This window comes from Jaculus jaculus, chromosome 13, assembly GCF_020740685.1.
Source record: "Jaculus jaculus isolate mJacJac1 chromosome 13, mJacJac1.mat.Y.cur, whole genome shotgun sequence".
In the NCBI taxonomy this organism is placed as follows: domain Eukaryota; kingdom Metazoa; phylum Chordata; class Mammalia; order Rodentia; family Dipodidae; genus Jaculus; species Jaculus jaculus.
In genome coordinates, this window is record NC_059114.1 from 58,801,678 (window position 1) to 58,873,766 (window position 72,089).

Sequence of the window (72,089 nt, forward strand, 5' to 3'; positions counted from 1 at the left end):
GAGATTATAGGTATGTGCTACATACACTTCTCTGTATTTTTGTATAAAAGCTCAAGACAAAGACCACCTCATTACCTCAACATTAACTACATTTTTAAAGATATTAGCTGATTAATATAGTTACATTCTGAGGTACTGGGGTTCAGCTTTTCAGTATATATCTGGGATAATTGGGCCTATAACTAAGCCCTTAACTCTTTCTGACTAAAAGACATGAGTTAAAGAAAAATAATAAAATGATGCTATAATCGCTATGGTCTGTGATAGCCAGGAGGTCATCATGTTATTACATGTCCATAATGGTTATGACAGTCTCTTCAACAGAAATAAAACTATGGCAACCTTAGAAGTGTCTCTCAGTTGAATCTGGAGCAGAGGATTTATGGCAGCAGAGAGTAAATGTACTAGTTGCATTGCCAGTCGCTGTGACAAAATACCTGACAAAGAAACACAGGATGGAGGGGTTTGTCCTGGCTCATGGTTTGAGGAACAGTCCATCGTGGTGGAGGACTCATGGCAGCAGAAGCTTGAGGCTTCTGGTCACGTTCATTCAGTGCCCAGTCAGGAAGAGAACGAATGATGGTGCTCAGCTAACTGTCCCCTTTCCATGCAGCCCACAATGCTCAGCTCACAGAATAATGTCACCCACGTTTCCATGGGTCATTTTACTTCAACTAACCTATTCTAGAAAAATCCTTCACAGGTATGCCCAGAGGTTTGTTTCTGTGGTGATTCTAAATCCTATCAAACTGACAATCGAGTTTTAACCATCACAGCAAGGAAGCAATAAAGCAACAATAAAAGAATGGGGGAGAGTCAAAGGGGCAAGACCTCACTGTCAAAGGTAGACTATTTTGAACAGCAAAGTAAATTAATAACAGATTGAAACCCAAAATAAAAACCAAGCATATAAATCTATGCTGGCAATAATAAATTATTACACAAACAAATAAGCTAGATAGAAGACTGCATAAATCTTCCTCATAACAGTGAAGTTCAAAGCCCACTTTATCCCCTTGAGTGTTAGTTAACTGTAAAGGAGTCTTCCAAAGGAAAGTAGACAAAAAGAAATGGCCACATTACAGTGTAGAAATCTGGTAGATGCCATTTTAACCAAGCAGTCACTGATGAAATATCATATGCTTATACAAAGTACTAGGAGAAAGAAAAATTAGAATATATTTGAATATTACATATATGTGTATAATATTAAAACACAGGCACACACACACTGCCATAGACTAGAAACAACTTGGGGTACAGATATCCTCTATATTGGACTCTAGAACAGAAATACTTCAATGGAAAAATGGAAAAACTGGTAAAATTTCAAATCAACCCTGTAGTTTAACTTTTACTGTGAAGGTAGGGAGAGAAAAAAAAGAACTATCAAATATAGACACCTTAACAGCAGGCCTGCCATAAATGAGGTCATGTCCGTAATATCAGCACTCGGGAGATGAAGGCAAGACAAGCAGAAGTTTAAATTCATTCTCAGCTATATAAAAAGTTAGAGGCCATACTGGCCTATAGGAAACTCACTCTCAAAAACAAACAAAAAGCAAACTAGAAACTTCTGGGCTTAATAGTAGGATGCTTGGCTAGCATATGTGAAGCCCTGGGTCCCTAGCACAAAACAGGGAGGGGAGGGAAAGGAAAAAGAAAGGAATATTTTTTTGAGACTATAACATAGAAATAGAGAAAGAAAAAAGATCCCTCATGATTCATCTTTTCAACATACAAATAGTAAAAGGGGTTATTTACCAACTGCACAAAGAAAATCTCAATTATGATCTAAAGTAACTTCTTGAAAAAGAATTATGCTTTCGTGCTCTGGGCATTAGAATCTTCCTCATCACTCTTGCATAAGAGAGAGGAAATAATTCATTCCTTCTCATTCACAATTGCCATAGCCAGAAAGTCAGTTTACCTTGAAAGTACATTGGATTTAAACATAGATGTTAGTTGCTTAAATTTTTTTAAAGAGTCAAATTTAATCAACTAAGATTTGAAATCCTTCTCGTGATATATTCCCTGTTACACTGCTTTAATCACTTTGGGGTACACTGTAGAGAGGTACAAAACTTCTGAGAAAAATAAATGAAATGTTTTTCAGAAAACCATATGTAATCTTGCATAACTACACCAGGAGAGATCTGGTAAATTCACACTGACAAGCAAACTAATATTCCTTCATTTCAGAGGCACAACAAAGCCTCTCAAATTCGAAAAACTTTTTGAAAACCTGTTCAGGGACAAATATTTTTAACATGTCTTTGTTCAGATAACTGTTTATGCTTTTCCCAGCGCAGTCCTCTTTTTTTTTTTTTTTTGTCCCTGACCTCTCCTAATTCCTTAAGTCTACCTTTCTCCTCATCCTACAATCAGACAATTCAATGACATGTGGCTCCACCTTTTATGGAAATAGATATGCTCCTTATTTGCATGTGTTTGGAGCCATGGCCAGCTGTCCCCAGGAGCAGGAGAGTCTCTATCTCCTTGTCATCAAGATTTTGTTCAAAGCCAAAGATTAGAACAGTACAAAAATGGAAGAAAATGGCTTCTTTTTTTTCCCCACCTTCTGAAAAGTACAAGAGCAGTTTTAAGTGAATAGAAATTAGTGGTTGAGTGAGCTGGGAGAAAACATTATTGCCTCTGAAATAGCCTTGCTACCCAGTGCAGCTTTGCATAACAATATTCAGTATGCTACAAGTCTTCCAGCCTGCTTCCAGGTTCAGATCACCGAAGTTCCCCTCTACAGACTTGTGGGAATGAAATGCACAGCACAGCCAGTATAGTTAAACATTTAGAGGGGATTTTTTTTTTAATCTAAGCAAATATTTCTGCCATTAACAGATGCAAGATGTCGTCTAACAAAAAAGTGCAAGACAGCAAATGTGTTTGGGAAATATACAGCAGAAGTTGCATATAAATCAGACACACTAGGACTCTATCGGATTCCATTTTGTAAAGCAGGTGTCTGCTGTCCTAAATGAACAGTTCAAGTGGTTTCCAAAATATGGAGGCAAAAAGCACTAGATGTACAATTTACACACTCAGTAGTTAGAAAAAAAATGCACCTGCTCTGGAAAATTGCAGCTCACTGAAAAGCAAGTTTCCCTAGCAACAGCTACATCATACAACCACAGGCCACTTAAGTTATAAAAAAATGGCAATATATAAAAAGATTTTTAATCAACTTTTAAAAAATCTTTGTCATGAGAGCTGGAGAGAGGACTTGGCAGTTAAAGCGTATGCCTGCAAAGCTGAAAGACCAGGGTTTGATTCCCCAGTACTCATGTAAGCCAGATGCCCAGGGTGGCACATGTCTGGAGTTTGTTTGCAGTGGCTGGAGGCCCTGGAGTGTCGATTCTCTCTCTTTTTGTCTCTTTCATTCTCTCTCTTTCTCTCCATTTCTCTTACTTTCTCTCTCTCTCTCAGATAAATAAAATCTTTGTCACGAGAGCATTCCCCTAAAACTTTGATATCCTTAGGAAAATTGAGTTTATCTCATACACCCTCTATCTCTACTCACCACAATGGCAAAATTGGATATATCTAAAACTATTTTTAATGTTTTGATATCTTCATACATGTATATAACACATGTATATAATTTTGATCCTATTTCCCCCAATTAGTGATCGCCCTTCCCTTCCCATGAAAGCCCTTTCCCAATTAATGCCCAACCCACCTTCAGGCTAGTTTTTTTGTTTATTTGTTTGTTTGTTTGTCTGTTTGTTTTGACCCATTGAGTTAAAATGGGGTTGATAGCATAAGCATGGGTCTGAGTTTACTTACTAGAGCATGGGAAAATTGCCCGTGGCTACCCTGCTGAAGATCACAAATCCCCCTCATTCAGCAACTATTAGCTCCCACTAGCTACTCTGGAAGCTTTGAGGTCTTAGAATTCGTACCATCCATGATGAAATACTGACTGGCTCAATTTTGTGTGAAACCACACAGCTGCTGGAAGTTTGAGTCAGAAGGAGCATGATACATGCGGAAGACAGCATTCAACAGCCACCCTTCTGCTCTTATCTCCTTTCTGATCTCTCTTCCATGAGGGTCTTTGAGGGAGTGATTTAGATACCTGGCATAGGGCTGAACACACAATTGTCCCTTGTTCTTAGCCATTTGGCCACCCGTGCAGCTCTTAATGACCCTCTGCCCATACCAGAAGGACATTTCTGTGATCAAGACTGCAAGTAGCACAGATCTATGGGGGAACAAACATAAATATTTAAATGACATGGCAATGGTAGTAAATCTCCCTTAGTGCCTATGTCCCTAACCACTGGTATTTGGTAAAGTTAGAGTAACAGTATCAATTCCGCCTGTGAAGCAGGCCTCATATCCAACTGGAAACTGGCTGGTTACTCCTGTAACAGCCATGACACTACTGTAGCAGTGGGCACATCTTGCCTGGCAGGTTGCTTGTAGAGCACACAAGGTCAGCTTGTAGGACTGTGATGACCTTACTTCCCCAGAAGCTCACATAGTACCATCCACCATAAAAACAAACAAACAACAAACAAAGGAAAGCTACCCAGCAGGGAAGAAGCTTCCAGCTCAGTTCCAGCCTGACGTCTCTACTTCCTGCTATAAAAGCATACGGTATCTTCAGCAGTGGGGCTTACCATCAGGTTTTGTGGGTAACCAAAAACAATGGCCGATATTATTTTAGGGGCCTTGCTAGTCTCACTGACCAACAACGCACTGGGAGGCATTTCATTCTTGGCACTAAAATTTTTGAGTAATAGCATATGGCTTCTGGGAATAGCTTTATTTACCCATGTAGGTGACCTTCATTCAAATTAAAGGCTTTTATTAAGTTTATATTTTAAATTGACTTACCAACTAGTGGGTTTCCATATGACTGGCTTATACATCCTTAGTTCACATTCACCATCCTCTTCTCTGTTCTATCCCTCACCCCTCCACTGCTGCTTAAACTCTTCCCTCCCACTGTTACCCCTCTTTGCTTTCATGTATTCTACTGTCCCTTGCAAAACCCATTTTCCTCTCTCCCTTCATGACTCCTCTCTGCCATCAGGCTCCTACAGGCACTAATTCTAACTTATGTACACACATCTAGAAATTCAAAGCCAAATACATAAATATGGATTCTAAGTGTCATAATTTACTTAATCTTCCTTCGTGGGTCTCAGCTGCCAGAGGTGATGTCAAGAGAGGAGAAGGGCATCTCTTCTGCTATTCTGTCTAAAAGCTTCCAATGTTCGAAAGCGCACTGAGAAGTCTTTCAAAGTTTATCCAAATTTGGTGGGACAGGGTACCTTAATGTGTTCAGAAATAAACTACAGAATATGCTTGCTTTGACCAGGAGTACTGAAATATGTCTAAAAATAAAATGGAATATCTGAACTTGCCAGTATTTCTGATTTGTTCTAGTATCTATGTGAGTTTAAACCAAATTAATGCCTGCAAATACAGCATCTCCCCCCCCCCAGGGACTTTCTACCTGGTAATGCAGTGTATGAAAGCTGAATTGCTGACTCATGTCTTGGGGCCAAAAATATTAGCTTGTTTGATATGTCTCTTAATTGTACCAGGTACCAATCAATACCATTTAACTTTGTCTAAAGACCATTTTCAGTTCTGGACCCACGAGAGCAAGCGTGAGGGTACTAACAAAAGAGGGGCAGTCTTCAGACTACCATTTTCATGGAGATGGAGAAAAACAAGTAAACAATGAGAATAAAATTTAAACTCAAAGGTGTCATCCTGTAAAGTTCACCAGATGACAGCAGCCAAGGAAGAAGGTTCTGAGGCCTGTTTAGTCCCTGCTGCGTGCCATTCTTTCTCTGGTCCCTACATCCGCCCTGTGGGCATGGTCAAACCCCTTTCTCAAAGGACAGTTCTGGAACTCAAAAGTGAATCCTACAGGGATAGTGTATGTTAATTTTATATATTACTTATTACAATATTAACTACTAATTCAAAAACTTACAAATCCCACCGTGGATCTGGGCTGCTTTGGTATTCTGAGGTAGTAGCTTCATGGACTAGACTCAACTTAGCATTTGGATCCTATGATTTCAAGTACTGGGTGAATAACCATCTTTGAAAAGGAGAGGGGTGTAGGTGGGTATGTGTTCAGTGGAAAACTTCAAAAAGACGGGATGTGTGAAATTCACTAAGTGGCCCGTCTTGCCTCCTGGCGCTTGCATTTCAACAGCAAGAAGCAAGAGATGTGGGCAGATGCATGGCTCATGCCTCACTCACAGCGTCTAGGCAAGAAAATGCTGCAGGAGAGGAGAAAAGGAAGGAAGGTGGAAATTACTCTCCACAGAAGTATGAGAATTACACCAATTTTCCAGAAAGAAACACTGGAAATGGTAAGAAAAATTTAAAAACAAGTGTTCAGTGCTGGGCTTGATGTCTCTCATTCAATTCCTGAAGCTCTGAAGGTGTTCTCCACTAGCAGGACAATGTGCCAGGTTTTCTTTCTTTCTTTCTTTCTTTCTTTCTTTCTTTCTTTCTTTCTTTCTTTCTTTCTTTCTTTCTTTCTTTCTTTCTTTTTTTTTTTTTAATGTACCAGGAAAAAAGTGACTCAACCCATACCTTATTAGCACTGAGATGCCTTTTTACAGCCAATGACCAGAAGAGCAAATTAAGAGGTAGAGAGAGAGCCAGGTCTTTTGTTCTCAATCCACAGCTGGCTAATTTGTAGTGGGATTCCATAGGAAGCCTCCACCACATCTCTTCCTCACTCTTCCTAAGAAGCCCACAGACTCATCTGAGACCACACGGGCTGGAGGCAGAGTGCCCGTTCTGTCACAGCAGCACGCTCTTCCCGTGTGAGCTCGCCCAGCAGCACCATGCCAGTCATAAGTCACCAGGGTACAGTGTACTTGAGAACTCCCCAAATCTTGAATTTTCCCTTTTAAGAACACAGTACACAGTGTATGCAATCCCTGGCTCCCCTAGAGTAAGAGCAACATTGGGCTAGTAGAATTAGACAGCATTTTTAGGCTAGAGAGATGGCTGGCTTAGTGGCTGATGCATTTGCCTACAGAGCCCAAGGAGCCAGGTGCAATGCCCCAGTACCCATGTGAGCTAGACGCACAAGGTGGAGCACAGGTCTGGAGTTTGATTGCAGTAGCTACAGGGCCTCGTACCATTCTCAAACTTTCTATCTCTCTCTCTCTCATCTGCCTCTCTCTCTCTCTCTCTCTCTCTCTTTCTCTAATAAATAAATAAATAGAAAATAAAAAGAAAATACTTAAAAAAAGAATTTGACACTTAATCATCATACATCCTACTCCAACAACACAAAGCCTATTAGAGTGTGAATGATATAGTAATTATTTTTTAGAAACTAATGAGCATAACTATAGAGCACTTGAGAAAGAGTCCCACTTAATTCGCGATGCTTTCTTTTAAATTTTCCATTTGTTTCCCTGAGAGAAAAAATATTATAGACACCACTTCCACATACAGAGGAAATCTGAAAACCAGGGAAGTACAGACTGTGTTGAGCTAGCAGAGCAGAGCCTATATTGATGCTGACATCAGTAAGTCCATGCAATGTGCCTGGCACTTTACCTGTAACATGTCATTCTCATGACAACCGACCTCTACAGATGTGGACACTGAGCTATACCTCAGCTGCTCCATGGAGCACAGCTCGTAGCTTGCACAGCCAGCATGTGAGCCCAGGCACATGCTTTCAACCCCAGCACTGTAAGAACCTCTTGACATTAGCAAGGGCAAACAGCATGGCTAGATTTCATAAAGCTCATAGTGATTCTTAGGATTTGAAATTTTCTGTTTTCTCTAACTTTCTACCATTATCTAAGTTATTTGAAATATGTGTAGCATTTAAATGACAACTTTAGCAATCTCTTTAATGAATACCAGTTCTAACATATCAGTAGCACCTTATTGGCTATGGTGAGTTATTCAATAGCATACCCATCAAACCTGAAAATCACGGACTCTGGATACAAAGGTGTTTTGCATTACATATTAGTAGTGTTAACTAAATAGGCAGCTTACAAATCAAGATAGGTGTTCCTATTAGGTATGTATTTGCTGAATAATTATCTGCTGAATAAGGAGGTAGCTAATGAGAATCTTAAAATTCACTTATTTGTTCAAAATACAGAACATACACATATGAAAATGATCAAAAAATGGGCTATGTGTGGTGGTTCACACCTTGAATCCCAACACCAAGAAGGCTGAGATAGGAGGAGCTCTGTGTGTTTGAGGCTAGCTTGGGCTATACACTGAATTTGATGCTGGCTTGGGGCTATAAAGTGAGTTCCTGATCAGTCTGGGCTAGAGTGAGAACCTACCTTGAAAAAAAATAAATAAATAAAGGAAAAATAATAAAAACATACTTTTTTTTTTTGGTGTTTCAAGGTAGGGTCTCACACTAGTCCAGGATGACCTGGAATTCACTCTGGCATCTCAGGGTAGCCTTGAACTCACAGCATTCCTCCTAACTCTGCCTCCCAAGGGCTGGGACTAAAGGCGTGCACCACCACGCCCGGCAAAACATACATATTTATTCAATAGTATTTATCATATCAGGTACTGTTCTTGGTAATGGTGACATAAGAGTAAATCACAAAAAAACCCTAGTTGTGTGAGGTTTCCAGTAGAAATGGAAAAAAAAAATGCACATGATAAGGAGCTGGACAGATGGCTTAGTCATTAAGGTGCTTGCCTGCAAAGCCAGAGGACCTAGGTTCGACTCCCCAGGACACATGTAAGCCAGATGCACAAGGGGATGCATGTATCTAGAGTTCATTTGCAGGAGCTGAAGGCCCTGGCATGCCCATTCTCTCCCTCTCTCTCTCTCTCTCTCTCTCTCTTTCTCTCTACCTGCCTATTTCTGTGTGTGTCTGTCTCTCAAATAAATAAATAAAACTAAAATATTTTTTTTAATGTGCATGATTTCCAGGCATGGTGGTGCACACCTTAAATCCTAGCACTCAGGAGGCAGAGGAGAATCGCCATGAGTTCGAGGCCACCTTGAGACTACACAGTGAATTGCAGGTCAGCCTGGGATAGAGCAAGACCCTACCTCAAAAAAAAAAAAAAAATGCATGATAAGTAATATATTGAATATGTTAGTCATAAGAATTAAAAAAAAAAGAAATATAAAGTCAAAATAACATGGGAAAGTTGTAGGTAGTTTGCAACATTGGTAGTATGGCAAAGGAAGACATCCTTCCCATTGCAAATTAATGTTTTTAAGATACTGATCTTGAAAACAATAATACCACCATTAAACATCAACATTCTAGCACTCTTATATGTGTAAGAAGTCAAGCCAAATATAAATTAGTATTGTAGGGTAATTGTTTTTTTTATATGTGGCATAAGATGTGATTTTTGTAGGCTTTTCCAAGATAGCTTGTAGAAAATCACAAAGCTTGACAGAAACAGGATACACCTGGCAATTCACTCAAGTCATGTCTAGATCATTGTTGTTTTCTATATCAATGTCTAATTTGGGGCTACCATTTCAAAACTGAATGTATCTCCAAATGAAATCTGAATAAATAACTAAAATCCCATCTGGAGCCTTCTTGACAATAACCCACTCACAGATCCTGGTTGTCCTTCCGTGACCCCGTGCGGCCTGTGGAGCCCTGGAGGCGGAGACTGCCCACGGCCTCTCCCCGACACAGCTGCCCTCGGTGTCAGCAAAGCAAATCATGATGCAAACACTTATGGTCACCAAGCAAATAGCACTGTTTTAGTTTCTCTCTCTGTCTCTCTCTCCCCCCCCCCCCCCTCTCTCTCTCTCTCTCTCTCTCTCTCATTGAAATGTGAACATTCACTAACGGAAACTCATTTAGTGCTAAAATGAAATGGCATCATAGTACCAAAGCCTTGGAAGTGGATGGAAATATTTAGGATTAAAATTCAAATTGTCACTCAAGACCCAATCATCTGTAGCTAATTCTGTATGAATGATGACAGAAAGTCCTCCCTTCTTAGGGTTCACCAGCTGCTCCAGTGGTTGATGTGAAAGTTCATGTGGGGTCCAGGAAGGAATATTTAAAATTTCTTTCCCCAATTTTTATTATCATTGTATTTATTCACAAACTTATTGCCAAGTTTTTGGTGGATAAGTCTTTCTGCATTTATTCATGATTTTCTACACCATGTATGCATTCTGAAATAAATGTTTGATATGATTTTGTTGAAATTGTTGAGCATTAGTTAATGTTACCCTTTTTGTTACGATTTCAATTATCCAAAACACAATAAATTCATTTTATTCCCATAAATATAGAACATCATTGTTGTAACTGAAAATATGCAACTTAGACATTTGCAAATACACTCCAAATGTATTTATTTGATCTCCAAGCCTTCCCAATCCATTGAGATTTACTACTGGGGAAATATATATCCATTATATTTCATAATAGTACAGTTACTATTCAGGACATCTATAAAGTTCTCAGCTGTGATCAGGCACAAATGCATTAGTGGTGAGACCACTCAGGCATTAAGCCCTCGCTCCCTGGCTTTTATTCAAGATGCTTCACTGAAGCCTAATAGCTAAATGTCACCATTCCGTGCCACACGCATCAAGGACTTTGCTGGCACCAATGTGCCTGTTCAGAATGAGCAATATTCCAGCATCATCAGAATTAACCATCCTCTAAATTCAATTTAGTAAGGCTGCATCTTCTCAGTGTTTCACCTTCATGCACAATTTATCATCATCTCACATGGAAAGCTAAAAGCTCAAGACTACACCTTCATGACTCTACTGAAAAGAAAGCCCTTCTCTTAGGCAATTTTAAATACCGGCTGGCAGCTCCAACTATAATTGGGTGTCTTCTCACAGTGTCTAACAGTTCATATCAAAAAGGAGATTAAAGAACAAATGTCAAGGTTCATTGACTGTGAGGAATCCTCCAGTTCCTCTTCTGGCCTTAAGCAACAAAATGAGATGGGGCAATCAAAGAGTCCCAGGCCCTGTGGAACTTGGCACTCATGGTCAAAGTCAAGAAAACAGTATCATGTCAAAGATAAACTGTAAATGTGCCCAATTTGTATGTATATATGCTTTTCCTTAATTTTTTAACGTGTGTGTATAGTCTATGTGTTGTTACGTGTGGTGTGCATGTGTGTGTAGATGCACCTGCCCTGTGCACATGCGTGCAGAATCCAGAGGAGAATGCCAGGTGTTCTCCTCTCCCCTTCATCTATGTGTCTCTCACTGAACTCGGCGCTACTGTTTTCTGTCAGACTGGCTGACCCATGAGACCCAGTGAGTCTGCTGTCTCCGCTCCTCTGCAAGACTGGACTGCGTGGCCACACCCAGCTGTTTCTGTGGGTACTGGGGAATCAGATTCAACAGCCTCAGGCCCTCATGCTTGTGCAGCAACATCCTTGTCCACTGATCCAGATGCCCAGACTACTTTTTTTTTTATTTATTTATTTATTTATTTAGTTTTTTATTTATTTATTTATTTATTTATTTATTTATTTATTTAAGAGCAACAGACATAGAGAGAAAGACAGATAGAGGGAGAGAGAGAGAATGGGCACGCCAGGGCTTCCAGCCTCTGCAAACGAACTCCAGACGCGTGCGCCCCCTTGTGCATCTGGCTAACGTGGGACCTGGGGAACCGAGCCTCGAACCGGGGTCCTTAGGCTTCACAGGCAAGCGCTTAACCACTAAGCCATCTCTCCAGCCCCCAGACTACTGTTTGTTCTTATTGTTTTTTGAGGTAGAGTCTCACTCTAGCCCAGGCTGACCTCCAGGTACTTAGTGATAACTCACTAAGTAGTCTCAAGGTGACTTCGAACTCAGGGTGATCCTCCAACCTCTGCCTCCCAAGTGCTGGGATTAAAGGTGTGCACCACCAAGCCCAGATCAGACTACTTTTCTTATTAGCTTTTATTTTTCATTTCTTGTGGTTTATACACACACACATACACACACACACACACACACACACACACACACACACACTCATGTGGCTCATAAAAATAAAGAAAATAAAGAAGCAAACTATGAGAGACTATAAATAGTTTATAGTATTTAAAACACTACTATCCATTAAGCAGGATGTTGTCTCTAGATAAAGTGGCTCTTATCTCAGGTGTTTGTGTATTTAGGATAATTCAATGTAAGGCTTCACAAAAAAAGTCTTAGCTTCATGGAGGCAATGCAAGCACAAAGCTCCCATGATTAGAAAAGAAGCCTTTCAGATGGAGAAAGGGAAATAGGATGGCACCCTTGAGGTCTGCCCCTTACTAGTAACCAACTAAGTATGCTGGCTGTTGATCGTATGAGTGGGTGTGTGGTCCTCACTGGAAAAGCAGCTATCAGTATCAGGAGTCATTTCCTCAGTGGTAGTGCTGGGCTAGCAGGTTATCTGTGGTGGGAAGAAGCAGAGCCCATCAGGTCAGGGGCCAGCCGTGTTGACAAGATGTTACAAGTCTCTAACTAGTCCTGCACACTGAACAATCATGCAGATACATCACAAGAACACTTGTCAACCCCACTCGGTTCAGTGGGGCTTTGTTTTTGGAAAACAATGGGAATGATAGGAACTGGAAAGCTTACGTCATTCAACTATTAATAGTTGGCGCTCAATGTGGCCCTGTGTTGGTGTTCAATTTTAAAAATGAAGTTGATATTTGGGAAAGGATATCCATCTGTTGGACAGTTTATGATGCCCCAGTGATGTCATCCTGTTTAGGTGATTAAGGATCTATTTAGCTTTCCAATCCACCAAACCATCTCAATGGGAATTTTAATCAGAAGAATTACAGGCTGTGCTGAGATTGTCCTCAGCAAATGGGACATCACTGACCTTTCCTCCACAATAAATTTAAATTTGAATCATTTGTTAATTAACATTTCTGCCATTCCCCTGTGGACTAAGATTACAGATGAACTTTCAGGGTCAGCCATACATTACAAACACATAAGCTGTGCAGAGCTGGAAGAGAAGGGTGTGTCTCTCAGGGCACAGAAGGCACTGCTGCTTTGGCTCCCTTACTCCAGCGGATCCCTGGTTCCTGAGCTTACTGCTTACTTAGAGAACTCCAGCTGGAAAGCATCCATGCTTATGAGTCTGCAGCTGGTCACTGCATTAAGATCATCTACCTTATTTGACTTGACTGTGTCATTTACATGTCAAAGGAAGGATTTCCTTTGGGACAGAAAAGAACTAAACTGATATACATTTTTTAAAATAGGTAAATTAAGTGATATTTATCAAAGTAATTCTGTATTACTAAGGGTAAAGTACACACACAAAAGAAATTCCCTATTTAAATATTTCTTAGAGAAACCTGCTGCTCTCAGAATAAGCAAAGTCAATGCACAACTCATGAAACTGCTATATTACCAAGTATGTATTGAGTTGGATGTAAAATGATAAAGAAAACAGATACCTTACTCTAACAGTTCATGAAAAAACAACACTGAGAGCTGGCAAGATGGCTCAGCAGTTAAAAGTAGTCCCCTGCAAAGCCTAACAAGCTGAGTTTGATTCTCTAGTACCCACGTTAGCCAGATTCACAAAGTGATGCAGGCATCTGGAGTTCATTTGCAGCAGTTTAGAGGCCTTGATGCACCCATTCTTTCTCTCCTTTTCTGTTTGCAAGTAAAATAAAATATTTTTTAAAAACACAGAGGGATGTAGAAATGGCCTAGCAGCTAAGGCACCTGCCTGCAAAGCCAAAGGACCCAGGTTCAATTCCTCAGGACCCATGTAAGCCAGATGCAGAAGGTGGTACATGCTTCTGGAGTTCAGTTGCAGCGGCTGAAGGCCCTGGTATGCCCATTCTCTCTATATATATGCCCCTCCCTCTCTCCCCGCCTCTCTCCCAAATAAAAAATAAACAATTTAAAAAATACAGAAAAGAATAGCAATGCTAATTACCTTGATCTCTAGGATGAGGTTTCAAACTGTTTTTATATTTCCAAAACTGTATTCATAGACTGATATAACCATACGGCAACTATCTATAGGGTGCTATGGCACAGCCTATTACTGCCTCACAATAGAAAAGAGAGATGCTGGAAGGACTTAACCTAGACTCACAGCAAAATATGTAAAAAGAAAAAAATCAATAGCAAGTCTTTATTATGTCTTATATAAAAGTTCGCATTTGAGACTAAGATAAATCCATAGTTCCACCTAAACACTTGATCTCTAAATTAATATTTAATTCAATACAGTTAACTACACAATAATAATTTATGCCAAAGATGATTTTTATTTAACTATCACTACACATTGAGAATTTTTTTTTAAATCATCTAAAAGAATAGTTGGTTTACATGAAATTTAGCAAAGTTTTCTAAAATGTAGATTGATTAATTTACAATCTGTGTAAAGGACATTTTGGAGTGTGGTCATGGGAGGGCAGAGATTGTATAAGTTTTTAAAGAAATTTAAATCTGTTGGATGCAAGCTATTTTACCTGGATAGGCAGATTTGACTATAAAATATTTATATGTATAAATGTATATGTATATGTATATATATATGTGTGTGTATTAACTACATATATATATTAACTACACATATATATATATATATATATATATATATATATATATATACTACACCATTAAAATGAAACAAATATGAAGGTGAATAAAGTTATTTCAGGGCTGGACAGATGGCTTAGCAGTTAAGGCATGTGCCAGTGAAGCATAGGAATCCAGGTTTTATTCCCCAGTACCCACATAAGCCAGATGTGCATCTGGAGTTCCTTTGCAGTGGCTGTAGGCCCCAGTGCACCCATTCTCTCTCTCTTTCTCACTCTCTCTGAAATAAATAAATAAATGAAATGTTTTTAAAGAAAGTTATTTCAAAATACAATTAGAGGGGCTGAAAAGATGGCTAAGCAGTTAAGATGCTTGAATGCAAAGACTAAAGACTCAAGTTTGATTCTCCAGTACCCACGTAAAGCCAGAGGCATAAAGTGGTGCATGCATCTGGAGTTTGTTTGCAGTGGCTAGATAGAGGTCCTGGTGTGCCCATTCTCTGTCTCTCTGTGTTTCTCTTCTCGTCTCTTCTTTCTCTTCTCTTCTCTTCTCTTCTCTTCTCTTCTCTTCTCTTCTCTTCTCTTCTCTTCTCTACTCTTCTCTACTCTTCTCTTCTCTTCTTTCTCTCTCTCTCTCTCTCTCCCTCCCTCCCTCTCTCTTTCCCTCCCCCCTCTCTCTTTTAAATAAATAAATAAATAAACTTTTAAAAAAATCAGCTATGGGCTGGAGAGATGGCTTAGCAGCTAAAGCGCTTGTTTGCAAAGACTAAGGTCCCAGGTTTGATTCCACAGTTCCCACATAATCCAAGTGTGCAGGGTGATGCATGTGTCGGGAGTTTATTTGCAGGGGCTGGAGGCCCTGGCGTGTCCCTTCTCCTTCTTTCTTTCTTTCTTTTCTTTCTCTCCTTCTTTCTTTCTTTCTTTCTTTCTTTCTTTCTTTCTTTCTTTCTTTCTTTCTTTCTTTCTGCCTCTTTCTCTTTCTCTCTCTCTCTCCAATAAATAAACTTTAAAAAATTCAGCTAGAAGCAAATTTACAATCACTAAATGTTTATCCTGAAAACTTGATCAGATTTGACATTAGCCATATCATTCTACTGTACAGTGTCAAATACATAACACCTCTCAAGAAAGTAATTTATTCCTTGGCATGAAAAAACAGTCCCGAGTTGATTTTAAATGGTGTTTGATATGCCATGGCAATTTTAAATGATAAAATAATGAGTAAGCAAAAAATGAATGATTTAAGTACCAATTATTCTATGTCAGAAATGAATTGATATTTGCTTCTTCATCATGAGTAAGTTAGAAAAAGTGAATGACTATTGCACCAGATCCTGAGCCAAGCAACTACAGGTCAATTTACCTCACATAATTCATGATAAATTAATAAACCAAATGTCAAGGTCATACAGCAGAAAGTATCTTCCCTGTTGTCCAGAATTCAAATCCAGCTTTGCCAGACTCCAAAGGCCACGTCCTTTTTAAAGTTTTTTTTTAATATTTTATTTTTATGTATTTATTTGAAAGTAAAAGAGGAAAGAGAGGGAGAGGGAGAGATTGGGTCTGCCAGGGCCTCCATCCACTTCAAATGAACTCCAGATGCATGTGTCACCTTGTACATCAGTTTATGTGGGTCCTTCAGTTTTGCAGGCAAATGCTTTAATCCATTAAGCCATGTCTCCAGCCTAAGGACCACGTTCTTTCAATCACATTTTCAGCTTCATTTCAGACTGGCTCACTTCCTACCAGTTATGCAGCTTTCAGTATGATGGTCAAATTTAGCAATGCTGAGTAGCGCGGCTGCAGAACAACAGCCACCTTCCCAAATTCACGCTGCTCTTTTCTGGGAGGTTTCCTCCCATCCTTCTCATCTGATAACTGTGGGTAGCACAATGATCACAAGACTGCCCAAGTTATGCAGTGTATGCAAAGACATTTTAAAGCCATTCTGACATAATTGTCCCAATCAACAAAAACCAACTGCAATGAAATCAGGTCTATGAAAGGACCTTGGGAAACCAATTACAGCACAAGGTCGGGCTTTCTTACGGTACTCTATATCCCACCACCTTGTCCTGATTTTTGCACATTTCAGCAGGCACATTTTTGTGACATTACAAAATAGTAAAATATTTTAACAATCCTAGGATGGTTACAAAATTGCTATTACCTTACAAGGTGCTTCCTCATTGCATGCAGAACATTGAGAACATTGAGATAAACTGGGAAGTCTGCAATTGTATAAACCAGGTGATAATTAACAAAATGGAGGGGGTGAGTCTTATTGAACCAACTTGGGTTTTTTCTCAGCTTCTGTAGATTTTGCATTGCTTCCTTCATCTGATGCCATCAGAGTTGGAGACTTTGAAATCATATAAAGCCACTTTCCTTGACCCCCTGCATATAAGCTGATAATTCTAGTAGAACTTTGCATCCATGCATTTTTCAAATATTAAGTGAAAATATTTATTTCTCTCATATAAACACAGAGCTCTGCCTGCCTCAAACCCCCTACGTAGTCAAGGATGACTTTGAACTTTTGGCCCTCCTGCTTCCATTTTCCTAGGGCTGGGATTAAAGGCATGTACAACCACAGTGCTAGGAATCAAACGCAGGGCTGTGAGCACGCTAGGCAAACTATCTACCAATTGAACTACACCCCTAACAAGACAATTTCCTTTATGACCAATACTTTCAAGGTTTCTTGAACTGTACATCAAGTTGTCAAACTAATGAAAAAGTTGTCACGATGATCCAAATGTATACCATTGGTTACTTGCAGAAAATAACAAGCACACAATATTTAACTTAGGTAAAATCCATAATTTCTGCTCACTCATTGTCTATCATCTGATTGGGTTTAGTGTCCAAAGTGTTCTGTTCTCACAGCGGGATCTCAGCACTCAGTGTACTGCTGAACAACCATGGGCAGCTCGTTTCTGTTTTATGTTGTATTCAGTGAGAAGTTGGTCTGGGAATAAATTGGATCTCCAAGAACTGGTATCATTTCAAAGCCAGTGTCCAGAAATCCCCCAAGTCTAAACCTAAGCAGTTTTAGTCTAGGATATAATGAAAAAAAAGCATGCATATATTCTATAACAGGGATTGATTTCAAAACATAACCCTGAAGCAATGAGGAGTTACTGGTACTATCTCTGGCTAGCAGGCCTTGAGAAGGACTCCCAAGGTATGTGAATACAAACTCAGCTATTACACAGCACATAAGAAGGCTTATTAGTACAGGTTTTTGAAGGAGTGGTCAACAGCCCAGAGGGATGTTATTAATGTTGCCTACATGTTGAATTCCTGAGAATGAAATACTACATCAGAAGACTATTAGGTACAACATGTTAGGTGAAAATTCCTGTAATTCAAAAAAAGGTTTAATCACGTGCTCACGGAGCCCCCTCCATTCCATGTTTTTATTGTCTTTAATGTTTCTTTTCTGAATCATACAAAGTGTAGTGGCAGCAGATTTAAACCAGACAAGCTATTTTGCCTTTTGCATTTTTTACCAAATAAATGTTATTTAATTTTGGCCATCTGTCCATCTTTTAGGTATATCATGAAGTCTTAAGAGGAAGACTTGATATACCAATTCAAGAGACTGGAAAATATTTTTTAAATGATTAATATGTTTCTATATAACAAATTGGATTACCACTGACTTTTGTTAAAGCTAGTCTACACAGTTGCTAGATAATAAATAAAGAAATTGTTAACAACTTGGGAAACTACAATAGAAATAACAGAAAACTTACCTGCTGAATTCAACATTTATTCAGGACAAAGCAAAAACAATTCTATAAATAAAACAAAGAAAAATACATAGCAAACATGGACCAGGAACTGAGGTAACAGGAAATCTATACTGAGAGATGCAGGTCATATAGGTTATGAACACAATATAGTTCAGTGGTAAAGAACTTGCCTAGACTGTCCAAGAGCCTACATTCAACTCAGTAATACACAAAGAGAGAAAGAGAGAAGGACAACCCTTTCATAGTAAATAAAAGAAACAAATATGCCTAAAGCAATGCTACAACTGTAACTACACCAAATAATTTTTGAGGTTATCTTGTAACCTGTAAGATCAGAGAAAGCAAGTCCAAAAGGTAAACGACGTACGGCTTCCCAGTGGAAAGGTCACTGAGCCACACCTAACCCGGTGCCTTAAGGATTGTACTTGAGCAAGCAGCTGGGCCCTAAAGAGCGCTGGGATCAACTCTGTCTCTTCAATGTTATGGTAGCATCAGCAAAGAGAGAGAAAGGATACTGTCAAAGAAAGGCCAAGGAGGAAGCCACCTACTAGACTTTTCTTGAGTCGTTTGTTAGTTGCTGACATTCTTACCACACTTCCTGCCTCTGTCAGTATGGTATGGTAAGTATAGTAACTTAATCAAACAATTTACATGCCAGCACAAGAGAACCAAACTGTGTCACAGGACAACACATAAGATTAGGTTGTGCAAACACACCAAACCATGGTGTTTAAGTGACTGGAATGGCTGCCAAAACCCCTACATCACAGAAGTAGAAAGCTCTATAGGGTAGAGCAACCAACACTTTGAAAAGACAGGACTAAATACAGGATCAGAAACACCATTCCCTCCAGGCACAAATAATTCATTCTGCAAATGGGATATTCAGTGAATGTTTCACCACAATCCCTGACCAGAAAACAGTTCACAAGAAAAGGGTCACAGAGGCCAACCTCAGAAGCCCCGTGAGTCAGGTGGGCTCTACTCTACTGTCTCCCTAATTGTAGAAAGCCCTAAAATGGAACAAGCAAATCCAAGAAACTAAAGAACCACTACATCACGTACAAAGTGACTAGTAAATTTGCCCACAAATATCTAAAAGTGGTCATTTCTAAATCTTGATAAACCTCAAGCCCATGTTCATGCACTTGATAAGATTCCAAGAAAATAAATTGGATCCGGTAGGAAGAAGTTTCCTGATATGATGAATTGTTATCAATGTTGGGTTTACATTCCAGCCAAATGGTCCAAATAGTAATGATAATGATTTTCTTGGCTTTATCCAGTGACGATTTTAATACATGTATATAATGCAGTTTGATCATAACCCCCTCCCATTACATTCTCTGGATCCCTCTACCTGTCCACCTTGTGCTGATCCCCTTCTTTTCTACTTCTACTTTGTCCCTCTTCTACTTTGATGTTTTGTTTTGTTTTGTTTAATTTTCTTCTTGTGTGTAGCTATGACCAACTAAGTTTGATCATTGTTACCTGCATGGGCACACGTGAGGTATTGTTTACCATACCAGAGCATGTGGGTTTTAAACCACCACATAAAATGCCTCTCACTCCCCTGGCCACCATTAACTGCCTATAACTTGTTAAGGAGGGCTGGGAGTCTTCTCACCATGCACAACAGAAGGTTGATGAGCCCAGCATTGTGTGGGTCTTGACAGGTTACAATAGTCATGGTAAGAAATGAACGCAACAGTCTGGATGACAGGACTTCACAGCACTTCCCCCCATCCTCTGGCTCTTACATTCTTTCCATTCCTCCTCAGCATTGTTTCCTGAGCCCTGGAGAGGGTGATAGAGATTCTCATTTAGCCTTGAGCATGGGAGAGTCACTTCTTCTCAGCACTTTGATGAGCTTTGTTCAAAGATTTTCAGTAGTCACCGACATCTGCAAAGAGAAGCTTCTCTAACCATAAAGACAGGTGGGTATACAACAATAGTAGCTTCCATCTTAGGGCCTTAGTCATGAGTGTTTGATTGCTTGTGTTGGGGGTTAGAGTATCGGTGGTGTCATGGAGGGAGCGTGCGTGCGGGGGCTGTGCATGCACATGTCTAGGCAGATATGCATGCCTGTATGTGTGCATGCAGATACCAAATGGTGAACATCCTTTCTCTATTGATCGTCTGCGTTTCCAGAGAAGTGAGTGGGTCTATTTGAATGTGAAGCTGCCATTTTCACAAGCCTCAGTGATTCTGGTCTCTGCTCCCCACACAGCGTGAAAGACAGGTGTGAGCACACTCAGTTCTTTACATGGGCACAGGGGAATCAAACCCAGGTAGTCTCAAGGCCTCAGGTCTTCACACTTAGGGCAAATGCTCTTACCAGCTAAGCCATCCACCTCCAAGTCTCTGGTCATGAGAATTTTATGAGGGTTTTTTTTTTTTTTAACTTTGAATTAGTATCTGCAATATTATTTACATTTATTTATATCTTTTACATTTTCTACTATAATAGCAAACTAAAAATCTTAAACTAATTTTAAAAATCTTTATAAGTATGCCTAATACTGTTTCCCCATACCCTGTGTAGGAACACCATCTTTGTACACTTTGAAAAGTGGGTCAGTTAGCCCACTTCAGAAAATATAATGTTAATTGGGTATATAGGATAACACATTGTTTACATAGCATGCACATACATGTTCCATTTTATCTAAATTACATTTTAAATTATTATGTAGGACTGTTTTAAGCAATTGTTGGAAAAATAAAAAACAAGGAAAATCAGAAGTTACTGGTTGGTTTTTACTACCACCAGTGGCTGCACTTTACACAGCAACTATTACATAGCATGCATTTTGCATTACACATATTATTTATGTGTAACATATGTATTGAATTCTCATAAGAATTATAAGCTTGATATTATTTTCCCATTTTATTAAAAAAATGAAATTAATCATATCTTTACTCACCAAAAAAAAAATGGTTAAACCAGGGTATTTGTAACTTTGTCTTTAAAACTAGAAAATCAAAATAGCCATAGTCACAGAACATTAAATGTGAATGTCAAGCATTGGAGTTCTTTCAATATTTTCTTTGTTTATAGCTGAGTTTTAAAGCAATGTGAAATAAACTAACAAGGGTGCTATTGTATTTTTAAAATATTTAGATTTTTTTAAAAGTCTAGCTGTTCACCTGCTCCTTCTTTCCTCCTCCTCTGGCAAGTAATCCCTTTAGTCCTAGAAAGAGGTCACAGGAGAGAATCTTCAGAGTGATTATACAGGTCAGGCTGACTAGACCCAGGGTGAGGCTCCACTAATGGAATCAACAGAAAGCTTATAGTCCACAACTGTCAGAATAGTCTCAAATCTTGAAAGAGACTTTGCGGGCTCCCGCTGTTAGCTGTTATCACTAGAGCACTTGCCTCACATGAGTGAGGCCTAGGTTCAATCTCTAAACCACACACACACACACACACACACACACACACACACACACACTTACACACACACACGCCATTTTAAAAAAAAAGGTTTTCAGGGTGAATGTTTTGTAGCCTGCTCAAGCTAGATTCCTCTCTACCTCTCAGGCTAGTGCTGCAGTAAAACATCTCTGAGTGCCCTGGGGCTGGTCTCCACACAATTCTTCCTCTAGAGGCAGAAGCCAACTGCAGACCTCCTAGCTCCACACAGGCTACTTAGAGAAATGCTGACTGTAAATGCACATGGCAGCTGAAATGTCGCAGTTTGAAACATCACAGTCAAGATTTTTACCGGAAAATGTGCTCCAACTACAGTGGTATTCTTGGCATGATTTCCTTTCATGGAATTTTAGAAACACATAACACACTTTGGTCCAGGTTTAGGACTATAGGTAATGTAGAATAAGTGAGCCTTTTTGAGCTCTATAAACTCATGAGGTCCATTCTCTTCTGGGAGGCTCTCTCTTACCCATGTCTCCACTGTCCAGGCTCATGTGGCTTGGTCTTAATTTAAATGAACTTTTACTTTCTAATGAGCCCACTTGTAGATCTTCAGGCCAGGACTGCTGGCAGGCACAAAGTATCCTTATCCCTTTATTATTCAGACTATACATCTGCATGACGCAAATGAGGCAGGCACTTCTGCACCTCCCTCTTCACAAATTAGCAGCCATGGCCATTTGAGCATTTCCTGGAGTGTCCATAAAGTCACCTGATTCTGAGAGGAAAGTAAGTATCCTTGTTGATTTTCTAGCCTAGTTAAGACTTTCTTCAAACACTCAAGGAAAGGAGGAAATAATCTAACTCAAAAAAAAAAAAATCCTTCTCATTCTCATACTGTTTCACATACACATTTGTATAAAACTTTCTTGCACCGAAATCTAAGAAGTTTTGTGGAGTTAGGCAGTTACCGTAAATTTAATACAGCAGGTGCTTTTAAAAACTTGTAGATTTGTCATGAAAAATGAATGAATTTCTCTTAGGATGACAGTGAGTAACATGTATATCCTACAATTAAACAGACTACCAATCCTGCACTTGTCCTAATCCCTAACAAGTTTTTTTTCTTATAAACTCATTAAAATCTCCTAAGCATGACACTAAGATATATTTGAAGTATTAGAAAAAGAGTAGCATGGGGCTGGAGAGATGGCTTAGTGGTTAAGGCATTTGCCTGCAAAGCCAGAGGACTTCAGTTCAATTCCCCAGGACCCACATAAGCCAGATACACAAGGTAGCACATGCATCTGGAGTTTGTTTGCAGTGGCTGGAAGCCCTGGCATGCCCATTCTCTCCACCTCTCTCTCTCAAATAAAAAAAAATAAAAATAAAGAAAAAGAGTATCATCACTTAAATGTATAAGCCATTGAAATACAGAAATTGATCCACTAATCCAGTATTATAAGTTCAAACTCTCAAAAGATATCTGCATTAGGAAACTTTGCAAGCAAAGCACACTCCATATAACCTCATCTCTTATTCAAATTATGTCAAGAATGAGTAGTTTTCAATATGGTTCATACTGTAAATAATTCAGTAAACCATCTCTTTGGGTTATCTGCACTCAACTCTGAGTCAGGATAAAGGGAATAGCAGTAGAGGTGAAAAAAAATCAGTAAAATATCTACTGTCTTCTCCAGTGGCTCTTGCTTCACCAGCCTCAGCTAGAATACCTCAGTTTTTAACTGCCCTTCTACCTGAACTCTTCTTTTCGAGAAAGTAGGGCAGTCCATCTCAGCAGACAAGCAAGGACTCAGGTAGAGAGCTGAACACTGCTGGCATTCCTTGACCCATCTACCTGTCAACTAATAACACTTTACCTTCTTGTACTTTTGTTTTGTCTCCTCAGACTTCCCTATGAGGCACTTTGGAGAAAAAAGCTGTTTTTATGTTTCAACTTTTATACAAATGAGCAAACGCTGACAGTACCTCCAACAATCTCTGTAGTCCACTGAGAAAAAGGAGGAGTTGAGCTCCCCTCTATTAAACTGTTGTTCACTCTTCAAACCCTGGGTTAGTAAACATCTGACTGAATCTGCCCCACTTTTCCCAGTAGCAAGCAGGTCCCTGAAAAGGAAGCTGACCTAAACTCGGGTCCCCAGGGTAGTTGCATGTGCTCAGTGGCTGGCGGCTAATGGAGGTAGCACCATTCTCCTCCACTCTCACATTGGAAGATGGGGTCCGGCAAGGAATCCTACTCAGAATTGTTCATTATATTTTCCCATCCATGTCGTTGTCCATTTCAGGAAGTGTTGGAATGTGTGTCTCATGCTGACCAATTTTGTCATAGCTGCCCAATGCCCAAGTTGAAACAAGATAGTAAGTCCACATCTGGATTCCAGGAGAGGCTGCTCAGATGAATTAGTGGTATCTGCCTCATACATAGGTTGAGCATTAAGCTCAACCCCTTGGTCAAAAGCTGAATTTCATGGAGTTCACAAACTTTATGCTGCATAGGTTATTCTCCCTGCCTGTGGCACAAGGCCAGGAATAGAGGATTTGAAGTCTTCCAAACAGAGACTTCCATGCGAGGTGCTTTTACATCGAAGTCCAGTGAGGCAGGCTCCTCATGTTGACTCAAAGGTCAGCACCAGTGGCCCATGTTCCCTCCTTTCTCCACAAGCGCAGGGTAAGGACCCTTTCTCAAGAGCATTCAGGAAGAACTTGGAAGGAGCTGCTAGCTTTTCCACAGCAAGTGCATCAAAGTCCATTTTTTCCAGAAGAGACCCCAGCCAGGAGAACTTCAGAATTCCACTGACTTCACAGCTACTCTCTTACACCCAGCAGATGCCGAGTTTCCTTTCCTCATCCTGTGCTCTCCCATAGATGTACACATCAAACATAGCCCCAAAACCGGGGTGACAACCTTCAGAAAGAAGTCTGAAACCATTTTAGAATGTGCGAGATTGCTTTACAGTGGCAAGAATACATATTCAGCATGCGCGCGCGTGCACACACACACACACACACACACACACACACACACACACACACAGACTGACAAGAACAGGGTTCTGGGGTTTAGCACATGAAAATAACAAATCAAGTCCATTCTTCTTTTGATTGTTTCTACTCTTCTCAGCCAGAAAAAGCCTTCCTTTTTTTTCTGATGTAAAATATGAAAGAAGTCCATTTCAGGGTTCTTATCCAAAGAAGGACATAACAAAGAGAAGTGCACCACTAAGTGCGACAACCTCCACGTTTAGCCTTGTAATCACATTTATTATATTTCAAGGCAATCTTCCTCATCAATTTCCATTTCCCTAATCAAATTATATTGTTTAAAAAGGCAATTTTACTTCGTATGTGCTGTACTCTGCCTTACAGTCATGCACATCCCTGCTTCCTCTCCACCCCTCTCTTCACAGCATTTATGCCATTTATAAGCTGCCACAGCCTCTCCTCCTACTTGCTCTGATTGAGAACAAACCACTTAGGACAGGGCCATTTAAAAGTTTCCTTGCAAAAAGTTCAATGACTGTAATGGAATAAAAGCCTTTCCGAGACAAAAGGACATTAGGATGAGAAAAGAAGTAAAAATAGATTGCTTTCCTCGAGGTTTTAAGAAATACTTTTTCCTTCGTGAAAGCCCAATTTACCTTTGAAAGTTAACTCAGACTCTTCTAATCAAAGCTTCCCAAACTCCAAATACCAAAACCATTAAATAAGCCTCAGGTAAGGAAATAACACGGGGGCCCACAGATGAGCATTCTACAGGATGTGGAAAAATGAGCCGCACACATCCAGAGCAGCAGACACCAAGCTGCTCAGGAGTTCAGAGGATCTGGTGTCTCCAGTGCGTTTCCATGGTAGTTAAGAGTCTTCTCTTCCATGACTGCAGGACAGAGAAGCCCTAATGTCCCAGGTACAAAATGCAGCCAGACTGTTCCGTGGCCCTCAAGAGTCTCCATTCAGACATACGCAAACACTGAGATGCTTAGTTTCTAAGATGAGGCACTTGAAGAAAAAAATCAGTTATATGATGTTGCAATATGGAGGGCATATTTCAGCCAAAAGAATGGCCTGTGTACCATGGAACTGAATTGAAAAACAATTCACAAATAGAAAGTATGTTGGAAGGGTATTATTTTTTTTACAGGAAAAACAGTTGAGATTAGATCTTCCTCTCTTCCCCCTCCTTTTCTTGTTCTTCTTGTTTATTTCCTTCTCCCTCTCTCTCGTTCTCTCAGAAAAATACTCCCTACCACAAAGGCACAATTCCATGGAGTGCTTAGGAAGTTAAACTACAGAAGGAACTCTGACAGACACTGAAAAGTGCTGACCTAGAACTCTTTCGTTTTTGCTAAAGGACTTATTTTTAAGGAAAAAGACAAAACAAAATTTTAAAAAGCTATATATTTTTATTTAGCTAAAGAAATTTAGCCACCTAAACAAGGACAGATCCCTCAGCTAAGTATTTTGTACACTAGTAAGTAGACTGAACAACACATCATTGCCATGAATACATCCTTTATCTTGAAATACCAATTATCACCAAAAGTACACATTTTGGCTTTCCAAAGCTAGGGCCTTAAAGTAAGTGCTTGGGTGAAATTTTTAATTAACCTGTTGATGGTGGATCTAATTTAAAATGTAAAGCACCACGTAACAATGTGTGTTTTATATCACCCTTTTATTTCATAGTTAGAAATAATACAATTCCACAGGGTAAACCATCAATAAATAACGGTGTTTAATCATTAAATGTAAAAATCCCAACTCTTTGGCATCTGACAGGATTCTATTTCTTGTCAAACTAATGACTGTATAGATATAGTTAATCTTAGTGATCATTCTTCAACACAATATATTACAAAGGTGCAATTTACTTTACAATAGACAACAGCTGAAAATTTCCAGCCCACCAAGAAATCTGATCAAGTCAATAAGACATGGTCCAACCTCCCAAGGTCTTTTCACACATTTCATCACATGGCTTGCCTTTGCAGAAGTATAATAAACATTGATTAAGTCCCTAGGGTTTTTAAATAGTTATGCTGATCTAAAATAGTTTGCGATTCATTCTGGATAAAGGCAAATCGCAATTATTCCAGGGATGACCCACTTATTAATTAAAAGGTTTTCTTATTTTTATAAGCAAGGATATTAACCCCTAAGAAACTCACAATGCCCCAAAGAAGATATAAAATAAGTAACTCTATGCTGCCAGAAATGCCAAATCAATAAATTGCACCTTCAAAACTCAAATGGGAATGAAAAAAGAAATAGAAATGTTTACAAAAGGTTAAGTTACACACATTTTTCCCCAAAATATAGTCAAGATTAGTTGAGCTACATTTGTTACTAAAGGCAGGGCATTATTTCTTTAGCAACAAATTCAACCAATGCAACTGACATAAATTGTTAAGTAATCCAGGATTAGCCCATTAAAACTGTAGAAGGACGTTAGGCTGCTACCCTAATCCTAGAAACTGGAATTTCAACGAATGCTATGTTGCAGAGAACTAAAACTGGAATGACCCAATGCCATGCTGAATGGTATCACTTCATACTTAGTTTAAGCATTCAATAGTAGAAATCACGAGATCCTCTATTAAAGTTCCATTCACTTACAGAAAAATTCAGATGCAAATAGTTTTATGCCTATAATCCACAATTAAGAGAATCCTTTCCATTTTAAGGTTCCAGCTGAATTTTAAATCAGAAAATAATCACTAAGTATAGTTTTTCAACTTATGAAAACTTCATATTGGCAACTTTCTGGAAAAGCTTTCCACCCACTACCCATTGTAAAATAAACACTTTGTATCCCAAATTCAATTTTATTAAGACACATTTTAATAATGCTATAAAGAAATATTTTACAGCCATAGAGATCAATAACTTTCCATGCGGAAATAAAGAATTCATTGCTCAATAATGTTATTGAGGCAAGTGAAGAAAGATTATTCTCTTAATCTGAAATGTTAATTATTTTCAGTGCAAAATCAGTTATAAAATATTTGAACTCAATATTTAAAAATAAAAAGTGGTCCAATTCAGCAATGTTCAAGTTCTAAGTTTCATAAAACAAATCATTACATACATTTTATAATAAAATACAGAGATCCAAGAAGTACTTGAGTACTTAAGATATAAATTTCTAATGAATCATACCAAATCAGCAACCACGTAGGTATAACATTCCCAATTTGAGTGTCAGAATCATAAAAATGAAATTACTGTACCAAAGCCTGTTCCTAGCTGAAAAGCTATGCAAACTCGTGATCCACTATCTTTTTCCTTTGCAGGTGTGCGCTCTAGAATGATATACCCCACCCCCACCCCAAGTACCTGTAATTTCATTCCTGTATCCAAAACTTGATCCAAACAACTTTTATGTTCCAGGAACACTTAGCTGATATAACCATCTATAGTGTGAAGAGTCATGTACAGGGTACGACAGTAGATTTCTCTAGCCGAGTACAGGCTGACCTAAAGTGGTTGGATCTCTGAAGTCATTCATGTATTATTCCTAGCGAACACCCGGTCCCCTCGGAGGGTGAGGTGCTGCAGCTGGTACTGTAACACTTCTGTGTCAGCTGGCTCCTTGATATTCATTTTGTCTAGATTGAGGTAGTCCAGAGATTTGGAGTGAGCCCTCTTACCTTTAAGTAGACAAAGAGGCAAGGGCCCGTGGAGGGCTTTGTAAGGTTCATAAGGTAAGGATTTAGTGCACTTGTCTCCAGAGCTGGGCATCCTCCTTCGCCTCCTGCCGTTGACAGCTGGAATCTCATAGGGCTGATAGTACCTACTTCGGGTTTTATACAAACGGGAGGAGCGCGCAAGTCCTGCGTCCAGCTGTTTGGAGCGCAAGGGAGGCATGGCTTCTCCTTTGCTCTCCTCGCCTCCTGTGCACTTCTGGGCTAACTTCAGGAGTTCCTCGCCAGTTGTGAAGCCAACCAAATAGTTAGAGTCCATGTGGAGGATCTGATAGCCCGACACAGTCCGACGCATGGGCGAGCAGGGTGTGCTAGAACAGCGGGGTTTCTCGGCCTCCACTTTTCCTGGCGAGCTCCCCTCCGCCACGGGCAAGGGCAGGGTGGCCAGGGGACTTCTGGACTCGCCATTTATATCTACTTCCATCTTAGGCACCAGTCCGTACACTCCTAAAAGTAAACAGACTCAGATTAGGAATGGATAGTGCACAGGGATTGGGCCAAGCCAGATCTTGTTGGAAGGAAGGGAGAGTGAATAACACTTGTGTGAAAGACCACCAAAGTACAACTGACAGATTTCTGACTTTGTCTATTCACTATCTCATAGCAGACATGAAAGCTCAAGGCAGACATCGAAAACTCAAAGGCAAGGTAAATGAGCCTAAAGTATTTGGAAAAGTTTCTGATAGAGATGTAAACCAGAAACAATGCTTCTCCAAACACAGCACCCCATTCAATCACATTAAGTTTATTCTTTGATGTAATATTAGGCAAACTGAAACCCATTATCAACATTGAGTTTGAAAAAAAAAAAAAGAGCAAGTATTAGCCAAGCATGTAGGCACATCTCAGCACTCGGGAGGCAGAGAGAGGTAGGAGAGCCACTATCAGTTCAAGGCCACCTGTGACCACATAGTGAATTCCAGGTCAGCATGAGCTACAGTGAGACCCTACCTTAAAACAAACAACAAAAACAAACAAACAAGTGATCATGCAAAATTCCACAAGAATTCTCGTAAGATTTAACTTGAAAATTAAATTTTTTGTCTCATTTAATTTAGAATAATTGCCCAGTCATTCATACATGTAACTTTTAAATTGTGTTTAAGGAACATGTATAACAATGAGTGGTGTAATTTCTGTGAAGAATCAACTTAGAACTAAAAATCTATTACTAGGTTATGGTGAAATCTTTGAAGAAGGAACCAACAAACCTTATAAATATTCTGCCTTTGACATTCCCAGCAAATCATATTGTGTTTTAAAGGTTAATACGAAACCCAATATACCACGTTATTGTTAACATTAAACATATGTAAAATATCAAATTTCATTGTATATGACTATTCAAATCATAAAATATAGCATAAGTTATTTTATTTTGTAATTCCTAAGACTGGATTCTATTAAGTAGCTTAATAAAGGTTATTTATTAAGCTATTATTCATAATTAATAATGATAGTGTTCATTTCAGTCATCATTTTATACAGTTTAAAAAACTCCACTGACACAAACTCCGTAAACACTGGCTTATTGTCTGGGAAAGTTGCAGCTACAACAAATTTTAGAAAACACAATGACAGAGGAAATAGAGATAATGTCATTTCTGAGAAACTTTAATTTTACTTGATTTTCAGTTGGAAGTAGGTTATAGTTATATTTCAGAACACTAATAAAAATATCAAATACCTGAGCTTAAGATAAAACACTGACAGGAAAAAATTATATCACATAATTTTTGACATCTTTTGTAAAACAACTATTTCCTGAGCATTTCCTCGAGTTTCTGGTATGCATTTAAAACCCAAGCAATTAAAAAACTAAAAACCACATGAAACAACACAAAAAAACCCCTAAACCTCACTCCGCTGTCCTTCATTAGAAGACTGAAGGCGCTGGAGGTCACCTGTCCCTCCTGCAGCACCCCAACGGCAAACAGTCAGAAAGCAGCAGAGCAAATATCAGAGAGACCAACACACATATCACTATTTACTCTAAACCTAAGATGAATTCCAGCTTTACTGAACCAAAAGACTCTCTCCACCCTTACAGGTTTAAAGTGATTGGCTTTATTACATTTTGTGAGTGTAAAAACAAATAAATATTCCCTCATGCAATCCATTTCTCTATGGACAGGATGAGAACAGTGGTTTTACATGTACAGTTTCCCCTAAGCCAGGTAACAAATTAATTCTTTTTCACTCATTCTGTAACTTGGGAAGAGTACAAGAGGACAAACCCAAGGCCTCTTCCAACATACATAACCTGGCAGACAGCCAGCAGCAGTAACTTTAATCTAATTCTTCATTCCGAGGTAGGGAGGTCCCAACAACCAGGGTGATAGAAAAACCAACAGGCACACACAGTTTAAGGACCATGCCAAAGGACCACAGACGGGACAGTGACAGTGCAACCATCTGTCCCCATGCAGTGAGCACTGGTCAAGCCTTCTTTCAAGCCTAGCACTCCATGACAGTGCAAGGAGTTCCACCAGACACCTCATTCTCACCTGGTATCATAACTTCAAATCCATTATTTTAGATCCAAACTCTTCTAACTGAGGTAATAATCCAGAGCCGAGCTATGCTGAAACCTGTTGCTTGTCTGGAGGGTGAACAGCTAAGTGGATTAACAATGTCACAGCTGTAGTAGAGAAGTGAGACGAGCCATCGGTGTGCAACAGGATCATCAAAAGCGTGTTCCCACACAAGTCAATCCTGCTTTGCTAAGGCAACCACTGGGAGTTCTTTTTTGTTAAACATTTTATTTTATTTATTTCCTTATTAAGGAGAGAGAGAATGGGCATAACAGGACCGCTAGTCACTGCAAACGAACTCCAGATGCATGTGCCATCTTGTGCATCTGGCTTACACGGGTACTAGTGGATTGAACCTGTGTCCTTGGGCTTTGCAGGCAAGTGCCTTAACCACTAAGCAATCTCTACAGCTCCAGGTATTCATAGAATCTCTTGAGGCTGAAGATAAAGGACATCACTGTACCACAATTTAGAGGATCAGGCAGAAATAATACCTCATTTCTGGAGAATTAGAAAAGTACAGAAAGTAGGTTAAGAAATGTATAAAGGTCAAACTTTGATACGCGTTGTCATAAGTAGTACTGTTAGAGGAATACCTATCGTCAGTAATGTTTCCAGCGTAACATATCACTACTGTTAGAGGAATACCTACTGTCAGTAATGTTTCCAACAGTCAAGAACACAACAAATCACCTAGCCCAGACAAACATCTCCAGACCTTCATTCAAGAGACAACAATAACTTAGGTTGTTAAGTAGGAAAAAAAAAAAAAGAAAAACAGTGATTGGTGTTAAGAAATCTGTCACATTCTACTTAGGCAGACCAACACAGTCACAGTAGGAAACACTCCTTTTAGACAGTCAGAGAAACAGTCATCTGACTATCCTCTAACATACATGTCTAATCTAGCAACCAAGACTAAGGCAAAGTAGGTAAGTGCTCTTAGTAAAATATATGAATGAGAGTCTCACTGTACAAGGTATGATAGTCTCCTTTTAAATACCATGTATTCAATGGCTACTTCCTGAACTTTTCATGAGCTAAACTGTTCGCACATCTTAGTTCTCAAGCAGTAACACTTTTGCTCAAAGAAACAAATGATGAATTCTCCAACAGCTCTTTGGAGTGGCTTCTTGACCTCTGTGGTCTCATGCCATGTGGAAAAGAACATCTTCAGGTCCAGATGTTCAAGCAGAAACATGAATGGACCAGGACTCTTGCAAACTGCTTGCTGCTCTGCAGACTAATTATTCAAGAGTGGGCTCACTGACATTTGCATGCAGGTATATAAAGGATTTTGGTTACATTTGTCTCCAGGCTTATCTGCACTTATCCCCAAGACTGTTCCCACTATTCATCCTATTTCATAACAGTCCCTCTTTGACTTTTATGTCTTCTCCTTCCATGACTTTACCATTCTCCTGATATGACAGAACACCCATGCTATGTTGCTTAACATGATGATACCCAGGTCCTTATACTGATAGGGGCCCTTCTAAAGAGCACCTGCTGTGCAGCGTGGGGACAGGGATGGGAGGCTAGTAGCGGAAGAGAGAACACCGACTGGCAAAACTTCATGTTTAGTCGGAGAGAATGCTGACGACGCACCAGCACACCTCCCATACTTCAATGTGACTAAAAACAGAACAGTCTACTGTACCGACTTCCTGGGAGCTTACTGACTAGATTTAGACACTGAGGCAAAATCTAAGAAAATTACTGAATCAATTTTCTCAGGTTCTTTTCTTTTCTTTTCTCTTAAGGATATTTTCTAAATAGAATCTACACCAGAATTCTTCCATCTAAAGAAGAAACCTAGGGGCTTTTAGTTCCAGAATTCTCCTTACCAAAAAAAAAAAAAAAAAAAAAAAAAAAAAGACACTAAAGATTAAACAGCCTCCAAGTCAGCCCCCTCCAACACTGTAAATTGGGACTGTGGTGCATACCACCATATTTGGAAGAAACACACCTTGATAAATGAACTTTTCCATGGGAAGTTTCTTTCAGCGCGAGCGCACACACACATGTGTGTTGGGGATTGAACAGAGATTCATGCATGCTAAATACATGATCTTCCACTGACCTACATACACACCCTCTTATCCAAATCTCGTATTAAAATGCATTCATTTGGAAATTCAGCTACAGCAACTACAGTAGGAAGGACTGTGTATAGCAGCTCATTCCTCAAGATTTACCATGAAAACTGTGCTACGGGCTTGTTATTTTTAGTAGGCCCATTCATGACTCAGCATTTGTTTCATAGTCTGACGTGAACCTGTACCCAAAGGCTTACAGCCAAGATAGAGGATTACAAGCATCCTGGGGAACATCACTGCACATGCAAGCGGCAGGCATCACTTCCACAGCACCAATAAGTGAATCAAGAAATTAGCTCCATGGCATAGTCACTGGTAGAAGATGAGAGGAAAAAGGATCATGGTGGGGTATAGCAGGGTTCAAGGGCATAAGAAAGGATAATATGGGGTAATTTATGATCAAAATACAACAAATATGTATGAAAACTTAAATTTAAAAAGATGATTAAAAAAGAAATAAATTGGGTCCAATGCATTCTAGACCACTAAATATACCACAGACCTATACTGCTCTTGCCCTTCTTATCTTCATTAATGCATTATATATATATATATATATATATATATATATATATATATATATATATATATATATATACTTAAAGCAAAAGTAAAGACTGGAAACAAAGATTTTTTAAAAAAGCCAAGCGTGGTGGTGCTAATCCCAGCACTTGGGAGGTAAACAGGTGGATCACCATGAGTTCCTGGCCACCCTGAGACTACATAGTGAATTCAGCCTGTACTAGAGCGAAAGCCTACCTCAAAAAAAACAAAAGTTATTATACTAACAAAAGCAGCAAAACTTTAGTAAGAAAAAAAAAGCCTAGAATAAAAGATGCAACTAGATAAGTTAACTTGAAGTCAAACAGTGCTTTTAAAACTTAGTTTCCTGGCTGGCTGTGGTGGCACACACCTTTAATCCCAGCCCCTGAGAGGTTGAGGTAGGTGGGTAGCTGTGAGTTTGAGGCCAGCCTGAGACTACATAGTAAATTCCAGATCAGTCTGTGCTAGAGCACAATCTTACCTAAAAAGCCAAAAAAAAAAAAAAAAAGCAAAACTTAAGTTCCTTAAGCAAAAAAATAAAATAAAAAAATAAAAGATGACAAGGCACTCCTGTAGAAAATTTCATCAGTAACAACTGCAGTAATAAATTACTTAGGAAACACCAAAGAACTGCAGAGCTCATATGTGCTACTATATGTCTTTGAAAGTCACGAGGATCCACCCAATTATATGACTCTGAATTAGATGCCGCTAATTCTAGGCAAAATATACACAGTACATGTTGTCAAAGTATTATGTATAACATGAAGCTGGGGGTCTAAAATGTACCACTCAATTGACTGTGACATGGATAAAATCTTCCACTACTTGAATACTCTCCAAGAGATTCAGCCTCCTAAACTTAGTTCACAGATGCCAATTATTTGAATGTAACCTACTTTCCTTGACTCCTTCTACCAAGTCTGAAAAGAGGTAATAAGTTTCACAAGTGCTATACAGAGAATTTTTTTTTTTTTGAGAAACACTGGATCCTAATAGCGACATTTCATCTAAAAGCTTAAAAAATTCATTAAATGGGAGCTGAAGAGACAGCTCAGCAATTAATGTGCTTGCCTGTAAAGGCTAAGGACATGGGTTCAATTCCCCAGTACTCATGTATAAACCAAATGCACAAAGATGCATTATTTGGAGTTTATTTACAGTGGCCAGAGGCCCTGGTGTACCTATTCATCTTCTCTCTTCTACAAATAAATAGGTAAAAATATTTATTTAAAAAATAACTTATTTACTAGACTCCCTTTTATGTATTAGTAACACATTATACCTATTAAAAACTCTACTTCTCTAAAGCATTCGCTAAGAGATTGAAAGACAAAAAAAGAATCCCATTGTTAGATTCTTTCCACCAACTTAAATGCTGAGCTTTTGTGCCATCTCGTCTCAACACACCTTTGTCCTTCTGTCATAGACTCTGACATTAGATTATCAGAAATCTTTTTCATGATATGAAGGATCTGCAAAACTTTGAATACAATATAGTACTCATGGGCAGAAAGAAAGGCATAGGTTCCTAAAAGGATAGGCTGACTCAGTGTGAGGACAGATGACTGTAGATATGAACTGCCGTCAGCACTTTGGCTGCAAGGTTTTTGAGTCAATGACAGATACACTCCAAGAAACAGAATTCCTTTACTGGGCTACATGACCAGATCTCCAGTGTACCTGCTAAGTTAAAAATCTTCATAGAGATACGTCAAAGAGCCTTTAGAGTCCACAAGCATTTTATAGCAACCGCTTTGCCTAACCCGACACTTTCTACCCCTTTCTATTCCTCACTAACTTGCTCCAATGATAGCCATTTTAATTATTATTTTGAAACTTAAAAAAGTAATACATGTAGTCTGACAGATATCCATTCAAATAGTTCAAATAATTCATAGTGAGGCTGAAGTGATGGCTTAGAGGTTAAGGTGCTTGCCTATGAAGCCTAAGGATTCAGGTTCAATACCCCAGTATTACCTAAGGTGGATGCACATGGTGGCACATGTGTTTGAAGTTTGTTTACTGTGGCTAGAAGCCCTGATATATCCATTCTTTCTCTCCCTCCCTCCCCCCCCCTCTCTCTCATAAATAAAAAGTCAAATAAATCAAATAATTCATAGTAATGTACTATAGAAGGCAAAAAAATGCCTTTTACCTCTTACCAATGCCAGACACACTGAGATGAAGTACATATTAATATTTTGGTTTATTCTCCTCTCTTGTCCTATGAATTTATAAACATGAGAATGGGTGTTCAGTTTGTGTAAGGACACACACACACACACACACAATGGTTTTCTTTTTTTCTTTTTTGCAAGATTTCAAAATCTAAAAATGCCAAGTCAAAGAACATATGCTTCATAAATTTTTATAGCAACTAACACAAAGCTTTACATAAAATGATCCCATTTTTTTTTACAAGAACATACTACTTTATATAATCAAAATTTTATGTAAATGCTTTTGACAAGTACAATTTACACAGTCACCAGGAGAGTGCCTGTTTTACTCTTACTGCTTGTAAACAGAATTTACTGTAGAACAGAAGACCACATGCCCAAAGGATAATGGCTTTGATTTTTTTTTCCCCAAGGGGAAAAAATATGTGAAAGGGGTATGACTGACATTCTTTGACCACAACTCTGGTATTTTCACTTCCAGCAGATATTTCTTATAAAGAAATCTATAAACTATCAAATTTCCTTCATTGACTGGAAAAAACAATATTTGTGTGTAGTAGAAAAATGTGCCTAGTGTAGGCTTTTAAAGTACTGGGTGCAGCATGCCCTACCCCACCTTGCTTGTCCTGCTGAGATTAAAGCAAGAGCAAACCACAACACAAGAATAGTTACGCCTGCACCAGGACAAACCAGACACTTTCCAGGCGGAGTGGAAGCTGTATAGTCCCGACACTCTCCAAGGAGCCCTGCTTCCTATATATCTGACAGAAAAAGAGTAGGACTTTGAAGATGTGGCATAGATGCCTTAGCATCTATTCTAACAACAATTCTGAAAATAGCTGACATTTTTCACAGCTGCTATACAAAGGATTTGCTGAAAGAATTGCATTCTGGGATTCTTTTTTTTTTTTTAAACAAGGCTTATCCAAAAAAAGTTTGTTTTTTTTTTAATCACTCCAGCAATCAAAACACTACTTTCTATACCTTACTGTATTTAGGAACATTTAGCAATACAATATAAAAAGAAAACATATATGAATATAATTACCTTAAATATACAAAACAAAGATGCTCTTGTGTTAATAGAAACCCTTTCCAAGCAGTATCTGAAATGAGCCATGCAGACCAGATAGAGCCCTTCTTTGGTAAATGGGGTCTCTTAACCATGACCAACATTAGTCAGCTGATTAGTGTTTCATCTTAGAGGTCACCTCCTGTACCCTCTACTGATGGAATGACCAAGAAGAGAGACTTGAAGCCACAGAGGCAAAAGGCCTGCCCAGAGCTACATAGGCAATTAGTGGCCACAACTCCAGCCCAGATCTCCAGGCTCCAACTTGAGTTCACCTTCAATTATATCATGTTGTGATTCCTGCACATGGCTCCTAAACTGCCTCACAGAGTGAAACCCACCAAGGAGCTTCACAAGATGCTAATGCCTGTGCTCCATGCCAGATCTGTGATTTAACCAAACTAATTTAACTGAGCTTGGACTCTGTAGTTTAAAATAAACAAAAAAAAGCCAAAACAATAACTTTACTATTCATACATTTAAGAACTTGCCAGCTAGAATGTGTCAGATGGAAGAATATTGTGCCTTCATGACCCTACCTTCTTTTTATAGGTACTTATCCATAAGACCTTCTAATTCATAAGTTCTAATCTATTATAGGCTGAAAATACATGCTAACAAGAGTTATTAAAATTGGATACATAATAAAATAAATCTGTGACAAATAAGATATGAGCTCCTTCTTCCACACACCCTTTGGTATATCAGCTATTTACAGGTCTTTGCAGGATAGTTTTTGGAAAACAATTTGCTAGTTGCTTACAAAGCTGAGTTAAGTGCTTATTAATCACTCCAAAGTACCTCACTCCTAGATATTTATGCAGGAAGAAATTAAAATATGTGTTCAAAAACCTGAATATGCATATTTGTAGCAGCATCGTTCATAATTATCAAAAACTAGAAATAGGACCGAGGAGATTGCTCAGTGGTAAAAGGCACCTGTTTGCAAAGCCTCCCTCCCTGGATTCAATCCTCCAGCCCTATCATAAGGCCAGATGCAAAGTGGTATATGCATCTATGATCCAAATGTACCTACGACAATGGGAGGCAGAGCCAGGAAAAGTTCAAAGCTCACAGGTCAGCTAGTCTGACATTCACTTGTAGTCAAGCACTTTGCAGCAGCAAGAGACCCAGTCTCAAATAAAGTGGAGCATAGATACCTTAAAATTGCCCTATGACCACCACACTCACACACAAAAATAAATAAATATTTAAGACTGTAAACTATTCTTCCATCTCAGCAGGCAAGTCAATACACAAATGCACCCACATGATGCAATGCCACGGCGACAGACTCCATGATATGACATTCTGGAAAAGGCAAACACTAAGGCCATAGATTAATCAGTGAATGACAAGCACTGGGGTCAAGGGAGGCAACAACCTGCAAGAGGATTTGGGGAGTCAATGAAAATAGAGTATGTATTGATTGCAGTAGTGATTACACAACCAGCTACATCTATCAGAACACACCAAACTACACTGAAATGAGTGAATGTTATCAAACAGAAGTTACCCATCAATAAACATGACATTAAAAGTAGAAAAGGTCATTGTCACATATTTCCAAGTTTTACATGGTCCTCCTTTTTTAATTTGGGGACTGTATATCAGTCACAAGAAAACGGAATGGTTCTCCAGCATATGTCTGACTGTCTCCACTAACAATATTCTGCCACCCTTGCAATTGCATGTGCTTGCCCTTAGCAGCTCCACAGGAATGCTATGTGATTAAAAGCAATACACATATTCAACTATGGCATAAACATACACATATACATATATAGGTGTATGGTGAGTGCCATACTAACATGCATAGATTCATACAGTTCAGACACTGCTTCCAGCACAGTATACTGGGGAAGAAATCAGGGACCAGCTGCATTCCCTCTAAATGTACCATGGTACATTCTTCCTGTGTTCCTCAAAACTGGAAATGTCAGTAGTGCTTCCAGGTTTTTAAAGTACATTTTTATACATGTGCTATGCCACATCTACTTAACAATAATATGGTTCGCTTTGACACGTCACTCTTCTGAATCATTCTGCTGGTGACTGATCATTCAAAAAGGACCTACTTTTCTAAGCAGGCAGGACAAGGGCTTGTAAAGAAAACCAGGGCCTCAGAGTATAGCTCTGAAAATGCCAAAACGCTCTAGGTCATGAATTCGTCTATCCTCCAAAGACCTGCTTCCACACAACTTTTTCAGGACAACCAGATCACATGGTGAGGAAAGAGACAGCACCATGTGCACCTAAGAGTTTAAATTAGTGGTGTGATCACATTAAAAAAGGTCCCACTTGCAGTGAGTGACTAAAACTAGGTGAAAATGATTTTTCCTTCAGCTCTTCTTCATGCATGATGATACACAACAGTAACTCTTTGAAGAATATGTCACTGAATTTAGGAGATTACTAAAGCTTTCTTCAAAGTAGATCAACTACCTCCAACTTACCAAATAATCTGAAATATTTTTTCCTTAAGAACTCCTTTATCTGAAAGAATTTTAAAAAGTAAAATATATTCAAACCATGAAATATTTCAACTAATTTTAGTGTATTGCCATCACAATTTCAAGTTTAATCATTAAACATTTTGTAATTAATATATAAGAGTGTTCACACATTGACATTCTCCATTCACTGTTCACTGATGTAGTCTTTAAAACAATACAACATTATGGTCATATAAAGGTTAACAAATAAAATAAAAGTAAAATGCAACTCACCAGACAAAATCCCAGAAGATTTCACTGTATAGTTTCCAAAGAGTCCCAAGGGAGCACAGGCATAATAATTTTTGTGTTCTACTCCAGATACTAAACATGAGATACAAAAATAAGCCTGTAATTTAACAAGTAACACAGTTTGTAAAGCAATTGTATCAATTATAATTGCAAAACAAGATGAAACTAGCAGGAGGTATTAATACTGGGTACAGGTTATATAGATACAATAATTAATTAATTCAATTATAAAGCAATTTTGAGGTCTGAAGAGATGGCTTAGTGGTTAAGCCACTTGCCATTGAAGCCTAAGGACCCATATTCAACTCTTCAGGTCCCATGTAAACAAGACACACAAGGTGACGCAGGCATGCAAGGTTGCACATGCGTACAAGGTGGAGCATGTGTCTGGAGTTTGACTGTAGTGGCTAGAGACCCTCACACACCAATTCCCTCTCTCTCTCTCTCTCGCTCGCTCACTTGCTTGCTCTCTTACATTTTAAAAAATGGGGGCTGTTTATTGGACTGGCCTCAAAGAAAACATAATTTTGAGTTTGTTCAGGTAAGTGAATCCTCGACCATGTTTTCATTCTTGTCCCCCTGTATTGTGTTACTTAAATCCTATTAGAAACCAGGAGCAACTATCTAGGCTAAATAAAGACGTCAGAAAAAGTCATGGTTTAAATGAAAGTTTTACCATTCCACTCCTTTTGGTGTATTCAAACAATTCTATGGGGATAAAAAGAAGACTGAGGGGGTGGTGAGATAGCTGTTAGTAAGATACTTGATGCACATGTGTGATGACCCGAGTTCGGATCCCTGGAACCCACGTAAAGCCAGAAGTGGTAGCGCACCCATGGTGAGATGGGAGATAGAGACAGGAGAATCCCCAGAAGCCTGGAGAGAGTGGAGTATGCAGCAGCAACAAACAGAAGAGAGACTGGGCCTCAAACAAGGAAGAATGCTAAGGCTGGAATGAAAGGAATGGATACTCACTCAGCCTTGCTAAGAACTCTACCTCCTGACCACCTATAAATAGCCATCTTTAAAATGAGGCCAATCAAACTGCTGCAACTCCTTAACACAGTTAAGTGGATAAAATGAGATGAGGTGGGTAAACGTGGTTTTCATGCTACAAAATCCTTTGCAGATGTGTGATATTATTGTTACACAATTAATTTTTGGTGTCTACTCATATAATCTATAAAATAGCAACAACAGGAGCTCTTCATAAGACTGTTGGAAAACATTTTTAGAAGTCGCAAATTCTGATCCTCTTATTGGTTCATAAGCATGATAGCTGGGTGTTCACACCCTTGGGTGACACATGCCTCCCACGAACCTTGTTATAGTCAGCACATTCCCTGTCTGATGTGAAAATAAATAAATAAGAGTTTAAAATTCTGTATGGCTTCCAGCTTACTTAGTGTTTCTACCATCTTCTGTGTACCATCCCTGGGGAATTAATGTGTAAGAGAATCTATCTTTATCTCCTACATCCCCAATTAATTGGGTTAATTTGTTGAGACCAAGAAAACTCCCCAAAGCCCTTTTCTACCTGTAAGTTTCGCTGTCTGTTGAGTACTTTGATGTACTCAAGGGTGGGGGACCACAAAGAGCCTAGCGATTCATTTTACCTACATAAGCACACAGAGCTTGGCCAGTGGCAATATGACTGTACAACATGTCCTCAGACTGAAGACAAATGGCGAGGGAAAAGGCCACAAGTCTGTCACTTTATTATTTTCTAAACACACAAGAGTTTTAGCCAAAGGAAATGGATGATTTACTAAATTAAGGTACTTTCCAGGGGAAATAAGAGCTAATGGGACAAAACTGCCATTCCAAGAAACGATCATTTTTGTTAGCCAATGGAAAGTCTTTGGATGTGGATAATGCACTTGTTCCATTTCATTTACTTTGCTACCAACTATTTTTCAATTTACTAACCAAGAAATCTGCACACTTAAGACTTGGTTCTACCTCCCCAATGAGGTTTATGTTTTACCAAAAGTGGATTGCAATGAAACAGAAACTGTTTTCAAATCACAAAATTTTTTGTTTCGTATAATTACCCCAAAGAATTTCTAGAATATTATTGTTATACAGTTCGTACTAATACATTAAGTAAATAAATTTTAATGGAGGTTTAGGAGTTTAAAAAAAAACTATTGGGCTGAGGAGATGGCATAGTGGCTCAAGGAACTTGTTTGCAAAGCCTTCTGCCCCTATTTCATTACTCTGTACCCATGTAAAGCCAGATGCACAAAGTGGCATCTGGATTTCATTTGGCATGCTCGCTTTCTTGTGCGCTCTCTCTCTCTCTCTCTCTCTCCTTGCAAATAAATAAAATAAATTTATAAATAAACAAATAAAATATTAGAAAAAGAAAGAAACTCTTTTTTAGCATTTTCTACATGCATGAAGATATAATCTTTGCTTTAATCTTTATGCCATGAATAAAATATCCTAACTCCATTTCAAAGTATTTAGTCAAACAATATTACTTGAAAGTCAGTGAAGGAATACGAATCTTGAACTGGTGTGAGTCGAAGCTCACTTATTTGTGTTCACACTCTTGTCTCCTGGGCAGTGACAAGCCCAGCCTTACACGTGATAATCCTGTTTCTGAAAATAGTACATAAATTAATTTCTTTAAGTGGAATTCCATTTTGAGTTTGGGGATACACTTCCTCCAACAGCTTCACTGCCTCATTGGTGAAATGGTTGGGGGAGGCAGTTATTACTACGAGCTCCAAGGTTATTTCCAATGTAAAGACTAGGAGGGTTTTAATGTACTTAGTGCAAAGTCTTAGTCAAATGCTAAATGATGGATTCTTCTTCCTGAGAACTTTCTAACTATTTTTTAAAATTGTCATTTTATGTATATAACTATAAAATTATCTTTTTAAATTTACAAATTATAAGGAAGGAAAAAAATATAACTTGGGGCCTGAAGAGATAGCTCAGCAATTAAGGCACTTGCCTTCAAAGTCTGACAACTCTGGTTTGATTTCCCAATACTCAGGTCAAGCCACATGCGTAAAGTGATGCTTGCTTCCAGAGACCATTTGTACTGGCTAAGGGCCCTGGTCCATTTGCACATTCTCTTTCTGTCTTTGTCTTCTCTGTCTCTCTGTGCTTGCAACAACTAAATAAAGTTAAAAAAAAATCTCAACCAATACTTGTTGGCTATACAGTTGTATACCAGGGCTATACTAATCAAAAAGGGGCATAGGGGCTGGAGAGATGGTTTAACCAATAAGGTGCTTGCCTACAAAGCCAAAGGATCCAGGTGTGATTCCCCAACACCCACATAAGACAGATGCACAAGGTGGCACACATGTCTGGAGTTCACTTGCCGCAGCTGGAGGCCCTGGTACACACATATTCTCTCTCTCTCTCTCTCTCATTCTCTCCCTCAAATAAATAAAAATATTTTTTAAGTGACATAGATTTGATGTGAACTCAGACACTGAAACCTAAAATCAAGAAGGAACATTAGAAAAATTGCAATGTCTTAAATCCTAAATGCAGATAAAAGTCTTAAAACTTGTTTGAACTTTCCTGTAAGTGGTCTCATGCATTTAATGACATATTCTTTTCAAGCTTTCAAATGCACCAGAAAAACGTTTATATTGTCAAACATTGTTTCCACAACACAGAAAGCAACCAATCAGAATCATGTGTGGACGTGAAAGCAGGGGAGCCTTAATTATCCAACTGCACTGGAGGGAGCTGATGAGGAAGTGTGGGAAATGGTCTGCAATCTCATAGTAAACACCGTGTAGTGACTGATTACCCCTGCTATGCCAGTGCCAAGTCAGAAATAGAACACAAACAGAACCGCGATGTGACCCATGGCACTTCTCCCTACCCTTGCTGTGCGCTCACTCCGCCCATCACTGTTGCTGTGTTAGAACCCAGTGCTACACGCCCATGGGCATCAAGAAGGCGTAGGTAATGATAGAGATGTTGAAATAAAGGGCAAAAGAAAGACAAAAAGAGCAACACAAGAGACTAGTATTAAAATAAACCCTCTTTAAGAATGCCTATAAAGGAATCTACTACAAAATTATAGTAATCTCTCATAAACAGCCATTCAAAGATTGTTATTAAAAGTCCCCCCAAAATAAATCTTTTGAGTAAAACCACCCATTTTTCAGAACACTTTAGAAATCTTTGTGAATTGCTAACACTTGCAGTCGACTATGGCTTTATTTTACCACAAAGGTCTGAAAAGCTACCAGTGGATCTCCAATGGGGAAAACGCACTTGAGCTTCCTAAGACTACATGCTACACAGAAACACAGACTGAATAAAAGGAATGTTCCCAACTCCGAGATCTTGAAACAAACCCAATGCTCAGCAAGATTATTTGGTAAACAATAATACTGGAGCAGGAAAGGGTAAACAGGGCCAAGAGCAGCCCCTGACCTGTGGACAGGAAAGCCTGATTGCGCACGTGGCACCCAACATCTGACTGTAAGTGAAGCCTCTGCAGATAGAAAGGTTGACATGAACTGACTACCCAGTGTGTCAAATGTCTCAGGCAAGGTGATAAGTATAATCATAGTTATAGGAAGAAAGTTCTTCAAAAGTAGGGTGAATATGTCTCAGGTCATGGTTAATACCTTGGTACAATTACTTACAGTAGAACTCCCTCCAGCCTTAAAATATCCCAGGTGGCAAGTATATGATTACCTTACTCAAAAGCAATATCTGACAGGGGAAAGGCAATAGAGTTGTAAGGGAAGAAACCTCTTTGTGCTTGTTTAGTGGCTCTGCAGAGATCTGAGGAATACTTTTGGCAGGGGTATGTCCACTCAGCCATTCAACTGTTCATTTACTTATGCAAACATTCAACACTATTTCTTGATCCATTTTAAATGTCTCGGTACTGTAAAGGCACACTGTGGCAAAGATGAAAGCCTGAGAGCAGGCCAGAGAAGAAGATACACAGACATGGTAATACACAAGTATAGGGGTGTGTTCATGTACACAGAGAAAGAAAAACAGTAAAGGTAAATACAACAGGAACCCGTAAAATGGTATGGTTTTCCCCCAAACATATCAAGCTCCATATAGAAATGTTCAAAATTCTTGTCTATAGAAATTCCTTGCCCACACATCTGCAAATCTTAGACCTCTGACAAAATAACATGTAAGTAAATTAGAAAATTTTACCACTAAAAAATCATAAGGTTATAAATCTGGAGGCATTATGAATTGTGGTAAATTCCACTCATCATTAGAGATGCTACTAGAAAAAGTAGGCAGGTTTAAACCAAATAGATTAGTAAATTATAAGTTATGAATTCTCTCTCTCATGAAACATGAAAAATAGGGCTAGAGAAGTAGCTTACCAGTTAAGGCACTTGCCTGTAAAGCCAAAGGATCCAGGTTCAGTTCCCCAGGACCCACGTAAGGCAGATGCACAAGGTGGTGCCTGCATCATTTGCAGCAGCTGAAGGCCCTGGCATGCCCATTCTCTCTCTTTCTTCCTCTCTCTCCCTCTCCCTCTTTCTCTCTCTCAAATAAATAAAATAAAATTTAATGAAAGGGTTATAAAAACAAGATATTTAAAGAGAAACCACTTGGAAAAAATGGAAAAGATTTTAAGTTTTAAAAATTCCATCCAGGCTAGTGAAAATATAATCAATTTTTTTCTTTGATTAAGAAATAGTTTCTAATCTCAAAGAGCACTCAAAAACAAGGGATAGATGGACCAAATGCTTCTCAAGGTGTAAACACTGAGCAAAGCTAGAGGGCCTTAGCGGCTAGAGGCACACCAGGATGTAAAACAGGGCCTAGCTGAGTTCACTGCAGAGATCATTCCAAATCTTCTTATTTTCTTTCAAATTGTAAAATTAAACCTCTAAAAGTTATGAAGCAGAGTCTACCAGGTGGAATATGAGTTTAAAAAAAAAACGAAACTTTGACATTATCACAAAAATCCACTGACTTCACCAACATAGTAAGGCAACCTATAATTGGTTCAGTTAAAAAAAAAAAGTGTTCCTCTTTCTTTTAATAGCAACCCCCTTCAAAGGTGTACAATTTATTTTGTTTCCACTTATAATAGTACAAATCAAACCCAGGTTACTAATATGTGATGTCATCTTTCTACTTTTAGGGGACAAAAGAAAAGTTCGCTTTCACTGCTAATATGACTGACAGTAACTGAAAATACAGGTCGATATATAGTCTTTACCCAAAATTTGCCAATTTTGGAAACATAATGAAAATGGGACAGGTGTCCATGGTCGAAGTGACTTATCTTTCAAAGGAAAGCTTAAACCAGCTACTCATTTGACAGACTGGGGACAAAAACAAAACTCCCTCTGAAGGAAATCAACTAACTTGAAGAGCGTACAAATCAAGGAGAGAAATTATAAGCCATGTGTATAAAGTTTTATTCTCATCACACTAAATATTTTCACCACTTAAATATTAAACAACTCTTCAAAAACATGAGAGCACACAGAGCAAACAAGCAAATTCACGGTTATGTAAAGTCAATAAATGCATCCCTTAGGCCCTGGAACACTTAATGCTATTTATTTACAATTAAATAAGTGAAAACATTTGCAAACGCAAACACTGTATGCTCCAATTCTCATGAACTTATCTGTGCTCATTAACTCTTAACTCACCATGTTCATTTTGAAGTTCATAATATGGTCACATAATTAAGATTCCAAAAAATCTGTGAAACATTCATTAAAGCACAATTGTTTAACCAGAAGTTGTGGACTTCAATTAATAAAGTAGCGAAAGGTTCTGCAATAATCACCAATACTGTGTTTTGAAGTATCTGGGGAAAATAAACATTGAAAGGGGGTCATATCCATCTCCTAGTGTCTTATCTTGTTGCATGCGATCAGACAAAAGTAACCACGCTAGAATTATAGGGTGACTCTTTTGAGAAAAAGCAATGGGAAATGAAGTTTAGTCGCGTCAGAAACGTTGTGCAAGAACTGTTCTTTCGGCTAGGATTGACAAGCACTCTAGTAGTCTCAGGCCTCCATTCTTCGTCCTCATGGAATTATTGGAAAGTTGCTGCACACACACACACACACACACACACACACACACACACACACACGGGTGTGGACACCCACCCACACAACTCTTGCTTAGCAGAAATCAACCCACGCGGTTCAAAGTGGCGTGGGAGGTGACAAGGGGAGTCCCCAAGGATGTGGCACGTCTTACAAGGGGAAAAGGACAAGTCCATCATTCCCTTCGCGTTCCTGCTCCTGTCGGGCAGAGCTGTACAGATTCCACCACTAGAGAGAGTTTGGCAGCTTCACAATGGGGCTGTTCCTCAAGGTCTGGCCGCCGCCCGCCTCCGAACGTGTTTCCCCTGCGTGTCCCACCCGCGGTCAAGTCCACCCGCGACAGGTGGGGGGCGAGGCCGGGGTGGGGGGGGGCGAGGCCGGGGCATCTGCAGCGTGCGCTCCCGGCCGGCCGCGGGCCTCGATCCCCCCGCCACCAGGCGCGCGCGCGCGCGCGGTTCAAGGCCACGGCCACGGCCGTCCCCGCCGCAGCAAGCCTGGGCGGACCGCCGCGGGAGGCCTCGCCCGCACGTCGCCGGCGCGATAAGCCGGCCCAGGGTGGCGGCCCCCCCGCTATCTGGCGCAGGCAGGGCCACCCCCACCCGGGGCGCACCAAGGCCGAAGGCTCGGGCAAGCACAGCAGGAGCTGGTTCTCAATGGAGCCCGCTGCCCGGCGCTGCGGGCACGGAGACCCACGGAGCCCGCGCGCTCGCGCCAACGCGCGCCCAGACTTCCGCACCTCGCCTCGGCGGGAGACGCGCTCCGGGGCGCAGAGCCCCCACCTCAGCCCAGCACCTCCGCCGCAAGCGCGCGCACACACACACACACATACACACACACACGCACACACACACACGGGGCGCACGCCCACGCACATTCACACGCGCTGCACATACACACACACACTCTCACGGCGGCTCCGGGCCCCACCCCTGTGCCAGGAAGCTGCGGGCTGCCCGCACCCCGCGCGGGCTCCACCCAGTTCACCAGATCCCCAGCCGCCCGCGGCACGGGGGTGCTCGGGGACCAGTGCCTCGAGGCTGGGTGACACGAAGGTTGCATCGCAGCCACACCATCCCGGAGGCCGGCCCGACCCCTGGGGTTCCCACCACTGCGCAAGACACAGCGCGCCCGGCCGCGACACGAGGCCAGGAGGAAGGGGCGGCGCCGTGATTGGGACTGGCACCGTGGATCGGCGACTGGGACATATCCCCTCCAACCACCATCCCCACCCAGCATCCCCCACCCATCACCACCACCTTCTCTGCGGCACAAAAGATGGAAGAGAGCTACCGTCCCCCGTACCCACGTACCGGCAGCCCAGGGTTCCGCCGCCTCCTCGGTGCCCGGGGCTGCTGAGCCAGAGACGAGGGCGGGAGAGGCACAGGGCTGCGGCACCGAGATGCGGGTACAAGCCGCCAGCCGAGCCAGCCGGGTACCCTCTCCGCTCCCACCGAGCTCGGGCGCCAGCTACCGCCCGCCGTAGTCCCCGCCCCCTCCTCCTCCTCCTCCTCCGCCCGCCTTCCCGCCTCCTCCCTCCCTCCCCGGGGCCGCAGAGGCGCAGCGCGGACGCGCTGGGCCCCGCCTCCTGCGCGCAGCTCGCACACCCCCCCGAGGAAGGGCGGGCCAGCCGGGGAAAGGCTACGGAGAGGCCGGGAGGACGGGCGGAGGGGCCTGTGGCGGTGGGTGGCTCAGGCTATGAACGGGAGGAGGTGTGGTCACACTGGCTCCCCAGTCACCCAGGTCCTCCAACCAGAGCGCTCCAACTCGCAGGCCTGGAAGCACCGAGGGTTCCCGGTGAAGCAGCACTAGCTAGCGTGCTGAGTGCTTTGCTGCTGGCTGTCGTCTGTGAGTTTCTGTCCAAAGGCATTGAGCAGAAATTGAGAAGATGAAGAGTAGGCCTTGGAGTTACGGATTTAGTACGACCATCATAGAAAACTGCCATTATAGGGGGAGGGGAAAGGAGAAGTAAGGGCCAAAATTCAGATGTTTATTTCGTTTTCTTTTTCTTGCTTTGTTCTGTTTTGTTTGAAGCAAGATCTCACTCTGTAACCCAGCTGGCCTGGAAGTCACTCCATAACCTTTGGTGATCCTCCTACCTCACCCTCCAAGGCGGTAGGTTTAAGCTGCTACTCCAGGCAATATCTTCTCAGTTCATGTTTATCTCCTCTGCCAAGCTGATTAAGCTCAGCAATAAGAATATTGACAGCCATTTATTTACATTTAACTATGCGCCAGCCCTTTGGACATACATTTCCAAGGTTATATATACCTCTCTCCCATTCGGATCCACACTGTAAAAATGCAAAAATGTAAGGCACAGGCCATGTACCTGACAAATGGCTGTGCTGTATGTGAATGCATGCTATGGAACCTCAAATTTGTGTTAAAAATTTAGGTTCCAGTCACAAACCAAGAAAGTTAAATTTTTTAATGCTTTTCCTGACATTAAAAAAATGGGACTGGAAACATGGCTCAGCCATTGAGATGCTTGCCTGCAAAACCTAATGACCCTAGTTCAATTCCCCAGTACCCATGAAAATCAGATGCCCAAAAGGGGCGCATACATATGGAGTTTGTTTGCAGTGGCTAGAGGCCCTCCTGCACATGCGCTCTCGCTCCGTCTTTCTCCTTGCAAACAAATAACAAATTAAATAGATTTTTTAAAAGTAAAAATTATTTTTGCAAGAAGAAAGAGAGAAGAGAGACACAGGGGTGGGGGGGGGCATGGCACACCAGGGCCTCCAGCTACTGCAAATGAACTCCAGATGTACTTGCCACTGTGTATCTGGCTTTACTTTGGGTACTAGGGAATCCAACCCAGGTCATTAGGCTTTGTAGGGAAGAACCTTAAGTGTTGAGCTATCTCTCCAGCTCTTTTTTGGGGGGAGGGGTTTTGAGGTAGGGTCTCACTCTAGCCAAGGCTGACCTGGAATTCACTATGGAGTCTCAGGGTGGCCTTGAACTCATGGCGATCCTCCTACCTCTGCCTCCCGAGTACTGGGATTAAAGGCATGCACCACCACGCCCGGCTTTCTCCAGCCCATTTTTAAAAGCCCTTTTTAAAATTTATTTTTTTTTAATTTTATTTATTTATTTATTTATTTGACAGCAACAGACAGAGAAAGAGGCAGATAGAGCCAAGGCAAACGAACTCCAGACGTGTGTGCCCCCTTGTGCGTCTGGCTAATGTGGGTCCTGGGGAAACGAGCCTCGAACCGGGGTCCTTAGGCTTCACAAGCAAGCGCTTAACTGCTAAGCCATCTCTCCAGCCCTCTCCAGCCCATTTTTAAAAACTAGTTTACATTTATTTGCAAGTAGAAAGAGAGAGAAGAGAGACACAGAGAAAGCAATTTATTGTACCCTAATACAAATTTAAGTATCTTGACTCAAATTTGTTCTAGAGCCATATGTTTCTGATAATACAAAGGTTCATAAACACTTTACTTCAACAGATACTCTGGTTTGCTAAAGTACATTTCACAGTACTGCCTCTGGTGTGCTCTAGAAGGAAGAGGACATGTTCATGAATGCTCTCAAAACACTGTTAGGACATATCAGTTACTTCTCCCCCAGCAGAAAAATAAATGGAACTTCACAAAGACAGACCATAGTGCAACATAAGAGATAAACACACAAACGTTATATATATTTTTTTTTTATCAGCTCCTTAGGTCAAGACATTGTAAGTCCAGATGACCATTCTTATAAAACTCTCCCTAAAACATTGTGTATTTTATTTTTAGCAACATAATTTCATTTTGTCCTGCCTGACTTCTTACAATATTTTCAAAAGGATGCCTCATACTTGCCCTTTGTTCTCACACCTTTTCAATGTTCTTTGGCCAAAAGCAATAAAGTTCTGACTTGCCACATAAGGCTGGTCCCTTTGAGTAGACGTTGTCTCCAAATTACTTCTTTTGGGTGGGAGGGGCCAAAGGTGTCCCATGTTCCCATTCCAGCCTTGAGGATTCCCACAATCAAAAGTTGGGTTACTCAGCCAGGTATGGTGGTGCACGCCTTTAATCTCAGCACTTGGGAGGCAAAGGTAGTAGAACTGCTGTGAGTCTGAAGCCACCCTGAGACTACACAGTGAGTTCCAGGTCTGCCTGAGCTAGAGTGAGACCCTACGTCAGAAAAAAAAAAAAAAAAAAAAAATGTTGGGTGATTCTTGAGATTCACGAAGAACACCTAGAAACCAGTTCACCAGCAAGAGATGGCTGATGGCTGTGGGCGGCACCTCACCAGGGATGTGTCTGGGTCCTGTCTTAATTAAATTGGGTGTGGGATGCAAGAGCTGTGGGGGCTAGGAGAGATACAATCAATGCAGGAGGCTGTCACAGAGATTCCCAGGCAATCTATGAAGATTTGTTAAATCTATAAAGAAAAAGGAATGGCATGTTTAAAAATGATTAGGCCCAATTGTCAAATTAAACTAGTTATCTAAGGGCCTTCTGGGTCTTTTGAACCTGGGACTCAGGTGTCCTGCCTTGAATCATCTACATCTTGGCCTGAAGACATCAAAAATCACTTTTTGAATGTCATTGTCTGGGAAAGATTATGCATTAATGAACTGTGCTGAGAGAACAGGATAGGTGAAACTGATAATAGAATGACATAAAATGAAAGCTACGAAGTAGGTATAAAAATATATCATATCACTTCACCTTCTCTGTGAGCCATCTGGTTTCAAGCAAGGTCTCATCAGAGAAGCACAGGTCATGGCAACATCCACCAACAGAGATAACGGACTGCGGTGCCTTGGTGGCACAGTGAAGGAAGATCTCAGAACCTAAGCAGGGGGACCCTAAAGTAAAGTCACTAAGATACTGAGAGCAGTGTCTAGACAGGATTGCCGGAGCACAGGGGTCAGGCCGCACTGCCAGCCTGGGGGCAGGGGCGGCCACCATAGAAGAAAAGGGCAACTGCCAAAGGAGTGTCTGTGTCAGGGAATAAAAGGAAACGTGCCACCGATTTTGCTCTCCTCCCACCCTCTAATCTCCTGCAAGTGTTCTCCATTGGTAAAACACCAGATGCAGCTGCTGTGAGAGCCAGGGAAACAGGCTGCCAGGTCAGCTTCCCTACTCCCCCGGATCTCAGAGGACAATGGGGGAGAACAGTGTGAATAGGCTAAGGTCCAGCAGATGGTTTAATTTCAGTTTCAAGGCCTTTGTAAGGTCTACTTCCAAGACTACATGGCATTCCCTGTGAATGATGACAGGGATGATGGGGGCTCTGCTGCAGTCCGTGCTTACCCGGTGACACAGAGCTGCCTCTTGTGGCTTCTGGTCGCAATGCTTCCAGTACTTGAAGTCAAAGAAGTATCAGGTCCGGAATCATGCTGCTAAGACTCCCACATCCTCAGTCATTCATAGTAAGAGTTCCATAGTGACCTCAGATTTAGGCTTCATGTCCCAGCATCTTGGGACTTGCTGCTCTCTTCCTCTCCTTTACAGATACAAGGGGATCTCTTCCAAGAAAGGCCTTCCTCTTCTGAGTGTTTTTCCAGTCCCACTTTCTGTAAGAGCAGACTCTTCACCTTCTGGGACACGGGCTTTGGGCAATGCCTGTACGCCTTCAAGATAGGCCTGTATACCTGCCACATCAAAACGGTGTCTCGATATATCCAAACCATAGAAGGAAGAGGTTGTGAGCACCACGATCCAAACTGAGGAGGAAGACAGAAGGTGCTTTCTTGGATTATGTTTAATTTGGTGCTCTTGGTTCACCCACACAGAGGTGTTAGGCAGGAGGCTGGAGATGTGGACTGGGAGCTAAGAGAGAGAGAGATGCAGGCTGCGCTTCAGGTCCCATTAATCCATGTCTGCTTCACACTGGCATACTGTAACATTATCACCGATACCTGGACACAATCACTTCCTGATCACAGAACATTAATGCGCCCACCACTACTAAGCCTGACTCATCCCTTTTGCTCCCTCAGCTTTCCGTGCACCGTCTCTGGGAAGGGAGCCTGATTCCTGCCACTGTGCATCCTCTTACTGCCCTAGCGCTTCCTACTCTCTCCCTCCGCATTGGGCGCTCCCTGAGACTGACATGCTAACCAGTGATCAGAAAACGAGGCTGATTTTAGCTAAGGTGGAGGAGAACCTGTAGTAAGCGCAGCTTTTATCTCACTCGGAATTTTTGGCTCAATTTTCAGAAGCTGGTTTGAAAGTCACTGGTAGCCTGCAGTCAGCTACAGAGGGTGCATTTGTTCTGTGGAAATTGGAAGAGATTATAAATAGGGTTTCCTACCTTTCTCTAATCTCTGCTGGCCAAGAGCCAATTTATAAGCATACCTCCAGATAAGGGTCAAAGTTCCCTCCTGTGTGCAGAGGAGAAAAGTAGGTGAGAGAGTTAAAACGTGATTTCAGAAATGTTTCACAGACGCGAGATTCAATAAAGTTCGATGACTCGCTTACAAAATTTGAATCCTAATTATATTACAAAAAGCAAGGGGTGGAGGGAAGATAGAGAATGGAAACAGCCATAAATGTGAGAGTCATGCAAACATCCATGGGAGGGATCCTTCCTCAGCTCTGCAGGGCTAAAGGTTTCTTAAGAAATCCCTCTGAGCTGTGTGTTTGTGTGTGTCCCTCACATACCTAGATGAGCATATAAAAAGTACTCAAAAAATATCACCTGGATTTTGTTAAATTGATCTTTACTTCTCTTCGACTCAGTTCCTTCATTGGTCATTAGAGAAATGAGAAAAGAAGTTCTCCCTGCCCCATACCAAACTATTGAAAAATAAGGCAACAGTTTAGAATGATGGAAAATTGTAACACTGCCCCTCCAGGAAGTGGTGTGTGACACTGTCCTCAAGCAAAACAGTCATCACTATTTTGACAAGAGGCAGTTATGACTAGAGATTGGGATTTTTGGTGTTCCCCACCCCTACCCGCATGGAACGAGGAGTGTGGGAAGGGCTGTCAGACCTTCACTGAGATCTCAGATTTCCCCTCCTGTGCCAGCTGTATGCAGTGACGATGCACGTGATCTCATGGTCTCTGGAGAAGATGGAGGATACACACAGGGGCATGGGTTTCCACCCAGGGTATCTATAATGGGGTGAGATGTTTGGATGATGTGGTTGCTTTGGGGTCATCCACACTCCATAATTAATCTCTCACCCATGCTTCATAAGTAAACCCAATAAAATCTTTTGTTATCAAGCTGAACTTTGCATCTTACTGTACCAGGCAGGAAGCAGACACTTGTCTATGTCTCTCTGGGAAAAGTTCATGCAACATATAGTAAATGGGCAGAGAAGTAACTATGAAATTATAATTTGGTGCCATAAAGTTCTATATTTTTCTGTGAATCTTTCAATATATGTTTATATAGGAAAATTAGACCTAAGACTCAAAAATAGACTAATATGAAAACTTGCAAAATTTAGTTAAATGATCAGTTGAGCAGAAATTTTGAGAGTTTCCATCTACGGGACCTGAAAACTCTCTGACCCTAGCTATCCATGGCATTTCCATCCTATAAGCAGGTGAAACCAACCAAGTATCAAAGTGTAATAATTATTAGCTGTTCTCGATCAAGATGTGCCAAGACCTCTGGCAGTGTCTCAAAGAACTGCTAAAGATTAACAAGAAGAACATGTCTGGAAGTCTCGCATGCTTGTTATTTTGTTGTTGTTGTTGTTGTTGTTGTTATTTGTTTGTTTTGGTTTGGGTTTTTTGTTGTTGTTGTTTTGTTTTGTTTTTTGATGTAAGGTCTCATTCTATCCCAGGCTGAAGTGGAATTCACTAGGTAGTCTCAGGGTGGCCTCAAACTCATACGGATCCTCCTATCTCTGCCTCCCAAGCGCTGGGTTTAAAGGCGTGTGCCACCACGCCTGGCTCATCATTTGTTTTTGTTTTTGTTTTTTTTTTTGAAGTAGGGGAAGAATCATACCTTATTTAAAGACATATAGCCATCATAATCAACACCATAATGCCTTAGGAAAGCATGGTGTCTGTTTTGATAATGGCACATAACATGATGACCTGATGAGTGAACATGCTAACTTGTGGTGGTGGAGGTACCACTTCCTTAGAAGGGTATAGTTGACAGGGATTATGAGAAAAGGTCAGGCAGAGAAGCTCTTGTTGAAGACAGTGTTATTAAGTGGACACTTACCAGTTCAAGAAAGGGTAGGTGGAAGGAGTGATATCCTGGTGTGGGACAATCTTAGGGATCTGACTTCAGCATTGTCTAGGAATGGGCCAACATGATCTACATAATCTGTTCTAACCTATTGGGCCAGGTTTGTACTGAATTTTAAGGAAGCAGGCTGTTAATATCACAGTACTTTTTGCACCTCAAAGAAATTACTGCCCCCCCCAAAAAATGATTAAATGGATATTCTACTCCAGATTTATCTTATATGACTTTGAGTAATAAATCTTATTAGGAAATTAATGAACTGATCTTTTTAGTTGGATAAACAAACTGATGTATATGATGAGAGAAAAAAGGGACTGTCATACTTTTTATTTTATTTTATCATATTTTATTTTATTTTATCATATTTTATTTTACTTTATCTTATTTTATTTTATTTTACAGAGAGCAAGAGAGAAGGAAAGACAGACACAGAGAGAGACAGACAGACAGAGGGTGGGAGAGAATTGGTGTGCCAGGTCCTCAGTCACTTCATTCGAATTCCAGATGCTTTGTGCCACCTAGTGGGAACATGTGACCTTGTGCTTGCCTCATCTTTGTGCATAAAGCTTAGGTGGGATTTAGAGAGTCATACATGGGTCCTTAGGCATCACAGGCAAACACCTTATCTGCTAAGCCATCTCTTCAGCACTGTAATTCTTTTCCAATGTTATTTTATCCTTAACTCCATATCTGTGAACAGCTCAAAGCCTTTGTCATGTAGCATTGAAGGTGAGTTCATTCTTATAATGTAAAAGACTATCTTTCACATAAATGAATGAATTAAGATTGAAATTCATAAATCTCAAGAACTCACATGCTGTCTGAGTCTTCTATTTATGAATTCTGCTCAATGCCAAGACAGAATATTTGCTTAAATAAAAGGATAATCCTGTAGTGGTGTATATTTACATATGGGCACTATTGTTTAAATAGCTGTGTAACAGTCATGTGGCTTGATCTTCATTTTGACTCAAGTATGGTTTGAACTAAAAGCTTAGCAAATATAAGCTGTGCATTGACAAAGGCCAAATACACTGGGAAGGAAATTTTGGAATTCCATATTATTTAGGAACTTCAAAATGGCAACTGGAGTTTTATACATCTAACAAGTGGCCATTGAAACAATAGGAAAATATGTAAACATAAAGAAAATGCCACATAGACTCATAAGTTTGGTTTGGTATATAGTAGCTTAACGTGTGTAGAACTGGAGCTTTGGCCATCTTCAGTTACAGCAGAAATAAATGTAGGTGCAGCTTATCACCACCACTAATCTATTGGTTTACTAATGGTTAACAGTGGATTCAGATTGATTTGTCCTCAGCGTTGGTTAGGTGGCCAACTAGATGTGTCTGTTTTCTGACCTTGGAAGCTTGCTCAAATTGAAAGATAGAACATAGAGAAAGTAGGAGAGGCCACTGTGGAAACTGCAGTTGTTTTCATTGAAGTTAATTTCATCTCATGCCCCAAGTATCACAAATGTGATGCCTTTGGCTTTCTGCTGGTCCTGACTCCATGGCCCCATTTCCACTGCAGGTTTCTCTGCTTTCTGAAACTCCCACCTGTCCTCACATTGAGTACCAGGCTGCGTTTCACCTTATGGCTGTGAAAATTCTCTATTTTCCTCTACGACTCGTTGCTTAATTGTCCATAGCACCAGTAATTAGGGGTCCTGAATAGATAAAGTAGATTTCTATAAAAAGTTGGGAGTAATTCAAGAAAATTAATTACCACAAAGGGGAAAATAAACTAATATTGTACTCTAAATGTGTTTATTTTCCTGGTCCAATAGAAGGACAAAAGAAAGAGAAAAAATCCTTGAGAGGGTGTTGCTTAGAACTCAAACTATTTCTATGTCTTTTCCCTTTTTGTGTGCCTTGTCTCCAATGTTCACATTTCCTTTTAAGTAAAACTCTATTGTCCACCCCACAGGGATTTGTCTTGTCCTAGTTTCCTTTCCTCTAAAAGTGCAATCAATAAAATGAACTATTCTCCAAATGTGTGTGTGTGTATATATATATATAATCTGACATCCAGGCTGGACATCAAGGAACTTCATCAGATGGTGGTGGAAATGCAGGGTTGTGGCATTTCAAAGGTGGACTACCCTAAAGTTTAAGTTACAGGTATACCTTGTCTTTCTTCCTAGGAGGAGTTAATGGATAAAATATGAATGTGTGGAGCAGGAGGGATGGCTTAGTAGTTAAGATGATTGCCTCTGAAGCCTAAGGACCCAGGTGAGATTCCCCAGTACCCATGTAAGCCAGATGCAGAAGGTGGCACGGGCACATGGAGTTCATTTGCAATGATTAGAGGCTCTGGCATACCCATTCTCTCTTGCACTCTCTCTTTCTCTCTCTCTTGCTTGCTTCTTCCTCTTTCTCTCTCAAATAAATAAATAAATCTTAAAAATGTTCATGTGTGCACACATGCTCACACCCTCACAAGGATGAATATAAGTCTCACAGCAAAGAAGTGTGAACTCATATAACACAACATGCATTATAACACAGAAAGATGAGAAACACCTTATTTCTGAACACAGCTGTTAGTTGACTCTAGCTTATTTCAGCTGGTCTCCTTGTTTTCTGTGATAAATGTCAGTAAAATATCCTCTTTGTTCTCTTGGTAAGCCTTTGATTTTACAGCTATAGATATATTTTTAAATAATTTTAGCTCTCCTTGAGCTGCTGCTGTTGAGGACATTGTGTGTAGGTTATATTAATACTGAGAACACCCTAGAAAGTGGGCATGATTATGTTTGTTTTGTAGATGAGAAACAGTAGTAGGTAGCATAAACCATTTGAACAAGGTCACATGAGTAGAAATCCTAGACAATATGCACTCAAAGTCCACACTGTCACTGGAAGATTTAATCACCGTGCATCTCATAAAGTAATTTGATGACTTGATAACATGTCAAGACTGCACCAACTGACCCATGTGTACATTGTTCACAGGACAGCAAAAAAGTGTTTGTTTTTCTTTTCCAACTACATTTTTATTCTTCTTCTTCAGGAAAAGAGAAGTGCATAGAAATGCTTGTCTTCATAACTAAATAGGACAACATTTTAGGAAGTTTTGGGAAAAACAGGAAGTCACAATGCTATCATATATCACTGTTTAAAATGTAAAAAGGAGGGAATTGTGATCATGGTATATGTGTATATCTGTGGATGTTTTAAATAGCAGGTAAAACAATAAGATTAAAAATATTCAAAATAAAAGGTCTTTTCATGATTTCTGAATAGAACATTACCAAATTATTAAGATTGTTAATAATAGAAAAGCCTCCAGCTTTGATTGATTGAGAAAATTTGGATTGATATTTAAAAATGCCTTTCGGGCTGGAGAGATGATTTAGTGTTTAAGACGCTTGCCTCTGAAGCTTAAGGATCCATGTTCAACTCTCCAGATCTCAAGTAAACCAGAAGCACAAAGGTGAGGCAAGTGCAAGGTCACACATGCCCATTAGGTGGGGCAAGTGTCTGGAGTTCAAAATCAAGCCCTGGTGTGCCAATTCTCTCTCTCTCTCTCTCTCTCTCTCTCTCTCTCTCTCTCTTTCAAATATAAAAAAATTAAAAATTCCTTTTAAAATGGGATCCATTTTACATAATCTACATTCAGAATACACAAAAATGTACATAAAAATTTTATATCTGGGCTGAAGAGATGGCACAGCAGTTAAGCACTTGCCTGTGAAGCCTATGGACTCTGGTTCAAGGCTCGATTCCCCAGGGCCCAGATTAGCCAGATGCGCAAGGGGGTGCATGCATCTGGAGTTCATTTGCAGTGGCTGGAAGCCCTGGCACGCCCATTCTCTGTCTCTATCTGCCTCTCTCTCTCTCTCTCTCTCTCTCTCTCTCTGTCACTGTCAAATAAATAAATAAAAATGAACAAAAAAAAGTTTATATCTCATCCCTATTCCCAAGCCATTAACTTTTCCTTCCTAAAGATATCTCACTTGCATATGATTCTACAGATAAGTTGTAAATATACATATATGGTGCTTTTATCCTCTCTCAGTTTTAAAGACCTTTTTATTTCATACCATGCATATTAATATGCATTTATAGGAAGTGATCCAGAGAGACATAGACTGAGTTTTCCCCATGGTGAGTGCTATACAGTATTACACTATGGTATATAGCACGTCATGCCCCACAACCTTAACTCTGGCTTTGATACAGGTAGTTTCCAGATCTTGACATAATTCCAAGGATGGTTCCCCTTTTCTCTTTACTGCTACAGCCATGTCCTCCAATCCCTGTTCCCTCCATTGGCTTTTTTCTTCTCAGCATAATTCACTGGACAGTCCTGGAGGCTGTTGCCTGGACCAACAGTTGGTTTTGATTGTTGAACACTATTCCGGTACAGATGCAAACAGTTTAGTCTTTCACCCAGTGAAGCATATTGGTTTGTTTCCAGATTGTAGTGATTATGAGGAAGGCATTCAGGTCCAGATTATTGGGTATATATGCATTTTGACTGATGTGGGAAATGCTCAGAACTACAACTGCTGGGTCATATGTGGTTTCATACTTATTTCTGCATTAATTTTCAAGATTTTTTTTCCTAAAAGTGTTTTCTTTTTAAAAAATATTTTATTTTTCTTTATTTGAGAGAGAGAAAAATAGGCAGGGAGAGAGTGAAAGAGAGAGAGAGAGAGCATGGGCACCCCAGGGCCTCCAGACATTGCAAATAAACTTCAGATTTGTGTGCCCCCTTGTGTATCTGGTTTACATGGGTCCTGGGGAATAGAACCTGGGTCCTTTGGCTTTGCACACAAGCGCCTTAACCACTAAGCCATTTCTCTAGCCCCTCCAAAGTGTTTTCTGAGGTAGCCACACAATATAACATGAATACTAGTAAAATATTACTAAATCAGTTTCTTTATATCCTCATGGGCATTTGATGTTGCTGTTCATTTTTAGTTTAACCATTATGATAGGTGGGTGGTGATAGCTTGTGGTTTGACTGTGTTTGATTAGTGACTAATAATCTTGAATGCCCTTTCACATTGTTATGTGCTGCCTATGTGTTCTCATTAATGAAATATCTCTGTGTATTTTGTTCATTTTCTAATTGCATATTTTTAACATTGAATTTTAATATGTAATTAATTTTAAGATTATATATGTGCATATATATATATATATATTAGCTCTTCATTAATTATATTGTCTGCCTATAATTTACCCCAGTCTTTTCTTTACATTTTCATCCCTTTGAAAGGGTCTTTACTAAAGCAAATATGTTTAATTTTAATGACATCCAATTTGGTTTTCCTTTTATTTATTATTTCTTTAATTTATTTGCAAGCAGAGAAAGAGAGCAAATGAGCCACTTAGAGCCTCTTGCCACTGCAAATGAATTCCAGATGTATGTGCCACATTTTGTATCTTGCTTTAAGTGGGGTACTGGGAAATCAAACCCAGACTGTCAGACTTTGCAAGAAAGTGCCTTTAAATGCTGAGCCATCTCTCCAGCTCGTTTTTCCGTTTTTTTAATTTTTTTTTATTATTTATTTATTTGAGAGTGACAGTCAGAGAAAGAGGGAAAGAGAGAGAGAGAGAATTGGTGCGTCAGGGCTTCCAGTCACTGCAAACAAGCACCAGATGCCTGTGCCCCCTTGTGCATCTGGCTAACATGGGTCCTAGGGGAATTGAGCCTCGAACCGAGGTCTTTAGGCTTCACAGGCAAGCACTTAACTGCTAAGCCATCTTTCCAGCCCCAGTTTCATGCTTTTCATATTATATCTAAAAATACTGGCTTTTCGGTTTGTCATCTACTACTCTAGTGGAAACTCTGAAATATATGGATCAAAAATATTATTAAGAGATAATGATTACATTGATAGAGACAGTAATGCTTTTTTTTTTTTTTTTTAATTAAGCAGAGGCTTTGTATGGACACATCATGTATTGGTACTATCATTTCCTTCCTCCCAGTTCTCATTCACTGGGGGTCCTCCTCAGCGGGGTTGCTGGTATTCACCATGAGATTATGGGTTATGAGCTGTGACAGCAGCAGTCAGTCATTGTAGGGAGCTGTGACAATGCCTCTGGATTTTCCCTCCCACTCTGTGGCTTTACAAACTTTCTACCCCCCTCTTCTGCAAAATTTCCTGAGCCGTGGTGGGTGTGTTTTAAGTCTGCTGTAGTGTTGAGCTCTCAGCAGCTTCTGGATTTCTGCTTTGGTACATTTTGAGTGTCCTTGGTATCTGTCACCATCACCCGGGCACAGGTTGTCAGGCTTACCATGGAAGCAGCACTCTTGCTCATTAGCCAATTTCTCTGTGGTTTCACCTGTCCCTAGCTAATATGCCATAGTGGCTCATCTCCTGCCAGGGAGTTAGCTATCTTTTCTTGTCTTGTGGATAGATTTTGGTTGTCCTTGGTTCTCACGGCTTTCTTAAAAAAGGAAAAATAGATTGTTCAAAGGAGAGTCAGGTCAGGATAGGTCAAAGGGAATAAGCATTGCTAATTAAGAGAGATCTTGATGGGTGTAGCTTCACTTTTGGCCAAAGATTAGTGGTGGCTTCTCATGGGCGCCCATGATGTTGGTCTCCATAGGATTCTGACTTAGTTCCCAGTTCCAGTTTTGGGTTTCTTTTCACTGTGCAGATCTCATAGCCAATTCGATAGCCATTGGTTACCCACCTAGGCTGTGTGTCACTATTGCACAGGTGTGTACACTTGTCAGGCTGGTTGCTTTCATATAGCATTGTCCCCTGCTTACTCATTACATTGTTGGCCATTTTCCCCCAGAAGCTCAAGTAGTACTTTTCAGCACTATACTATACTGTCCATCTGTGAACTGGCTTCCTTCCAGATTCAGCCAGATCTCTTGATGTTCTGTGTCAGCCACATGTGGTGTATTCAGCAATAGGGTGTTACCTTTTACCTCAAGCAAGTAATCAAATGCTTTGACCACTCTCCAATATCAAGCTGCCATCAATTATGGGGTACAAGAGGGCCTACACCTATCAAACTCTCTATCAAAAAAAGTAAGTGTTATCTCAATTTTCCTGGTGCTAACTTACTCTCCGTTGGAAAATCTGCTTCTCTTTTTCAGATAGATGCAGATCCTAAGGAGAGAGCTGCCCCAACATACTTCAAAAGGGGCCCAACTGAAACTAAGGACAATTGGCAAAACAAGCAAGGTGATGTTTTCCTGTGAACCAGATACCAGCACAAAGGGGAAGGAGATCAAAGCAGAGAAAAATCAACTCCTACCAAATCAGAGAGCCAGAGCCTCAGAGGCCCCCAACACCTCAGCACTGAAGCAGACCAAAAATGAACCCAACATGGCTCAGGGAAATTTTGCGGAAGAGGGGGCAGAAAGAATGTCAGAGTCACATGTTGGGTCATGATTTGCAGAGATATTTGTCATACCAATAACTGTGGGCTAACTCCACAGTGCACGACCCATTTACATCAACAAGGAGGGTCCAATGGGAGGGAGTGGATCATAGATGAGCCTAAACAATGGTACCAAACTGCCTGTATTTGCTGAAAACTAATAAATTAAATTAAAAAAAAAAAGAAAGTACATTGAAGATGTTGAATCAGTAGTGCTTGGTCACTGTGCATGAGGGGACATTGAGTTATTGCATTTGAAATATTGGAAGGCTGGTATCATTTACTGGGATAGGGCACTAGAGAATAAATAGGCTCTGGAAAGGAAAAGAGTGGTAATTATTCCCAGTATTGACTCATTGAGTACAAGTGCCTGTGGAATATGGAAGTTTGGAACTCCCAGTCTTTTGGTTAAAGATGTAGAACTAAAGTACACAAATATTGCTATTGTTAGTAAATCATAAAGTGTTCCATTTGTATCACTGTCAAAATTATAAAGTGCTTTATTTGACTTATTCATCTCTTAAAAGCTTAAATAAATTTCTGTCATAATTAAAGCAAAAAAAAAAATGCTTTGACCAAAGCCAGTCTTATTTTGGGGACCTCTTAGGTTTTTCTGATCAACAGCACAAAGTGGGTTGTGACCAACTTCTGTTACTGGGACTTACAAGCCAGAGCCAAATGTTTTAGGGTTAGACTTCATCCCACCCTCTTCAGGACTCCTCTTACCATGCAATTCCCCAGTACACCTAGGGAGGGTTATACCTTTTAGTCTATTATCCAGCATGAAGGTTTCTTTGGTACCAATTCATTTTGGATTTAGTTTTGTGTGTATTTTACCTCACCATCCCATTCCATTTCCCCCTGACTCTTCAGTCCCTATTATCTGTTCCCCAAGTTGCCTATCAGATATGCCTGCAACTCAAGCTGTCCCATTTTGGGAACCACCAATGAGGGAGAACATGCAGCATTATCTTTCTGTGGTTGTATGAGTTCATTTGGTAGACCATCCATTTCCCTACAAATTTCAGTATATCACTTCTTACTAGTGAGTAGAATTTCATTGTGTAAATGTACTATATCTTCATTATCCATCCATCAAACAATGGATATGTGGGTTGATTCCAGTTCTTAGTGATTGTGAACTGAGTAGCTGTAAACATGGTTAAGTAATTATCTCTACAGCAATGAGTTGAGCCTTGAGGGTAGATGCCCAGTAGAGGAATAACTGGGTCTGTTGGTAGCTCAATTTTCATCTTTTTCATGAGTCTCCATATCTGTTTCCATAGTGGTTATACAAGTTTGCACTTCCACCAAGCAATAAATGAGCATTCCTCTTTCCCCACATCCTCATCAACATTTATTGTCATTTGATTTTTTTAATGATTGCCATCCTGACTGTAGTAAGGTAGAATCTCATAGTTGTTTTGATTGGCATTTCCATGATGATTAAGAATGCTGGACATTTTCTTAAGTGAGTATTAGCCATTTGTATTTCTCCCTTTGAGAATTGCCTATTCATTTTTCGGCACCATTTTTTGAGTGGATTGTTTTATTTTTTAATTGCTTAGGATTTTTTTTTTTTAATTTGAGAAACAGGGAGATAAAGAGGCAGAAAGAGAGAGAGAATGGGCATGCCAGGGCCTTTAGCTGCTGAAAGGAACTCCAGACACATGCACCACCTTGTGCATCTGGCTTACCTGGGTCCTAGAGAATAAAATCTAGGTTCTTTGCCTTTTCAGGAAAGCGCCTTAACTGCTAAGCCATTGTTCCAGCCCTATTGCTTAGTATATTTTGAGTTCTTGTAGATTTTAGATATTAGGCCTCTGTCAATGCTGAGGCTGGGGAAATTTTCTATCTTTCTGTGGGTAGTCTGTTGCCTCTGCTTATGGTATGTTTGTCTATACAAAAGCTTTTTAGCTTCTTGTTTAAAACTAACTGATTTTTAACTGGAAAACTAAAGAACAATGACAGAAAGAGAGGAAGGAAGGATGTATGGAGAAAAGGAAAGAAGGACCAATTTTGTTTCATGGGAATATATTCCTTATCTCCATGAGTTCCTTGCTACCTAAGCCAGCTTATGAGGTAAAACACATTCTTATAAATGTGTTTCCCAAGGTTTAGGTTCCATTTTTGTGTTCTTGTTCCTATATATTGTCTTTCTCAAAGATTTAAGAATCATCACTCATGATGTTTTCCATATGTTTTTCAAGTATTTAGTAAATATTGAATGATTGGTGAGCTAAGTATATAAGCTCAGGTTAAAACAATGATTTTAGACAGTGCATATTTGCTATGTATATTTAGTAATGTTTTACATTAAATATGAGAAATCTATAGTCTCATTTTCTATTCCCCCCCAGTCTCTAATTTCCTCTCTATTCTTTTACTTTAATATTTTAACTTTATTATTTAAGGACATATTAATAGTACAGTCACTTCTGTCCTTTGATAAGCCAGTTTATAAGTAATAACAGCATGACATATCAAAACTAATAAATCAAACAGAAAAATAATAATTTTTACAATTTCCAGATATTATATCATTGAATGAATATCTTCAGTTGTCTCTAATTACTAATGCACAAGTAATGCTAGTTTCAATGCCAAAATAATTTTGGAGACAATTTATTTCATGTAGTATTTTCAGCTAGAAATTATATATACACACAGTGGTACTTTCTTGTAAACAGAAGCAGGTTTTAGAACTACATATGCTAAATAAATATTTTTTCTAAAAATACTGGAGGTTGTTTTTATTTGAAATTTTCATGTATATAAACACTTCAAGAAACAAGATTTTTTTATTAATTCATTAAAATATTCATTGACTATGTTTCAATACCTTGTTAATAACTGATTTTGAAATATGTCAAGCCAGGTGTGGTGGTGCATGCTTTTAGTCCCAGCCACGTGAGGAGTGGGCCTGTGGTAGGAGGGTTGCCATCAGTTCAATGCCCACCTGGACCATAGAGTGAATTCCAAGTCAGCCTGTGCTAGAGTGAGATGCTATCTCCAAAAAGAAAGGAGTGCTAGAGGGATGGCTCAGAAGTTAAAGGCACTTGTTTACAAAACCTCGTGGCCTATTGACTTCTCCAGTACCCACATAATGCTGTATGCAGGAAATCTCGCATGAATTTAGTGTTTGTTTACAGTGGTAGGAAGCCTTGGTGCATCCATTTTTTCTCCCTTTCTTCTTCTCTTGTTTTTCTCTATCTCTCTCAAATAAATAAATATAGGATTTTTAAAAATAAGTATGTCTTGTGAATGACTATAAATATATTCTTTAGAAGGTCACCAAATCCACTTACATGGATATGAATAATCTGTAATATATCTTTATGGATATTCATATGACTAATGTGGAGGGAGGAGACAGCAAATGGGACAGAGATGACTTTGACAATTATTTCTGCTATATTTGTCATTGCGTTGCAGGGACCTGAAAACATTTTTTACCTTGTATTTATTTTTGTTGAACCCAAATATGAATGACAGGGAAACTAAGATTCTAGATGTAATGATTACATTTACATTTTATGCCAGTATCATCAAAGAAGTTTTTTTTTTTTTTTTGGTTTTTTGAGGTAGTTCATATTTTTTTCAGCTATGTTTAGTGAGTACTTGCTGTGGCTCAACAGTAATATAACTATCTTGGCTCCTGGGCAAGTTACAAAGAATGTGGATTCTGCTGTTGTTTGGTGGAGTGTTTTGCAAATATCAATTCAATTCGGGTTCTGTAAGTTCATGCCTATAGGCTTAAATCTTCTGTGGCCTTACTGATCATTTTCTTTTTGCTCAATCAATTTTACTGTTCAATGTTTCCACAAAATGAAGTGATATTTGTTTTCTTTGGTGTGTTAACAATATAGATATTACACTGAAGATGATCATTTTAATCATTAGGTCAAAGTGTTTCCCATTTCCTCACTGTAGGATTACTGATTTTAATGAACTCTCTTTTACTTGATAGACAATTTGTGGACACACAACATCCTATTCCTCCTCCATACTTCCTTAGTGGGGAGGGGTACATAGGTAGATATAGGCAGATAGATAGTAGAGTGTACAGGGGATAAGGTGTGAAGATTTGCACTTCTAAAAAAAAGGTTATAGTAGGGTTTGTTCTTTGTATTTTTTAAAATATTTGTTTATTTGCAAGCAGAGATAGAGAGAAGAGAGACAGACAGAATGGGTGCACCAGAGCCTCAAGCCACTGTAATCAAACTCAAGATGCACGCTCTACCTTGTACATCTGGCTTTACATGGGCACTGGGGAATTGAACTCAATTGTTGTTGGCTTTGTAGGCAACTTCCTTAACCACTGAGCAATTTCTCAAGCCTTCTTTGTATTTATTTTTACATTGCAATATTTTGTAAGTTTGAAATTATTTCTGAAAAACATGTGATCCAAAGATTTATTATAAATTCCAAATCAACTTTAAGTAGAATATGTGTGTGTGTGTGTGTGTGTGTGTGTGTGTGTATAATGCATATATTATTTTAAACCCCATACAGTGTTAGCAAAGACCAAGTCATGGTGGAGCATAGGTATGAATAAATAGAAACATTAAAAACAACTTATTTGTTGAAATGGGCTAAGTCAAAAAAGTCCATTTTAGTTTCATCTTGCAAAATTAGAAGCACATTTGTTCATGTGTCAGTAAAGCCAGGAAGTACAAACCATAGAAATCACTATGGGAGATAAAAACAGAAAGAACACTATTTCCTACATTGAGACTGAGAACAAAGGAAACAGCACCAAACACTATAGGAAAACACCTAGAATAAGTAAGAGACATCAGAACCAGCTTTGCAATTATTCCAAATGTTTTAGGGACATGGAACTTTTAGGAAAATTATGTTTGCATTCAAAATTATCTGTAGTGTGCATAGATTCATTTTGAACTAAACTATGACTTAAGTTTACAAAAGAGAACATAGTATTTTCTATTTCTTCTAATTTTTAGTTAAATTGGATTAAATGGTCCCTGAAATGATATCAAGATGCGCTGTGTAACATTTCTCGTGAAAGATGTAGGTCGGTTCCTTGGGCCACCTTGCTGAGGTAACATGTTTTATCACTTACATTGTCACTCTAGAACACTATACTTCACATCAATTTTATTTTCACCTTGGGTATAAGAAAGGTCATATAAAAAGTTACAGAAGAAAACATTCATGTCAGTTAGTTTTGCTTAAGGTGAGAATCTTCTCCCTTTCCAAAGGACTAGGAGAAGAGGGGGTGTCCTTCAAATCCACAATTGACCTTTGAACCCCTGAACAATGTGGGGTCATCTCCAGCAGTGAGTTGAATTATTTATAGATCTGCAGGGACAGAATAAAGCAAAGATGAAATAGATGATGGAACCAGATGGCCTGGACTTGAGTTTGGGCTCATGAATAAGTGAGTGAATTTCTTGTATATTACTTCCCTCATCTTTGAAAAGGAAATGGTGATAGTAACCAACCATCTACTAAGATGATTTTAAGGATTTAATGACTTCGTCCTCATACTCTGAACTGACCAGGCACATCGTGAGAACTTGTGTGAATCCTTGGTGGGGAGAAGCCAGCAGCACTTGGTTTCCCAGACAGGGCTCCCATGGCAGAACAAGGGACAATTCCACCACGGTTCACTGGAGGACCAGTGATTTTATGGGACTTCCTCACAGAGCATGGGCAAGGAGTTAGTTGAGTGAGTGTGAGTACCCCACAGCTGCTAAGGTATCTAAGGCCTTATCCTAGCATGGGTGCCAACCACCCCATAGCCTCATAGATTGATCTCTCATCCCTTAGTCTTTCATGTTTCATATGCTCCATCTCCCTGTGAGGCCCAAAATGTTGGCACAGTGGTCACTTAAGTTCTCTGGTGAGGGTCTGATGACCCTCCCTATCACCATGAAGAAATGTCAACTGGCCCAATTTTGAGTCTTTTGTGAACCATGGCAGCTGCTTCTGATAAAGATGTCAACAATTGGTTTTTATCAGAAACAGCATCATGTAACAGTGCTAAATAATATAAAATTAACTGTTGACCAATTAGAGACTAAAACACTTCCATCTTCCTTCAGTTCTTTGTTGCCTCATCACTATTATCACTACTTATACTATTTTGGTATCTCATCACTTTCTTGTATCTCATACAGAATTCGGACACAATGCTTTTCTCCATCACCCGTCCTCCCTAATCACCTCCAAATCTTACAGCTACATGGAACTAGCTCTTTCTGGACCTTGCTCATATCTTCTGAATCTGCTCTCTGGCACAACCCTGCTTCCTACTTTTATGGACCGTGGCTTGGAGTGATCTCCATACTCCCACATGGAAATGATATCCCTTTGAACAGGGTCTTAATAGATAAAATGCTTTAGTCTTGTCATGGTATGGTGTTACACAAAACTCTGGTCAGAGGGTGAGAGAAAAGGTATTGTGCCTTACAGAATGTCAGGAAATATGCCAGATTTAACAAAATTACACTCTTTGCAACTTCAAAGACTATTAATATGTTATGTGTATATCCCATAGGAAAGAACAAGGTGGATGACATTTCCTAAACTTCTTTAGACTAGTGGAAACTTTTATATTCTAATTGCTGTATTAGTATCAGCACTTGGAAAACTTATAGTGTTACTTCAGGAATGCTTCCTTTAAAGAACCCTTCATGGGTGGATAAAGCTGCCCTCAGAAGTCATAGGATAGTAAATGAAAATCCCAGTGTCAGAGATGAGCTACTTCACCTGAGTGCCCTAAATTAATGCAGAGTGTTATACACTGCTCTTGGCTGCCCACCAGAACTACATGGTAACAACCTATTGCTGTAGGTATCACTTTCTGTGCTTGCAGGACACAGAGGAATCAATCAGGGACTGAGTTGGAAGCTCCTTCCTTTCTAGTGTTGGAAGGTGCTTGACAGGCTTCTGGGGGAGAAAAGTCATCAGTAGTCTTACCCAGCTATGTAACCTGGGTGCAATACAAGTCACTCAAGATGTACCCACTGTTGCAGCAGTAGCAAGTCTGTTACAGGAGTAAACAACCACTGTCAGGTTAAATTTGAGGTCAGTTTCACAGGAAGGAATTCATGTCTGATACTATAAACCCAGTCAAAGCCCATGACCCTAAGTCATAAACCCTTACTGGGCATGGTGGCACATGCCTTTAATCCCAGCATTTGGGAGGCAAAGCATCCACCAACATGCCCAGCCCAGGAGGATTGCTTTGAGTTCAAGGCCAGTCTGAGACTACATAGTGAATTCCAGGTAAACCTGAGCTACAGTGAGACCCTACCTTAAAAAACCAGACATATAATAGAGAATAGGTCCTATGGGGAAGTTACTACTAACTATTGTTTGGCTGAATGGACATGATATGTTTAGTAAAGTTTCATCCATGTTTATGCCCATGAATTATTACTGCTGTTAGATTAGGTCCAAGAAGTTTATTTTTACAATAGGCACTGGTAATTACAGAGACTCATAACTGGTCACAGTGCTGAGAATAAGTGAGTGTTGGATATTCAGCCATCAAGGGGACATATAGATCACCCTATCCAAGGCTTAGGGAGTATCACTGAAGAGGCATAGATAGAATCTACAAGATAGTAAGTCTGGTCAGGATGGCACCTGCCTAACCACGCTTTACCTCCTGGGGCAATAACAGGCGAGATATGTAGGTTTTTAGGGTCAGCACATCCTAGCAGACCTCCAGTGGGAGGGCGTGGAGGGGCAAAGTGGGGAATCCACTGATTCCCATGCTCTCAGGTAGCCCACAAGTCCCCCAGGCCCCTCAAGCATCAGTCCAGCTACTGCTTCAGCTGCCCTGCAACAGATGAAGTTTACTCCTGTGCTACCAGCATGCTCTGTAGATCCAGGCCAGTTGCCTCTCACCTTTCTCTGCACCAACCAGCTCTCATTCCTCCCTCCTGTGGCTTTCCTCCCTTTCTCTGCCACTGGACCATGCAGTCCCATGACCTGCCCTGCCCTCCACCAATGGGCTCAGCACCAAGTCTCCTGGTCCCCACCAGGGCTGCGCCAACTCCTCCCACCTGACCAGACAGGCCCCTTTTCCAACAAAAGCCTAATCTAGTCAATCATAAAAGGGAACAATCGCTGAAGACACTTCAAGGGTAAACCACACCTTCCTCCTGAATTAAATAAGATTCCCACACTGTGATGGGCAGACCTCAGAGCAAAATGAACAGCATGAAACATCAAATGGAAGTAACCCCAACGAGATTGCCTAGTCCCACAATGACATCTCTAATCAAAACATAGAAAAGACAGCATGATCAGAACCCTAAAATGAAGATAAAAGGTATGTGACCCTGACAAAGCAATTGAAAGAACTTACAAAATAAATAACAACCCACCAACAATTGTGTAAATGATTTCTTTACTAGGTTGGACCTAGTAGAAAAAAAAAAAAACAAAAAACAGGGACTCTTCCAAAGAGTGTTAAGTGATGTGAAGGACAGCCAAAAACAGAAGACACCAATAATCAGCTGGCTAAGCTCAATGAAGACATAAATAAATGCAAGAATGAATTCCAAGAAGCATTAAGAAAACCAGAAAATGGCCTGAAAAGGTAACTCACCAGAGGGATGTTTACTATACAGAGAAAGGTAATAGAGAATACAAACCAAATTGAACAAGGACGAATGTCTCTAGAAGCTCTCAAGAATAGAGTCAGTCATGTGGAGGACAGAATCTCAGAACTGGAAGACAAGACAGAAGAAACAGTTTGTGAGTCCAAAAACTGAGCAAGTTCAAAAATTTTTGTGAACAGAACATGACGGAAATGTGGGATACCCCTAAATGTCCCAACATTTGGATCATGGGTATGCCAGAAGGGGAAGAAATTCATACCAAAGACATGGAGAATGTATAACAAAATTGGTGTTTAGTAAGGCAGCCCAGTCCCAAAAAGCCAAAATTCACATGTTCTCTCTCATATGTGGATCCTAGCTACAAATGATTGGACTTCTATGTGAGTAGGAATAAAAAACAGTAGCAGAGGCCAGTAAGCTAGAAAGGGGATATAAAGGGAATAGAAAGGGAGGGAGGGGGGACTTAATAGGATGTTATTGTATATATGTAAGTAGAAGAACAGATTGTTGGGGGTGGAAAGGCCTAAGAGAGGTCAGAGGGAGAGACCAAGTAAGGGAAAAGTGGGGGGAGGGGTAATCGAAGAGGATATAAATAAGTCATAAGGAACCCTATTATTTTTTGGACAATGGAGCACTCAGAAGCCATAGATTGTTACTAGAAAATTTTCGGTATCCCAGAGATTGGATACCTTCCAGTAAATTGTTGGCCAGGGAGGTCACTGATACCCCCAAAACATTATAGGCCATTTCCAAGGCTCTTGGTTTCCCACCAGGAATAGATGGTGAGACCCTATTGCTGAAGACTCCACATACTTGGGCTGGAAGGTCACCGAGAAATCCTGCTGGGGCTGACCTGAAAATGTCCTCCATATAGACCATCTGACAGAGAGCTGGAAAAATCTATGCTGCATGAAGTTCAAGGAAAGAGAGAGAAATTGCCAGTGGAGACACTCAACAGTGGACACAGTGAGCTTTAAGTATGGCTAGCCAGGCCAAATGAGCCAATGTTTGCAATAGCGGCATGTCTGTTATGGGGGAAACCAACCACCCTCTAAATCAACTGCAGGCCCACTCCATGGGAAGAAATACATCCCTGATACTGAAAACCTATAACAGGGGTAGTCATGAGCCCTAGGGGTGTAATGTCTGCTGCTGTCTGGCTAAATGTATATAGTATGCTCACCAAACTGCCTGGTAAGCACTTCTCATAATGTTCATACTCATACATTAATGCTATCTCAGTATTGGTTAGAGAAGCTTCTCTTTTCAGATGGCAGAAACCTTGGGATGACTCAGAAGGCACTATAGTGCAGAGAAGTGACAGAAGAGCTCTCAGTACTGAAATATCTTATCTGACAAGACTCA

At 40.1% G+C, this 72,089-nt stretch overlaps 1 protein-coding gene and 1 non-coding gene across 4 annotated transcripts; one reads left to right on the forward strand and one right to left on the reverse strand.

Annotated features, from left to right (window-relative positions):
• Positions 1-26,328: 26,328 nt before the first annotated feature.
• On the reverse strand, positions 26,329-48,069 carry Macir (macrophage immunometabolism regulator). 3 transcript variants are annotated; one of them, XM_045131982.1, is made up of 4 exons: positions 47,908-48,069; positions 46,190-46,350; positions 39,537-39,626; positions 26,329-28,823 (listed from the first exon to the last, which is right to left on the reverse strand). In XM_045131982.1, exon 4 carries the CDS (start codon positions 28,798-28,800, stop codon positions 28,177-28,179), a length of 624 nt encoding a protein of 207 aa, XP_044987917.1. In that variant the 5' UTR covers positions 28,801-28,823; positions 39,537-39,626; positions 46,190-46,350; positions 47,908-48,069; the 3' UTR covers positions 26,329-28,176. The 3 variants fall into 3 exon arrangements, with proteins under 3 accessions (XP_044987917.1, XP_004652543.1, XP_044987918.1); XM_004652486.3 differs by lacking the exon at positions 46,190-46,350; XM_045131983.1 differs by lacking the exons at positions 39,537-39,626; positions 46,190-46,350.
• On the forward strand, positions 40,805-40,907 carry LOC123454415. Its single transcript, XR_006633375.1, has one exon. It is a non-coding gene; the product is annotated as a small nucleolar RNA U13 (small nucleolar RNA).
• Positions 48,070-72,089: the final 24,020 nt, after the last annotated feature.

Bases quoted from the DNA above. Each gene is read 5' to 3' on its own strand.
- Macir (XM_045131983.1), bottom strand. From the start codon at position 28,800: ATGGAAGTAGATATAAATGGCGAGTCCAGAAGTCCCCTGGCCACCCTG.